General features: G+C 37.1%; 3 protein-coding genes across 3 annotated transcripts; all 3 read right to left on the reverse strand.

The window, feature by feature from the left end:
- Positions 1-16,874: 16,874 nt before the first annotated feature.
- Positions 16,875-24,227, reverse strand: LOC110688508 (probable leucine-rich repeat receptor-like protein kinase At5g49770). The gene is made up of 19 exons (XM_021865273.1): positions 24,046-24,227; positions 23,830-23,953; positions 23,675-23,746; positions 23,321-23,395; positions 23,156-23,227; positions 22,785-22,946; positions 22,612-22,686; positions 22,358-22,429; positions 22,153-22,224; positions 21,991-22,059; positions 21,833-21,907; positions 21,513-21,584; positions 21,164-21,301; positions 20,414-20,892; positions 20,176-20,337; positions 19,280-19,431; positions 18,704-18,923; positions 18,061-18,296; positions 16,875-17,905 (listed from the first exon to the last, which is right to left on the reverse strand). The coding sequence occupies exons 1-19, from the start codon at positions 24,185-24,187 to the stop codon at positions 17,456-17,458; spliced, it is 2,919 nt and encodes a 972-aa protein (XP_021720965.1). The 5' UTR covers positions 24,188-24,227; the 3' UTR covers positions 16,875-17,455.
- A 542-nt stretch (positions 24,228-24,769) lies between these two features.
- LOC110688517 (probable leucine-rich repeat receptor-like protein kinase At5g49770) lies at positions 24,770-34,701 on the reverse strand. The gene is made up of 19 exons (XM_021865285.1): positions 34,393-34,701; positions 33,453-33,573; positions 33,278-33,349; positions 32,576-32,650; positions 32,125-32,196; positions 31,840-32,001; positions 31,663-31,737; positions 30,502-30,573; positions 30,354-30,425; positions 30,193-30,261; positions 29,352-29,426; positions 28,756-28,824; positions 28,517-28,651; positions 27,522-27,997; positions 27,270-27,419; positions 27,056-27,192; positions 26,599-26,818; positions 25,749-25,984; positions 24,770-25,405 (listed from the first exon to the last, which is right to left on the reverse strand). Exons 1-19 carry the CDS (start codon positions 34,487-34,489, stop codon positions 24,965-24,967), a joined length of 2,826 nt encoding a protein of 941 aa, XP_021720977.1. The 5' UTR covers positions 34,490-34,701; the 3' UTR covers positions 24,770-24,964.
- An 8,314-nt stretch (positions 34,702-43,015) lies between these two features.
- Positions 43,016-51,836, reverse strand: LOC110688525 (probable leucine-rich repeat receptor-like protein kinase At5g49770). Its single transcript, XM_021865295.1, has 19 exons — positions 51,479-51,836; positions 50,338-50,458; positions 50,177-50,248; positions 49,805-49,879; positions 49,627-49,698; positions 49,353-49,514; positions 49,186-49,260; positions 48,368-48,439; positions 48,215-48,286; positions 48,032-48,100; positions 47,212-47,286; positions 46,648-46,719; positions 46,389-46,523; positions 45,712-46,184; positions 45,456-45,605; positions 45,240-45,376; positions 44,778-44,997; positions 44,320-44,558; positions 43,016-43,851 (listed from the first exon to the last, which is right to left on the reverse strand). Exons 1-19 carry the CDS (start codon positions 51,582-51,584, stop codon positions 43,378-43,380), a joined length of 2,871 nt encoding a protein of 956 aa, XP_021720987.1. The 5' UTR covers positions 51,585-51,836; the 3' UTR covers positions 43,016-43,377.
- Positions 51,837-72,089: the final 20,253 nt, after the last annotated feature.

Genomic DNA, 72,089 nt, shown 5'->3' on the forward strand with positions numbered 1-72,089 from the left:
GGTGGTATTGAGTTCTCATATGCTTTCAAGTAAGTTTATTTCTTGTAGCAATCATCCACATAATCCTATGCATTCTTGTGCAAGAAGTATATGACAGCCACAGCATGACAACAAGGTATCCCACACATATTCCACTTCCTACATGTACATGTCTTCTTTTGTAAATCAACAGAGCAAGTGTCCAAGTGGTAGCTCACTTGGAACAATGTCTTTGTGGATGGCAGCACATCACAGTAGGCAGCTTCTTCCTTTTCCTTGTCCAATTTTTTTTTTTGAATCCTAGGCACATAACAGTTTTCCAGTACAACATCTCTTCCTTCTTCACAACCAGTCTCCTCATCTGAGCACCTCTAATGTCCTCCAACATGTAAATTAGATGCTTAGCCCTAGCTTGTATGATGTATCCATTAAATGTTTCAGCCATGTTGCTTGTAATTAGATCTGCCTTCACTTCAGTCTTCAAAAAGCCTCTACAGAAAACCTTAGGGTTGTAAGACTTGAAGGCTTCTGCTGCAAGTGGGTTTGCAATAGCTAACATAGCCATAACATCCTTGAAATCAGCTTCACTATAAGACTTGACACAGTTCCAAAACAAAAGTTTCATGTCATCACCCTTGAAGTTCTTGTGCCAATGAGCAAAAATGTGCCTTGCACAATGTCTATGCTCTGCATTTGGAAGAACAACTGATACTCCTGCTAAGATGGAATGACACAAAGCATTCACAGCAGACAGATACACAGTCATACAACTAAACAATCACTAACTTGAAAGAAAAGTCAAAAATTGAAGGAAAAAGGGAAGTGAAGTTACCTAATGCTCATATGAAACAATGACAGTCCCATCACCATCACCAAGTTCAAGGCTCTTCTTCGGGTTGTTCAAAACCACTCCCATGAGTTGTTGTTCTCACCCTCTACAACAACCCATGCAATGGGATATATCTGATCATTGCCATCTCTCCCAACTGCTGACATCAACTTCCCTCCCAAAAAAGGTCTTCAAGAAAAATGCATCAACACATATCGCTTTCCTATAACCTTCCTTCCAACCCTTCTGCACTCCCTCAAAATAAACATACAGCCTTTTAAAGATTTCAGGGGGTTTCTTCTTCTCCATGTAAGTAACTAAGTCCAAGTGTGTGTGTGGACTTGTCTTTTTCAATGCTTCTAAAACCATGCAGCTTTTTATGGGCATGGTACTTCACTTTATAAGAAAAATCTCTCTTCGCAATCACCCTGTAAGCCCTCCTAACTGTATCAATAATCTCCTTAGCAGGCCAGTGTGGTCTAGCCTTGAACACATCAAGCAACTACTCAGCCAACCATGTGCATTTCAATTGCTTGTTTTTCTCTATATTTCTAAAACAAGTATGTTCCTCCATGGTTGTCTTAACTACAAATGAACCCCTCCTAGAATCCTTAGAAGCATACAACCTAAATGGACACCCTGCTGAACACCTCACAACAATTCTTTGCTGCTTAGGCCTATTTCTTGACACAATGGATAAGTTTTTGCCCTGAAAGACTGCATACTTAGCCACAACCTCCTTGAATGCTACTCTGTTACCAAATCTTTGTCCTACCTTCCACTGAAATACTTTGAAGTTTGTGTCAACCCCTACCAACAATCCCCGGTCTCCCGATTCTTCTTTCCTTAATTGTTTCCTCATCCTCACTACCCCTAGTTGTATGAATTTCATCATCTGACTCCTCATATTCAGACACAAAACCCCCCCTTCCCACTACTTTCTACTAAGTTACCCCCTTCCTTTTGTGCAGAAAGTTTTCCCTTACCAGCTTCTTCTTGAAGTTTCTGTGCTAATTTAACTACACTACAATTGAAACCCCTAACTCTCTCCCTGGCTTCCTCATGCTCATCATCACTGGTGTCCAAATCATTCACCTCAGGGTCTTTTAATAGCTCAAGGTCATTATTCTCACCATCTGCCTGACCAGATCCAAAGTTTGCCTCATAAATTTCATAGTCACCAAGTCAGTCATCTTCTTCACAGTCAACTAATTTATCCTTATTGAAATAGTCTTCCTTACACTCTTCCTCATAATCAGAATCCCACTGGTACTCATTCTCCACTACAAAATCATCATCCTTCTCATCATCACCATCATCATCTACACCATACAACAGGGTGTCTATGGGGATAGGATTGTTTGGTCTGTCTTCCTCCTAATCATAATCATCAGGAATAGCAGACTTGATAAATTATGATGGAGTTGCAGGTGTGTTTTTAGGGTTAAATTGGGGATCTGGTTTTTGAATAGGGTTTTCTGGTGTGTGAGAAGTGAATGAGGTAAATACACAGGGAACAAGAACAACTTTAGGAGCTGGGTGTACTTGTTTGTTGGCTATTGGAATGCGGACCAGCTTAGTTGCTGTTGTTTCTTTATTCAGACAAGGGGAAGGAATCTTATCTCCCACTACAATTGATTCCTGAGTCAATGTACTTGGCCTCCTGGGAGTCAATTTTTTTGGTCCAATGAACTTGGTTGACTTCAATCCAGGGGTCAAATTAGGCTGGCTTATTGCAGAGGATCCAGTTTGGGATTTGATTTGGGTATTTTTACCCCGCCACGTGGACCAACTAGAGTTTGACACTTGTCACCCTAAGGAGAGCCCAAAGTGGACCTACAAGGGCTTGATACGTGGCAGGCAGATATTCCAAATAGGTTGGCGGCCTGCAAGGCCCAGATTCCTTGGCAGTCCATCAGTCCTAGGTTTCGGTAACCTAGGACGGGCACGAATCTCAAGACCCTATAAAAGGGAGATGTTCCCATATAGGGAACACACATTAGTTACGGACAATGAATTCACAGAGAGACCTTACTCAGAAACTGAGGCAGTCAATGATTGCCGGATGTACCATTCTCACCACTGAGAAACTTGATCTCGGAATCCGAGAGGATCTTTACTTTCCACACTTTCTACAGACTCCATACACGTTCTAACTTGATCGTCAGAGGCAGAACTCCACCCAACCGGAGTCTCCGTTGTTTTGTAGGTACAGGCGCCCGGAATCCAGTCTTGGTGTTGTAACTCTCCCGAGGGACACAGAAAACCCCAAAATATTTGGCGCCGTCTGTGAGGAGAATACCTCTAAGATGGCTTCACATCAGTCTGTACGGCTTCCTAATAAGAAACGGCATACTACCGAAGTTTAGGTCAATTCAAACCATGATAGTGGTGACGACTTTGACGTCGACAACTATGTGGCCGCAGACGGGTCACTCAGAACCAGGCGCACCCATCCCATGGAAACAAGGGAATGGGGTAAAGATCAAGTTGGTCCAAGTGAGCCAACCGAACAGCCATCTGGACAACCCTAGGTGGCAGAAGGCGCAGCCCAGTTACTCGAGAAGAACTCATGGAATTCATGACAAGTTTCAAAGGGGAAATAAACCACCTGATCAACAAAAGGGCAGCTGGTTCCACCAAGGGGCAGTCAGCCAAGAAACCTTCTCCCTTAGAGAAGAAAAAACTAGTCAAGGACCGTGTGCCTACTCCGTATCCTACAACAAAGGAGGGGAATCGACCCTTTATTGATTTTCCAAAATCCAATTCCCTGAAACAGGGAAGAGGAGGCTATCCGGCATGTTCACCTAGATGGCTAAAAAAATACATACTCGGATGCTCGGTTACTAATCGAGCAGAAGAAAAATCAACAATTGTCTGAGTTGGCTTCAACGTCAAGTTACCCAGACAGCTTCCAGAATACCTCAATGAGTTATTCTCAATCTAGCCGAGAGAGACAGTCAGGCGGCCTGTCTGTCCACACCGGCCCTCAAATAATCCATTCAGCTCCGTATGCGCCTCAGCAGCCATACATGCCATATGGATAACCATACATGCAGCAGACCCTCTTATGGAGAACACCAAAGGTTATTCCCCAAGAAACCTTTGGACTAGCAACTCCGTTTGCTTAGACTTGGGGAATAACCTTTGGCGTTCTCCAAGGAAATAACCAAAGGGGCATAGCCGGCGAAGGTTTAAAGTGTTTTGGTGGGTACTTATGATGGTACCACTAACCCAGAAGATCACCTGATGGCCTACACCAACCTTATGTGCTTACAGGGGTTGGATGATGCCACCTGGTGCCGATGCTTCCCGACCACATTGAGGGGCGTTGCCCAACAGTGGTTCGGCAACCTGCCAGCCGGATGCATCAATAGCTTCAAGACGCTTGCGTACTTGTTTGCTTCTAACTTCTCTATGAATATCCCTGCTAAGAAAACAAGTCTAGACTTGGGTGCAGTGCATCAGGGAGAAAAAGAAGGGCTACGGTCATATGTCAGGAGGTTCAATCTTGTGAGAATCCAGATCCAAGGGTTGTTTGACGAAGTGGCCTATACAGACTTCTTCAAAGGTCTGAAGGACGAGTCGAATTTTAAGTTCGACCTCGTCAAAAAGAGGGTTGCTACCCTACAAGATGCTCTGATGGAGGCGGAAGCCTATATACAAGAAACCGAGCTCTGCTCCATCAGCAAGCAGTCGGACTCCAAGCGGTCAGACAACAAAAAAAAGTCGGCAAACTCAGCCGGCTAAAAAAGAAGAGAATAAGAAGCGAAAAGCAATATGGGCGGTTGATGGCTCCGAATAGCCGTCCCAAAAAAAAAAGAGATTAAACCGTACATACCAAAGTACGAGTTTAACAAAGACTGTTTACTCCATCCTCATCGAGATCAAAGACCGGGTACCCATTAAGAAGCCAGCTGCTATGAAAGGTTCCATTAAAAACCGGAACAAAAACGAGTACTGCCATTTCCATGAGGATGACACCAACGACTGCTACAGTCTCAAGTGGCTGTTGGACCGTCTGGCTGATAAAGGAGTGCTGAAGTCTTACATATTGAGGTCTAAGGTGACCCTGCAGACGAACCATGGGCAGCCGTCCAAAAAGAAAGCCCAACCTGCTAGTATTTCGAACACTAACGAAGAGCCGATCTACACAATAGCAAGCGGCCAATGACAATTATGGAGTCATCTGGCCGAATGATCAAACTCATACACCGTTCGGCTACTGACCTGCCGGCCATTCACATCCCAGTACCATTTTCCAAATGGGGCATGGACATTCTAGGTCCATATACGCCTGCTACAGGCGGGCTGCGGTATATTCTAGTTGTTGTTGAATACTTCACCAAATGGGTAGAGGCAGAGGCAGTCAAAGGCATAAAGACAAAGGATGTCATCTCCTTCATCTGGAGGAATATCATCACCCCGTTTGGGGTACCTATTTCTAAGGTCTTTAATAATAAGAGGTGGCACCTACCGCCTGGAAACTCTAGACGGCAAGCAACTCTCATCTAGGTGGTACATTGCTCTAAAAACTATAAAAACAAACGGCCCTACTGGCTGTCTAGATTAAGATATGCTCACAGCCGTTTGATTTGATGAGGCCAATGGCCGAACGATGAGGCCAATGGCCGGATGATATTTAAAATCATCTGCTCTAACATGAGTAGATATAAGCTAAGTTCAAAAACTTAGCAGCTAAGTGTTTCGGGGTTATTTATGTGTCATGCGGAAGAGTTACAACACCAAGATTGGCCTCTGGACGCCTGTACCTGCAAAACAACGAAGACTCCTATGGGTGGGAGTTCCGCCTCCGACGATCAAGTTAGAACGTGTCCGGATGTAAAAAGTGCGGAATGTAAAGGGGGATCAGGCTCCACTTAGGAGAGGATTGATCATCCGGCCGTCTCAGTCAGCCTCGAAATCCGAGCCTTAGCTCTCAAGAAGTGCAATTAAAGTAGGAGTTATTGCTCAGCAATTAATGTACACGTGTGCTTAATAATTACTAAATGATGTTCCTCAGAGGGAACATCTCCCTTTTATAGGGTCTCGTAATGCGTGCCCAGTACTAGGTTTTAGAAACCTAGGACACACTAGGCTTGACTAGGAATTTAGGTCGTTAAAGGCCACTTTCCTAATTGGCAATCAATCTGCCACGTGTCGTGACCCGATTGGTCCACCTTGGACCTCTCACGAGGTGACACGTGGCAGACTCTGGTTGGTCCACGTGGATGACACGTGGCAGAGTTCAATTGGTCCACGTGGCGGGGTTAAAAATCCCCTAATCACTAAGCGTTGTTCCTTTTAGAGCAACCTAATGAGGCCAATGGCCGGATGGTGAGGCCAATGGCCAAACGATGAGACCAATGGCCGGATGATATTTAAAATCATCTGCTCTAACATGAGTAGAAGCTAAGTCCAAAAACTTAGCAGCTAAGCGTTGTTCCTTTTAGAGCAACCTAATTAGGCCAATGGCCGAACGATGAGGCCAATGGCCGAACGATGAATGCATTAGAGTTTAAACGCCTGTTATTGCACAGGGGCAATATAGGCGGCAAATTTTAAAATAATAAATATAAGCTAAGTCCAAAAACTTAGCAGCTAACATTGTTCAGTTTAGAACAATCTAATGAGGCCGATGACCGGATAATATTGAACGCTTACCCGTTTGCTCGATGGCCGACTGTCCGCCTGGTTTGGGGCAATCACCATAGTGATTGATTGACTTGGAAACCAATCATACTTAATAAAGTATCAAAAATTTCCAAGTCAATCAATTTACCTTTGAAACCAAGCACACAGCCGTCCAGGGGCAAAAACAGCCGGTATAGTGAAAAAATTCATAGAAAAAAGGCAATTTAAACACTTAGCTAAAATCTATGCAATTAATTCACACGAAAAGGCAATATGGCAACCGGAAATATGGCTGGATAATTCATTGAATAAAACTTTGCCGACCCCACGGTCGACTAAAAGAGTTAACCGGTACAATCGGCATGAATTGTCAAATTACCCGACTCCTTAGTCGGTGAAAATACAGAAACACACAGCACGCAAGCCGGAGAAAATACATGGCCATCTGGTCGCAGAAATAGCAAAGCTTAAGCACCAGGAGGGAGCTTCTCAGTATCGGCAGCCGCATCCTTTTCCTCCCCAGTTGGCTCCCGGTCTTTTTCACCTTCCTACTCTTCCTCCTAATCAGACCCCCCGGATGACCCCTCGGCAATATCAGACGCCTCCTCCTCCTCCTCCTCTCCCTCTTGAACTTGGTTCAAAAGTTTATCATTGTATTCTTGAGAAGCTGCGGCAAATTGATTCTTCCAACCGTCATAGCTAGCATCTAGGAAGAGGGACCCCCAAGTCATCTGCATGATGGCGTCGCAGTCATCCACCATCTGTTTAACCAAGGCCTCCTTCTCCTCCTTAGCCCTTGAAGTATACTTCTTGGCAAGTTGGACTTCTTGGTTTTGCAGCCTGTTCTTGAGGTTCTCCACCCGGGTGCGAAGTCTGGCTTCTTTAGCATCCGCCTCTTGGAGGGGCTCGAGCTTTGCGTTGAGGTCCTTAACCTCCTTCTCCAGCTCGGAGATCTGGCCCATCGCTTTGTCCAGATTGGCCTTGACCTGCAGATTGGTTGCCGCTTGAGAATATAGTATGTCAGTGGTTAGTATTTCATTTTAAGTAATCTCAAACATGGCCGTGTCTAGAGAAGAGGTGGCCCGAGCATTCGCAGCTTTTACCTCTTTGGTCTTCTCGTTGAACGATTTTTTATGACTGTTCACCTGCAGCATAGACTGCATTTGGCAAATGGGAAAAACATTAGTATCAGGCGGCTCTAAGAGTTGCACAAAAAAGAGAAAAAATAACAAGTTAATGCACCTCAGAAAGGAGGGCAAGGATGACATCTAAGTTGCGGGTGCCGACTCCTCTGATAGACTCTCTGTCTTCGAAGGAGATGGCCCTTAGCATGGTCTTCGCCAGTCGCTGAATATCCGGTCGTTGGGGAACATCTACACATTCAACACTTTGTAAGTAGTTAACGTAAATTCGGCCAATAGACTGGTTGTCTTCAGAAGAGCTGGTCGACTGTTGATTGAACTTGACCCTACAGGGGTAGGGCAAGGGATTAAAACTCAAAATACCTTCAGCGGCCGCCTTCTCCCTTGAGTCCTTTGGGGGCCTACTGCTCTCAGGGCCGGCTGGGGACTTTCCCCCCAGTTACAGGATGGGTCCTTCCAGGCTTTTAGGCCACACGTTTCCTAGCCTTGCCAGAAGTCCTCACATCGCCGGTCGTCTGCTTTTGAAGCTTCGGGTCCGATTGAGAAGAAGGAGAAGGTTTGGATGAATCGCCCTGCACATAAACAATAATGAGTAAATAGCAGGCGGAAAAAATAAGTCTAAACCATCCAATTGAAGAATGGCTCACCTTGAGCATTTTAGCTACATCTGGTTCCTCGCTCTTCCACTTGCCCAAAAGGGAGCAGTAGTAGGTAGTCGAATTCTTCGAGGACGAGAGCTTTTCCATTGCTTTGTCTACATAAGAAGTTGCAAATGGTTAAGTAAGATGAAAAAAACAATCAAGTCTTATTGAAAATTTGACCGCATTCGATCGTCTAACTCTCGGCCTCTCCACACTTAGACCGCAGGCGGTCAGGTGATTCCCATCAGATAGCCAATCATGGCGGGGAATATAGCTTTGTGGAATGATCTTTTTTCTCCCTAGTCTCCTCATTAAACCGAATGGTCACTTTGAAGAGACCCTTATCCAAGATCTGCTCTTTGGCCTTTCTGGGGACAAGAGCCAATTCAGCTCCGCCTGAGAGCAAAGGGAGGGTTCCGATTCCACCGGTTGTATTTTTTATTCTTCATCTGATCAGGAGAGGAGATAATATAGAACTTGTTTCTCTAGTCCTTCCACTTAGACTCCTTCCCAACAGTCATCATATAGCCTTTTGTGGCTTGAATGAGTGTACCATCCGGACCCACTTGCTTTTGGGGTATGGCTGAGGTAGTGCATATAGGCAAAGGCCTCAAAACTTGGCACTACCTCCAACATCTCACAGGCAACAACAAACCCCAGAATATTCACCCATGAGTTGGGGGTAAGTTTCCAGATACCTAGCTAGTATCCATCAAGAATTTTCTCCACAACTGGATGGAGTAGGGAATCTAAGACCAGCTTTAATGGCCGCTTCATGACAGCAAAGCATCCATCCCCGTAGCTTGACCTTTCTGGCCAGACTATGGTGTCTTCAGCATCCGGGACGCATATTATATAGCAATGTCCCATGACATGGTCAACATGAATTTCCCCACTTTGTCAGCCATTATCTTCCGCCTGCCCGCGGGAACATGATGACAATAAGCAGCAAACTGCTCTCGGCGGTTGGCAGATGGCTCGGCCCATCCCTCGCCCATTTCTACGAAGAGGGACTCTCTCGTTGTTTCGAACCGAAAGCGCTTTTCATCAAAGTCCACAGAGACTCTGCCAGAAGTACACGGCTCAGACTCATTGTCTGAGCTGTCGGACCTATCGTCCGCCATAGAGGCCTGATGAACAGAGCCAGAGACATCACTCTCTAACACCTCCCCTGTTTCTTGCAAAATTGAATCATTGGGGGTGCTTGGAATGCCAGGCGACAGATCAGAAAGTTCACTAATAGGCGCCCTAAAGGAGCCGTCCGGATTTTGCTGCTTGGATGTTTGTTTAATTCTGGTCATGGTGTCCTACACAGAGACAGAGACAGTCAAATTCGGGAAAGTTCGCAAAGGGAACTCCAATAAGGGGCAGTCGGTACTCCTAGTTCTAGACTCAGCCGTCCCCGGTGACCGGCTGATCACTAACCTAGGCCGTGCCGTGTGCTTTCGGGAAACCATTCTCAAAAAACAAAAGAAGAAAAACTAAAATAAGAGAGACAAGCAGGCGGTTACCTTTAGTTTGAAGGTACTGTGGACGCTTGAAAAATTCTTGGATGGCTGTAAGTACAGACGGTTAAGTTGCAGGCGGCAGGTGCTTTTCTCAGAAAAAGACAAGTTCTTTCCAAAAGTCAAAAGATTCTTTTTTCGAAAATCTCGAGAATATGCGAAAATGAAGGAGATTAGGACACTTATATAGAGGGGTAGAATTTCCAGGGGCACCCCTGATAGTTACTCCAGAAGGTAAACAGTAAAAATACCGTTCACCCGTCCACATGTGACACTTGTCACAGGCGCCACATGGCACACCACGTCACCCCCGTGAGGAGCAAATGATTTAGGTATTTTTACCTCGCCACGTGGACCAACCAGAGTCTGACACGTGTCACCCTAAGGAGAGCCCAAAGTGGACCTACCAGGGCTCGGCACGTGGCAGACAGATATTCCAAATGGGTTGGAGGCCTTCAAGGCCCAGATTCTTAGGCACCCCATCAGTCCTAGGTTTCCGTAACCTAGGACAGGTACGAATTCCAAGACCCTAAAAAAGGGAGATGTTCCCACCTAGGGAACACACATTAATTTACAGACAATTAATTCACACGAGAGACCTTACTCAGAAACTGAGGCAGTCAATGATTGCTGGATGAACCATTCTCACCACAGAAAAACTTGATCTCGGAATCCTAGAGGATCTTTACTTTCCTCACTTTTTACAGACTCCGTACATGTTCTAACTTGATCGTCGGAGGTGGAACTCCACCCAACCAGAGTATCTGTTGTTTTGCAGGTACAGGCGCTCGAGAATCCAGTCTTGGTGTTGTAATTCTCCCGAGGGACACTGAAAACCCCGAAACAGGATTAGACTAAGAAATTAGGATCAACACCATCATGCAACACATACAAATCTAGTGATCTGTTGTTCACTATGAGTTCATCCATTGTTCTGAACTCAGCATCATCATACACATTCCTCAATCCATCCCCAAATTCAAATCCAGGAACCAAATAATAAAGCATGTAATTTTCAGCATAATCACCACATTTAGCAATTAATTCTTTCATATAAAACTAGCACAACTCATCTGGATCAACATCAAAAGTTCTAAACTGCCCTCCCAAATAAACCTAAACACCATTTTTCCTCAAATTAAACACACCCCAATGAAAGATTTTCAAGCATACATCACCCATAATCACAATTAAATTCAAAAAAATTTAGATTAAACTACAGTAAGTAACTAATCAACCACTTTAATCATTCCAATTACTCAAATTCGTTAAATCGCATAATTAGGGTTTTGCGAATTACCTTAATCGATGCAATTTGCAATTCCTTAAGCCAATTTCTCTTCCGCGTACAAAGATACAACCTTTGAGGACCTTCGAATTTAAGGAAGAAACAGGGAAAGATGGAGTTTTTGAAGCTTAACAATGGAGTTTTTTTATTTCAGGGAAAATTCGTTAAAGAAGAAGAGGATTTCGAGAAAGGCAATACACTTTTAGGAGGGAAAACAAAGAGGTTAACCTGTTGATTAAGTCACAAGTAAAATGGATCTGTTTGAGAAGGTGGGGTATAAAGATTGGATTTTTGAGGAATAAAATGAAGGTTGGATTTTTTAGGAGAAGAAAGTGCAAAGGTTGGATTTTTCTTTCCATTTTTCCAATATAAATACCTATTTCAAAGTTATACTTTTATATTAAATTATTATTTTTAGAAAAGTTTTGTAATCCATGCACATTAGATTTAAGTTTATGTCTAAAAATGTTGTGATAAACTTATGGTTATGTTTATTGCAAGGTGTATTCGTGATTGAACTTTGAAAGTACGAAGTGTTGATTCGAGATTCGGAATCAAGGTACGTTTAGGTGGCTAGAAACCTTTGAAAGTGATTGCCTTGAATAGCATGTTTCATATGATTTTAATGATGATTGAATTAAATTGAATTGAATGATTATTTATGAAATAAGTTTGAAAATTCATGTATTAAAAATAAAGGTGTTTGCGAATGGATTTTAATATTATGTTGTTAATGGTTTAATTTTTAAAAGGTTTTATTTTAAAGTATGTTGAATTAGATAAAAAGGAGTTTGAGTTATTTTATTATAAAGGTAGGTTTTTTTTTTTTTTTTTTTTTTTTTTTTTGTCTAAAGAGGAATTTCATAAGAATTATTGAATTATCATTAACGCTTTACAAGCATTTTTATGTAATCCCACTATGCGGATTTGGTTGATAAGATTATGGACTTTGTATGACCTAGTCTTTCCTCAAGGATAACCTTTCAATATAAAGATACTAACTTGGGGGGTGTGCACACTTAGGAGAGGAAATTGGAATAAATTAAAGGAATGGATTTTCAAAGCTTTGAAAACTATATTGATATTTATTGAATTTTGAGGATTGGATTTATTGGAAGTATTTTGAGAATCTTGAGAATTGATTTTGAATTATGAGGTTTGGAATTATTGAAATAAATATTGGAATTTCATGATTGGTTTTAAAAGCATGTTTGCTACTAAATTGAGTTTACACTATATTGAATTTATCGTACTTAGCATATTTTGTTAATCCGTATTTTCCTATTTGTTTTGTTTCGCCCTATTTACCTTAATGGTAAGTAGTGTTAGCTATTTTCAGGTGGAGTCATGAATGAGCATTTGGGAGTTCTGGTATTTGCTTCACCTAGATTAGGGAATGTTGGTTTTTGTCTTTATTTTTAGTACTCAAACAATTGTTACTATTTTTATAAGTATTAACAAAGAAAGAGTTTAAGTTTCCGCTGCAAAGTTTTGGTTTTGTTTAGTAGTTTTGAGTAGCCTCGCGTAATCACGCGGCGGTAATACGCCTAAGTTATCTCTACGATATAATTATACGTATAATACTAATATTTCGGTAGAGGGAGATTTGGGGGTGTTACAATAACTTCATTTTACATTGACATTAACTTGGCATCAGAGATACTTTATTTAACATAGACCACATATGTTGTGTTTGTGCACGGACTCCCAATGACCAGACTAGTAAAACAAAATGTTTATCCACAATTTGGTAAAAAAAATATGAGGAATTCTTATCCTATAATAATATGACTACTAGTTTATTTCCCGTGCAATGCACGATTTTAATCAAACATATTGTGAGATTTATTTATAATACGGAGAAAGAAAGTTTTATACTCCTTAAATTTTTTTTTGTATACATGGTAAATAATTTATACTGTAGCATATTACTTGTAAAGTATAAAATATAAAATAAATCACAATGAACACTTTTGAACATTGAAATATTAACATACTTGTAAAAAAAAAAAAAAAAAAAAAAAAAAAGATTTGGTAGGGACAAAGGGTAAAGTATATGAAAGGTTTATTAGATTAAAAAAAATGATGACATCGTCATAGCAAATTGGCGGGAAAAAAATTTATGTAAGAGTGACATGTTGATCGCCGGATAATAGGTCGTGGTCTACATCAAATCAACAATTTATATTCCTAATCTTACTCTACCAAGTTTACACAAGATAGTGGCAAGCTAAGGTCGAACCACAAGAACTAAGTGTATTAATTTGAGCTAATTAAACTAGTAGGAAGGATGTGAGGTAGAGAGAGGAACAACTAAAACACTACTTTAAACGGTCAACAAAAAATTAGGGAAAGTGGAGTCCAATTACATTAATGAATTCAACAATAAATTGCAATTAGATGATCATGAACTCAATTAGGAACGATTAACACACTCAACTCACTCCCGCACAATTAAGCATGTTAATTATCCTACTAAGCTAATTCACTCCGGCGCAACTAGCGTAGCATAGGTATGGAAAGATCTAGACTATCAATCAACTCAATTCCGCACAATTGATTAAAAGCACAATTAAAAACCTAGAATTAATTAGCTAAAAGACTCAAAGCAGTGTAAGCATCATCGATACACAATAATCAAGAATCAATTGCATACTAATCACAATCAATCATTCAATTCATTAACCATAACCTTCATCCATTTCCCTAGGACAAAATCTAAGCAATCATAATGAAGAAAAACATGGAAATCAAGGTAAAACAAGAATTAAAGCAAGAGTCAAAGAAGTAATCTAATTATCTACTCTAATCAACAAAGAAACAAGCCAAAAATAATAATTAAAGAAAGCAATAAAGGTGAGAGAAAGTTAGAAAAGCTCATTGAATAATTGAGAAGAGAATCCACATACAAGCTTCTTCAAGCTCTCAAATCTTCATTGAAATCTCAAGCTTTCTCTCTCTAAAACTACTCCTAAACTTGAGAGAGAAACTCCTAATCTAAGCCTAATCCTAATTAGAGGAGAGAGAAAGTGCAAAAATCTTCTAAAGAAAGTCTTCCCCGTTACAAAATAGGGCCGTACCCTATTTATATTACAAGAAGAAAAAGGAGAAAAATCAGAGATTAAGCGCGAAGAGAACCCAGAACACCGCGCCCGCGCTCAACAAGGCCGCGCCTGCGGTGGGGCATCTCCGGAGCATCTACAGGAAGCTAGTCAATACTGGAAACACGCAACAGCCGCGCCCGCAGTGGCCTGTGCTGCTTGCTACCACTTATGCTGCTGCTTGCTGCCACTTGGAGGGATGCTCAGGGGGTTCTAGCCTTAAGCGCTGCAATTGCTCAACTTCTTAGCTTCTTCTTAGCTTCAATGCTATTTTTATTGAACTTTTCGGCCTTCACTCGGGTCGTAAACATCGAGGAAAGTGCCAAGTACCTAGAAAAATAAACAAGAGAGAAAAGAGTGAAAGATCACATAGAAAAACACGCAAATCAAGCTAGAAACTGAGCAAAAAGCACATTATTCACAACTAAGGCCTAAAAACATAAACTAAGACAATATTAACTAAAACAAGACTAAAGGACTAGAAATAACCAAGAATGACCAAAATAAACCTAAAACTAAGGGAGAAAAACACCCTAAAATGTGTCATAAATGACACTTATCACATGTGTATAATTTGGGGAAGGAATGATGTTAGCATGCTTTGTTTTAGTATTAGTTAATAGATATGAGTCATGAATGACTCTAATAACACACATATATTAAATTATACTTTAGATGGAATTATTAGCACTGTAAAATTTCAATCGAAACCGTTTAGCTACACAAAACCAACCGACCCAAATGAGAACCGAACCGTTAAAAACCGATTTTTTGAAACCGAAAAACGACCCAAACCATATTTTAGTAAACCCGATACTGAACCGATCCGAATAATGTTAAACTGTAAAAGAATCGAACCCGTTAATGAACCGAACCAGTTCTAAACCGAACTGAAATGAAATTGAACCGAAAAAGAATCGAACCATTTCTAACCTGAAATAGTTTGAATCGGGATAAAAACCGTTTACACCGAACCGTTAACTAACTACAACCCGTTTGCACCAAACGGTTTACAAACCAAACCGTTTATAAACCGAACCACTTACAAACCGAACCATTTATATACCAAACTGTTTATAAACCGAACCGCTTATAAATCGAACTGTTTACAAACCACATACTATAAAGGGAAGATAAAAATCACGTTAAAGGAATTTTTAATGAAATCTAATTATGCGCACATGTTTACTAAGATTACATTATTGATTTCCTTGACTTTTTTTTATGTAATTATGGATTAGCAAAAATATTTGTCTTCTCTTTAAATGACATCATCAAAGTGCTTCATATTTTGCTCAAAATTATATTGGACCAAAATTTGCCTACTCAAATTTTTATGATGTATTATTGCAATTCTTAAAATTTTTAGAATGAGTTGATTGCATCCTTTGATCTTTCAAAAACAAATTAAAATCAATACAAAATTAAAAAAGAATATTATTAATCAATTTATCAATTATAATAAAGTCAAATTTCAAATCAAAACCGTTTAACTGCCCGAAACCAATTGACCCAAATGAGAAACCAACCGATTTTTTAAAACAAAAAAACGACTCGAACCGTATTTTAGTAAACCCAAAACCGAACCGATCCGAACAATATTAAATCGTATAAGAACCGAACCAGTTCTAAACCGAAATGAAATAAAACCGAATCGTTTCTAACCCAGAACCATTTCCAACCCAAAACCGTTTACACCGAACTGTTAACAAACCGCAACCCGTCTGCACTAAACCATTTACATTCCGAACTGAATTAAAACCGCTCAAGAATAAACTGAAACCGAACCAAACTGATAATAATTTAAACCGAACTGAAACCGGCCCGTAAGACACTTGACCCGGTTTGAAAACTACCCGTTTTCAAACCGAACCGATTTCAAACCGAACCGAAACCGAACTGTCAATCCGTTTTGATTGTACTAGGTATTATCATGATACCAAAATACTTTTTCAGTGGTATCAACGAATGCAAAAATGTGTAGTTGGTATCGATATATTTCCTTGTTGGTATTTAGATGATACCATCTAAACATAATGTAATACTAATGTCGTATTATTAGAGTCATTTACGAGTCAAATTATTAGAGGCAGTACTTTCTAATGTGGTTTTAAACTTGCCCTAACTTCATTTTACATTGACATTAACTTGACATTAGAGATACTTGATTGACCACATATGTTGTGTTTGTGCACGGATTCCCAATGACCAGATTGGTAAAATAAAATGACCTCTATCCACAATTTGGTAAAAAAAATATGAGGAATTCTTAATCTATAACAATATGAGTCATGAATGTCTCTAATAACACGTGTTGGTATTAAATTATACTTTAAATGGTATTATCATGATATCAAAATACTTTTTTGGTGGTACCAACGAATGTAAAATGTTTAGTTGGCATCGATATATATCCTTGTTGGTATTTAGATGATACCATCTAAACATAATATAATACCATCTAAAAATACTCTCTCCGTCCCATAATATGACACAGTTCCCATTTTAATCCCACGCGATACTCAATAAAAAAAAAAAATACTTCCTCTACTTTTTTAATCACACCATTTGAACTTCTATTCACATGTCACTCTTTAACCATCTATGATTTATACGTAAAAAAAAATAGTTATGTCGGGGTTTTATTAGATTTGTCTTCCATTATACTTTTAAAATATCAAAAAAAATAATAATAATTTAGTAATACTGAGTATTTTACTAAAACCAAATTAAAGATATAAATGTTCAAAGGTTTGCATTGGCAACTTTATTGACAAGAGTAAAACATGTGCAATTAAAAAGAACGGAGTAAGAAATTTCAAGCAACAGTTAGCCCAAATAATCTAAAATTGTCCAACAAACTACTCGCAGATGACTAAATTAAATCGTATTTCCAGCCTTTTAGGGAAATCCACAAAAATCTTTGATTTCAGTATCCGTTCCGGTTTGGTTATGGTGTGATTACAATATGCCAAGCTATCAACTTCCTAGTTCTAGTTAGAGGTGTCAAAGCCACACCCAACCCGACCCAATTCAAAACCGACTCGAAAAATATTTGATTCAGATTTCGACTCACATGGACATAAAAATAATTTAGCATAACTCTATCTTAAAAATTGACCCAGCCTCACCAAACTCAATCGAGACATCCGAATTGACACCCCTAGTTCTAGTAATATCCAATGTATTGTAGTGTCTATTATATTTTGATTTATTACAATATGATGTTCAATGATTATTAACAAATAATTAAATATTACTGTTTTAAACATATTATCTTAACACAAACAACAATATAAACTCTAATGAAAAGCTCCCAATACAGAGAACTTCAACTCAACGTGGGAGTGCTCCATTATGACTGTACAAGGATTCATCCCTATAAAAATGTCGAACATTCCGCTGATCAAATGTCCCTGAACTTCCTCCTGAATCAATGTAAGGATTCAAACCAGCCATCTCTAATATGTCCTCAAGCTGTTTCACCACCTCTCCCATGTCAGGGCGATTAGTACCCGATTCTTCCACACACCTCAGTGCCAAATCGACGTACTTTTCAATGCCTTTCAGTGAAGTGCTGAATATAATACCTGAGTCGAGAACTTCATGAAGACCGTATAGATCCTGTGTTCTGTCAATGACATTCTTTACTTCACTTACTACGTATTTTCCTCTAACTAGTGGTGATTTTCCTGTTATCACCTCGAGCATTAGTACTCCAAAACTGTATACATCACTCTTCTCGTTCAGCTTTTGGGTATAGTAATATTCAGGATCCAAGTATCCCTGCACATTATATAAACCTTCAAACTTGCTAGACATTGTATTTCTTAGTGGCTTTATATTTTTATTTAATAAGTAGATTGGCTTTATTGGCTTATCATGTCAACCCCTATAATAAACTCAACTAGCGACGACAAATTCATAGGGTGTATACGTACCATTGTCCCTTTCACTTCAGTGGTGATGTGACTCTTTCCAACATCAATCAGAGGTTTTGACAGACCAAAATCAGAAACTTTTGCATTCAAGTTTTCATCAAGAAGGATGTTGTTTGACTTGATGTCTCTGTGTACAATTGGCGGGTTGGCTAGTTGATGCAAGTAAGATAAACCCCTTGCTGTACCAAGAGCTACCTTGATTCTCCTCTTCCAGTCTAGTCGTACTCCCGACTTTCCTGCATCATAAAGTGTACACACAAAACTATCAAGAGCCAAATTAAAGGAAAGCAAAATCGTCAGATGTGTCTGCAGGCAGGCAATTCCTCCAATTTCTCTCTTACAACCCTCACAACAAAAATAAATTTTTGATGAAATTTATTTAGATAGGCCTTTGTTAAAAGGTGTTAATTGAGATTGAAATTCGATATTTGAAAATTGAAACCCCTGAGGGTATGAAATTGTGTTTCAGAAGATGCAAATAGAGACTATATGTACTGAAAATAAAAGTAATATTTGCATACTGTCATGTTTGTATTTCCGTCTTACACGAAAATATTAAAGCAAGAACAATTCAACAAAAAATGGCAAACAATTTGCAGAAATTGTAGAGCACAGAGAAAAATGGTGCACTAGATTTAAGTACCTGATAAACTCTCTTTCAAGTTGCCATTTGGAACATACTCATAGACTAGTATTAGCTCTCCTTTTTCTATACAGAAACCCAACAGCCTGACAAGGTTTGTATGATGAACTCGCGTCAGAAGCTCTATTTCAGCTCTGAATTGATTACCACCATGCCTTGATTCATGATTTGCTCTTTTTACTGCAACTAGCTGTCCATCTACAAGCATCCCTCTATATACCTATATATATACATTGTGTACCATAAATTAAATAAAATAAAATGAAAACCAAGTCAATTAAATATTGTGCCTACATATATCATAATATCTATATTTTTTTTAAGGTGTTAAAGTCCAACAGAAATCCCATAATTTGTGCATATTTTTCTATAGAATAAGATCATATGATGGCCTGAAATCACTCATTCATATCATGGTATTAAATCAAGGCTGCATCACCGCATTGTGATTACTTTGTAAAGGTTTAGATGTCAGGTACAAATGGTATGTTAAATATATAAATTCTTAATGGGACAGAGGGAGAGTAACATTCAGAATTGGTGTAAATTAATTACTATTACATAGTTGTAATTTACCTTCCCAAAGGCTCCTGACCCAATGTCATTTGCTGCTGCAAAATTATCAGTGATCTTTTTTACCTCATCCAGTGTAAACAACCTCGATCCTGACAGTTGTAATGGGCTAGTGTTGATTCCAGGTGATGTCCAAGGTGAGACTGGTGTAATACCTAGAAGTTATAAATCAGTTTCAGAACATTACAATAGTTTGAACAAATGATATTCACTTTTCTCTTGTAACTGATTCCCAAAGAAGGCAGTCCTAAAAAGTGTCGAAGTCTTTCATTTGGGCAGCTAAAGTGGTGTCTTGATCCGCGTAAGGAAAAGTGGAAAATTATCAGATGCCAAAAGGCCCAAAATCAATAAATTTTTGAGGGATACTTATAGATAATAATAATAAAAAAAAAAAAGGCTCTAATATACGATATAAACTTGAGTCATATTTATAATGGAACCCTTTAATACAAGAATTAACCCAAGAATCAACACCGCAAGGCAGAGCCGCAGAGCATCCTAGAGCCAAAAGATATAATCTGCAAAGGAAAAATGTGCTGGACTGGTATATAATCTCTATATATATGTTTTGTAAGTAATTACTTAGCATATTTTAGGATATTTACAGGTTTTATACCTTACCAATGCATGAAAATATCACGGATCACAAAGCATTTTTCAATTAAGGATCAGGAATTTCAAAATGAGCAAAATTTTCAACTTTAAGCAACAAGCTCATATAATCAGAAATAAGCTAGGCATGCTACTATCTATTATAGAAACTATAATAGATGCATGACGTTGAGCACTAAGCAACTGCTAATATTAGGCTCTAGAATACAAAATGAAGAATGATATAGATTACAAAGGTTAGCTAAAAACGAAAACTAGTAAGTTGAATGGACGAGATGAGAAATCACCTAAGGGATAAGTTGGCTCCTCAGATTTTGCAGGTCTCTTCCGACAGTAACAAATGGTAATTCCAGCACACAGTAATATTAGCAGACTAGAGGATCCTACAGCAGCAATTCCAATGATAGCAGCCATACTGAGCGCCTTCTTTTGTTTGGATGCAGGTTCATCTAGAGTTGGAAAAATGGTGAATATTATGAAGGAAATAGATAGCTAGTGAAATAAAGAAAAGAAATGTGTATTTACCTGCAAAGATTGTATACTCATTAGCTGTAAAATAGCATGTTCCATAAATTGGAGGTGGCTTGAATGTCTGGTTGCTAAGCAAAAAGCCTAAAATGGAAATGGCTGTCCTATTAAACCGGCCTTGATCTAGGGGAAATATTTGCAATGTGATACCAAGGTAATTTGATGTATCTCTACTTAAATTACTGAGGGAAACTGAATCAACAGGAAGTTTATAAGAGTTAAAAGTATCCATTAGTTTTTGCTCCAAAGCTGTATAGTAACTGAAGTTTTGCAAGTTTGAAAAGTGTGGGGCTCTGAATACAAAATTTCCTGTGTATGGATTAGCACATTTACAGTTAGGGCTGGAAAATTCGTTTGCATTACAAGCAACACGGGCACAGTTCTGAGGTGTAGTATACGAGGGTTTCGACTCCTGAGTGATTCCACAGTAACTCTGCAGGTCAGTAGTTTCATCACAAACTGGGTTTTCAATAAGACTGCAAAAGTTAAGAAAATCTGTGAGGGTATCTTCATTGAAAGGGACTAATATACTTATTCATTAAGAGTATCTTATTTGAAAATTTAATTGCATTCAACACAATTTTCTGCATATTGGTTACTTGTTTGCATGCAAATCTTTGTATGATGTTTGTACCCACCCCCCCCCCCCAAACTCCTCCCGCTTCTTCTAGGGAACAGGAAAATTTTAGCCCCAACAAAGAAATCATAGTAGTTACTTGGAGACTCTCATTGGATTCCAAAGCTTACATTAGTTGGAAACTATTATCTCCAGGTCTATGAGTGTAAGCAGAAATGTTGTTGTTTTGCATGTCAATGATCCGAAGTTCTGTGCTGTGAGCTTCACCAATGTCCAACCTGCCATCTAGGCCGTTCTTTTTCAAAAAGCTATATTAACATGGAAAAATAGTAAGTAACCTGTCCCTTGATGTCCAAAAAAATCTGGTTCCAGGTACATAAATTTTCTGTCATGACATTTAGATCTTCTCTTTTGTATCATCACATTGAGTGCAAGATAAAACAATAATCGAATACCAGTTGCAAATATTGCTCTATCGTAAAACATGTCAGGGACTGAAAGTCTGACAATGGTACTTACACTTGTTGCAAGTGAGGAAGGCTGAATAAAGTATCAAGAACCATGCCTTGAATTTGAGTTCCTTCCATTATTCTGAGAAAAGGAACCATAAAGAACTTAACAATAAGAATTAAATGAGATAAATTTGAGCTACGGCATAGGAGAGCATTAGTGCAGCTAATTTTCTGTTGCAGAAGGTTTTTAATTTTCTTTTTAACTGAATTATTGGTGTGTCAGAGTTAACCTAAGTAGAAGCTTGATTTTCAGTAAACACAAAAGGGTAAATACCATCCAATTCAAACAAAAACGCGAAGCAGTTATAAATGAGATAAAATTAATACAAATCTGTTAACGAAGACAACGCAGTGATCCATGAAGGGAAGTCCGAGGCTTCAAAACTATTATTGCTTATATCCCTGCACACAAAATATTCACAGAACATTATTTTTTAGAATGTAATGTAACATTGAAGTATAAAGCAGCACAGTTTCATACTTACAAGTAATTCAGAGAGCTCATGCCAGTAAGGTTTGGCATAAGGCCTGTCAACTGGTTGTTAGAAAATAGCCTGAAAGTAATTAAAATCCCCAAAAAATATTACTCTTTTTGGAGAAAAACTAATATTGCACAGAAAGGGAGTCCATGCTTTTGTTTTACTTACAAATCAGTAACACTAGTAAGATTGCTAATGTTTGAAGGGACAGACCCACTGATAGAATTCCAATCAAGCCGTCTGTTGAACAACGAAGTCAATAAATAAACATATTACTTCATGGTTACTAAGCAAAGACACACCATTATCTTTCCAATCACCTGTTTTTCTAAATGAAATTCTTTGGAATTAAAGAGGAGGATAGGATGCTTACACCACCTCCAATGTTTTAACTAGACCTAGTGTTGACGGTATGTTGCCAGTAAGCTGATTGTTATCCAAAAGTCTGCCAGCCAAAAATATTTGTTAATCACTTGACACGAATCGTAGGATACCCTGCTTCAACATGGCTCATAGTAAAACTTACAGATAAACCATTCATTCTATCAAGAAGTATTTGGGATGATCAGTGAGGGTAGATGAAGAAAGTCATCAGACACATATCTTAGAATCTCGAGTAGTACTTACAAATGAAGGATAGTCATATTTTCGTGAAGCAATTGAGGTGGAATGGAACCTGAGAGTTGGTTTCTTCCAAAGTGGCTGATCAACAAATAGTTCCCCAAACGATCAATAAAAGAAAATTTACTAACAATTTCAAGGGTGAAAAGGCAATGGAACCTCAAAGCTATCAAACATACAAATGTTTAGTATTGACCAGCATGTCCAAACCAGGTGTAGTCCCATTGGAAACGGGTAAAGTTCCAGTAAGCTTGTTTTCACCTAAATCCAGCCAATAGAGTTTAGAAAGATTGCCGATTGAATTTGGTATTCTCCCACTGAAGCTATTAGAATTCATATATCTGCATGAAACAACAGCATGTAGATGAAGAAAAATACCAACTCTGAAGGATACAGCCATAGACAAAAAGAGGGTATCATCATCATAATCATAATAGAAACTCAGAATCAAAGCTTAGTCCATCAAATACTATATTAAGATATCAAGACAGCATAAAAGCAAAATATTCTATGTAATTAAACAAAACTTTTAGAAATAAAAAAATCTTACAAGAATCTCAGCTGTGACAGAGAGCCTATAGTATCTGGAAGTTGTCCATTGAAATTGCAGCCAACCAAGATCCTAATGTACAAGAGTAAAGTGAATGTTTCACAGCAGATTATATATCTTCTAAATTACCTAGAGCTATTTTTGTCGCGAATTAAAAATTCTTACAGGTTTGTGAGCTTTGTTAATTTCCCAATTGCTGAAGGGAGAGGTCCTGACAATCCTTTATTATAGGACAAATCACTACATCAAAGAAACAAACAATCAGATAACCCTCAGTTTGATGAGTTATTTAATCAGACAAGTTAGCCAAGAATAAGGTTCAGAATCAATTGACAATTGTAGTAGTTTAGTACACAATATTCTGAAAAAAAAAGGTAGGGTATGCAACAGAGAACCGAAAATACATCAGTTATAAGACCGAAAACTGAAGGACAGTACAAAGACAAACAAAGAGTCATAAACTGTAAGTGGTTGCTATTTAGCTCAAAATCTCATTCGTAGTTCATTTAAGAATCATACAGTATTTGTAGTTCGGTTAATTCCTGGATATCACCTGAAAGTCTGCCTTCCAGCTTCATGCTTGCTAATGTTCTGAACAAAAAAAGACTTACAAAATTTGATCAGGAGACGGGATAAAGATATTGTAGAAAACTTTTTTATGTAAAGTTTCTCACATAGCAATAACTCGGGAGCCATTGCATATAATTCCTTGCCAGCGACGGCCACATGGGTCAGGAAAACCACTCCAAGATGGTGGCACATTTTGCCAGAGTGCCTTCAAAGACATTATAGCAGTAACTGCATGCAACACGGTTTCAGACATGAATTTCTCAGTAAATCATTATTAACATGTTTTACTGTAAACCAAAGAAAAAAGGGAAAAAACTAACCATCATTACTATTTGTGTCCGACTTTGTGATTGAAATTCGAGTGCTCAAAAAAAGCAGACAAAATACTATAACAGGATTCATTGCTCCAAGTTTAGTTGATACAATTGACAGAATGAAACTATACAGCATCAAATTGCACATTGCAGAATAAATATAAGCACTATAACTTTGTATTTAGGAACATAAAATATTCTACTACACATCATATGCAACTATGCAACTTATGCAAGTGTTAAATTAAAAACAAGAACAGTTTTACTAATTCAGAACATAGATTCTAAGTCAACCTACATACATCATTAAACATTATTATAAGAAAAATAAACCAATAGTTAGCAATTAATTAGCTATAATTGTCATAGTCAATGCCCCATCAAATTTGTCAATGGGTAAATTTTTGCTCGTAAATTGCTTAGTTGATGATATTAATATCAATTATTCGCCAACTTTGTTATATCTAAAGGAAAAAAATAACAATAGGTTCATCAACAACGTCAAGCTTAGAAGACCCAATCGAAATAATGTTGTTTAGTATAATATAGATGAACAAAACAAATACAAAGTATGAAAATATGGCTTACTAGAATCCCTCAATAAGCTGCTCAAACATCCAATGAATAATTATAAAAAGTACAAAGCTCTTAACAATCCTGCCAAAACGTTAATAATAACTAGGGCGGCTAACGAGTTATCTCATACTTTTTAAAAGCTAGGAAGCAACACTTTCAACAACAATTACATTTAAAGAAATTAAAAAACCTCATTCCGTGATTTATAATTTGTGGTTAACTCACATCAACAAAGTTTTCACCTTTACACAAAGGATACATTATAAACGTAGTTGTTCATATGATATACAAATTTGCAAGATTAAGATCTTTAAAAAAAGTCTTGGTAAATTTGAACACGTTAACTATATCAAACAAGTGAATCATCAGAATAGGGATGGCTGAAACTCTTTGCAGTTGATGAACCTTCATAACTCTGTGAGGTTGTCGTAGATTCTGAATCTGGATTCATACCTGCTAACTGCATAATGATCTCGAGTTCTTTCACCACTTCACCTGTCGAAGGCCTATCAACTCCAAATTCTTCAACACACTTCAATGTCAAATCCACAAACTTTTCAAGTCCAACTAGCGTTGTTGAAGATGAAAGAAGCACAGGGTCCATTACTTCACCAAGGTTATATAAATCTTTTGTCTTGTCTACTGTTTCTTTTATCACTTTCACAATGAATCTGCCTTGTTGTATTGGTTTGCTGGCAGTGAGCATTTCCAGTAAAACCACACCAAAACCAAATATATCACTTTTATCAGTTAACTGATTGGTCATGAAATATTCAGGATCGAGGTATCCCTACAAGAGAATTTATATAATGTATCATGAGTTGTGCGTTACAACATAGCAGTCAAAATGGTAGAAGTAAGAAAAATGGTAGAAAGTATAAACATCATAATCATAGAAGTTGGTAATACTCAAACAGTAGTATAGAATGTGAGTAAATATAATGTTAGTTTGAGGATGTCAACCAAACATGGAAAAAATGAGTGCTTTTAACTTTGGCAGGCAAGAAATTAGCATAAATGGACATTACAATTAGCAATTGAGAGGGCGTAGATAGCCAGTGCATATCATTGCCTGAGTGGGTCTTTCTAAGTATACACAGTAAGAATCAAATAGCAACAAAGATAAAACTAACCATTGTTCCTTTGACTTGAGTAGTAACATAACCCTTTTCAGAGTCACCAAACAGCCTGGAAAGGCCAAAGTCAGCAACTTTGGCGTTTAGACGCTCATCAAGCAAGATGTTAGTTGACTTTATATCCCTGTGTATGATTGGTGGATCAGCAAGCTCATGCAGATACTGCAAACCTCGGGCCGAGCCAAGGGCTATTTTCAGTCGTCTTATCCAGTCCAACTGTATCCCAGATTTCCCTGAATGAATAGTTCAGATCAGTTGAAATATTTATGTGGAGATTAAGATCATTCCAAGTCTACTATTTTATCATTCACAAACTAACCCAGCAATTAGGACACTTCTTGGTTCACAGAGATACGTAAACAATACACGCAGTAGATAAGTTGTGTTCATGGCAAAACAAATGTGAATATAAGAATGGTTCCCGTCGTCTAAAATGTACTTTAAAAAAACTTAATTGGTCTTTAATTAAAATCAAAATACTGAATAGCATAGCAATGCATTTATAGAAAATGTCTACCACGAGCAAACACAATAGAGCCAACATAAAGCTCAGGTCCTAGAGGTATAATATCTACAACTCCTATATGTTAAGAAAATTTTCCTAATCCACTAGGATTATGGTTCAATTTGAATGGAGTCGCATCTTCTATTAACAAAACAAAGAGCAAAAACAACAAAAGACTGTACAACCATTCCCTAAGGTTTGGCAACCTTGCCTAATCTCAAGCGATATGATGAGTAAAATTCTTAATACCATGTTTTATGCACTAATGGCTTGGAAAATGTAATTAATGCCAAACGATTTATCTTGCAACTCTGCAGGAAGCCAATAGACTAAGATATATACCTGAAAGACTATCAGATAGTGTACCATTAGGAATGAATTCATAGACCAGCATCTGTTCTCCATGATCAAAGCAAAATCCTATGAGTTTCACAAGATTTTTATGATGGACCCTTGATAAAAGCTCAATCTCATTTTTAAACTCTCGACTACCCTGCATCGATCCTTGCTGAGATCTTTTAATAGCAACAATCTGCCCATCAGTAAGAACTCCCCTGTAAACCTACAAACATCAAAATAATCAGTCTGTCACAAGCTAGGTGTAATGAACCAATTTAAGGGGAGGGGTTTTATTTTAATCTATACTAGTTCTTATGGAAATCTGAGCCTATTAAGAAGGATGGCAAAAATAAAAACATTTTTCAGCTAGAATATAAAATAAGAAATTGGAGGTGATTATATAAATACATGGAGCATTATTTTATAATTTTTATAATTTATTGCCAACGCTAAAACCAACCTTCCCATAGCCTCCAGAACCAACGTTGTTGACTTCAGAAAAATTGTTGGTACATTTCTGAAGTTCTTCAAAAGTGAAAAACCTGGCTCCTTTTAAATTGGGAACATCACCGCTAGTTCCATGTGAGTCCCACGACACTGCAATGGGTAACATAAATCATAAAGCTTTGTACGATTGAACTTACAGTCAAAAAAAAGAAAAAGTTGCAACCTACCAAATGGATTGGCCTGCTGCTTAGCCTTCTCTAATTTCTTCTTTTGATAAAACGCATAGCCTGCAGCACTAATTAGTAGCAACAGTAGAATTGAAACTCCTATAATAGCACCAGCAATTGCTCCTATATGAGATGGATTTTTTTTTATTCCTGTCGATACAAATATTTGAATAAGAAAATTTTTCGAAGAATAATAGAGATAAAAATATTGAAAAAACCAATTATTTGTACAAAAATAGATGATAGAATCACCTTCAAATGGGAAGTAATTGTCTGCAAGAAAAACATAGGGTTTAAAATCCTTAGGTGGTGCGAAAGTCTGATAGCTGAGTGCAAACGCAAGTGAAGACACTGCTGTTCTATTGAAACGATCTTGCTTAGCTGGGAAGAATGCCAGCTGCATGGTAAGGTAACCCAATGAATCCATAGTTGGATTAATTAGTGACACAGATTCCACGGGAAGTGAGTTATTAACAAAAAACTGCAAAAGGGAACGCTGGAGAGTTGTGAAGTAACTATCATTTCCGAAGGCTGAGAAAGAAGGGGCTCTAAGGACAAATTGTCCAGTGTAGGGATATGCACATTTGCAAGTGGGGCTAAACATTTGGACAGATGGACATTTGGGAGGAACACAAAATATTGGTGTTCTGTACGAAGAACCAATTTCCTGTTTGTTGCAGTAAGTTGATTCTACCAAACTTTTCTGACAAATTGGATTACCAGAAAGCCTGCAAAAAAAAATTCATTTCTGCATTGAGAATTGTAGAACCAAGTGTGAAGTATATACTCTGTTTTTTTAATAATGCCACTCTTCCCTAAAACAACCGTTTTTTAAAGAATGCAACACTTAAATGCAAATCTCTCTCTCCTCACATGGTCTCCTACTTTTGTTATTATTTCTCTTCTCACATCCTTTAATTTTGAATAAACATTAACTCAATAACCTACTATATTTCATACTGTAGTTTTAAATTCCCCTACAATTCAAACATAATATGTTAGCAAATTCAACTCAACTATATGAAACTCCATACTAATTAAAGTGTTGCATTAAAAAAAAAAAAAAAAAAAAAAAAAAAAAAAAAGTGTTGCAGGAATGCAAATTTGCCAACAACTTAAAGCTCAATGTCTCATCTTATCTATGAAATTCTACATACCTAATCCCTGTTATTTCTATGCACATTGTGTATTTCAGTAAAGCCTTGAATTATACCCGTGCAGAAAAGAAATCATTAAAAAAAGCTTACATAATTGTATATTTAGATCCAGGCTTCAATGTGACGTTACTGATGGAATTGTTTTGTAGATCAATGAGATCCAGTAACTGGTTAGAGCTACTACCAAAATCTATAGTCCCACTAAGCCGATTGTTCTTCAAGATGCTGTGAAAAAAAATAGTCGCGTCATCATCATCCCGCATACGTGGATGAAAAGTTAAGCATAATTTTCCTAGCTATTTATCACAGAAAATTGAACCAATACTCACACAGTTTGCAGAGGGTCACTTAAGAATTCGGGTGGAAGCAGCCCTTCCAGTCCTGTTCGTTCCATTTTTCTGAAGTAAAATGTTATACAGAATAAAGATCATCTCTATTAAGAAAAGCAAGCGAAGGAAATTGGGCAAATACCATTAAGAATCACTGATTTATTTAAAATATTTGTGTGATGATTAAATAGTGAAAGTTCAACTCTTTTTAGGGTATGTAAAATACGTATCGTATTACCAGTCACGATGAGGTCCATCAATATGGCTTTCGCCATTAAAAGGGGATCTGGAAAAGATCTAAAATTAACTCCCTCCATTTTTTCTTTTAATTTGAATTTCCACAAGAATCGCAATTAAAAATAAGAGGGCAAAAATTAAAAAGTGAAAGATTGAAGGTGACATATAAAATTATTTGTGAAGTTATGTATAAAAAAAATAAAATAAAATAAAATAAATTGGATAGTAGGAGATTAAATTAAAAAGAAACATTCAAAATAGGAAACTAATAGAAAAGACTAGCATCTATACACATTTAGATGAAACAATTTAATTGAAACAGATTAATATACTAGAAAATCCTTCAGAAAAGGGCATACACTGTTCTCAGGGACTTTAGGGATAAAAACCAATTTGGAACTGTTGCAGCTGCAAAACTATTGTTGCTCAGATCCCTGCATATATAGACATTGCACTGTAAACCAAGGAGAAAACGGCAGAATTTTATTTCCAAATAGGTAAACGTTGCATGTGACATAGGCCACCCCAATATTTTGTCCGGGGTGACGTCGTATACCAAGTCTCAAAATCACTAGCTGAGAATTTAAATGATAAATTGGTGACTTCATTGTCAATGAATAGAAACTAGAAAGGACTCTATTATCACTTAAATGCTTTAACATGTGAGTAATTTTTATATGGTGCTTTCAAGATTATCATGTGCACTATTTGAAATGTATAAAACCTTTTCAAGATTGAATACAAAACGCGTTCACATTGAAAATTTAGCAGGTTTTATTTGAACCAAAACTTAACCAAATGATTTAGTAAAAGAATATTTGAAGCACCTCTCAAACATAGTATGTACATGACTACATGTTAGATAGCTGCACCAGTTTATGCATAAATGCTTAAACTTCCCAGGTGTCCGTAGACAGTTTTTGAGTATGCAGACTTTAAGTATGCGCCTTATGGTCCTTAAGTAGACTGGCTAGATGCCTATAATAGTCATCCACATGTGGCAAAGTACTGTGAAACAGGCATAAATGGAAAGTTGTTTTAATAATCATCCAAATGTGGCAAAATATGAACAAAACAAGTACTTGTGAAACATCAGCTAGTAATTTTGAAACATAATAAACCACAAGTATGAGTATGTTGACTTGTTTCTTCTTTTCCCATGAAACGGGTAAAACTACTAATACATATTTTAGTACTTACACGGAGATAAGGGTGTCCATGCCTGTAAGATTGGGCACAGGACCAGTTAGCGCATTTTGAGACAAATCCCTGAAATTACACAATTTAAAGATCACTTACAACAAATTGCCTTTGTATAGAAAATGTAAAAAACTGAAGATTTTGAAATTTCATTCACTTACAGCTCGGTGACTCGAGTAAGGTTGTTGAGATTGGGTGGAAGATCGCCACTCAATAAATTCCTGTCAAAGCGACTAATACAGAAAAGATATTATTAAACAATGATACATTAGAATTCGATAATTATCAGCCTCAACCCATTCTACTCACACTGCCTCCAACGACTGGACAAGACCTAATGATTCAGGAATGCTTCCTGTGAGGTTATTGTTGTCAAAAAGCCTGTTATTAAACATCAAAAATTACAGGCTATTAATAAATAAAGTATTAAAAAAGAAATCAACAAAAACAAAAAGAGATTAACTAAAATAAATGGGAATTCAGTTGCACTTTTGTTACTTTTGCAAAGATAACATGCAATTTATATTAAGAATTACAATGCATGCACAATAAGTGAAGAAAGTCGGTACCAAGAGAAGACAAGCAAGGATGAATAAACACTCCTATTTCTGATTAATTGAAACAATTCCACTTTGGTCACCAACATATCATTCTACTTACTTTGTGCATACGCTACTTTTGCAATTGATAGAAAAGGGGGAGTAGAAGAGAGCAAATTTGTAGCAGGAGTCTAAATAAATAAAATAATATAAGCATGTTTGTAGTAGAATCTTTATCTAGGACGATTAACCCTTAATTTACTCATTTAGTAATTCATTGGAGAGAACAGTTCCCTTTCAGATTGTTTGGACACTTAAGGATTCAGATATTATGCTTTCTCATATTTACCAACCAAGAATCATTAAAGATGAAAATTTTAGAATGTGTGCACAATTAAGGCAATTATAGTCTTAAGATGCCATTTGAGGCAATAAAATAGCTTTCACAAATATTGCTTGCAGCTGTTATTTGAATTAACTGGGAGACAATTGCATTGAAATGATATCTTGGATCCAATTCCCATTTAGTAAGGTCTTGATACAATTTCTCTGAAATCGTAGAGGTTATAGTGGATTCCCCCTTAGGCCTTTTTGGAATATGTGGTCACAAGATGCAGTAAGCTGTAGCATTTTCGTGTATGATCTATTTAACATTCTATCTTACAGCTCCATTAGCAATGCATGGTGGATACGTGGATTGGTTTATATAAACTCGTATTTCTCAAGGAAATTCAAATGTCAAAGTCCATATTTACCATATGTATGTGTTTTGCCATATAAATTTCAAATACTTGAAGGTGATGCATTATCATGTCACTTACTAGATAATGTTCTACATAAAAACACAACATAACCATTATCTTCATTTATCACTGCCTATCAAACAGGCCATTAATGCACGGATAAAACACCAAATTATAACAGCACTTACACATGTATCAGTTTCATGTCAGAATTAAAAAGATTACGCGGGATTTCTCCAGAGAATCGATTCTTTCCAAAGTGGCTGAAAAGATTTAACACCAGTAACAAATTAATCAACATGCGGATATCATAAGAAAAACTAATATAAGTACTACATTAAGGTTACAAAAAAATAAGTACATACAAGTGCTTTGTATGAACTAGCATATCGAGCCCAGGTTTGCTTCCATCAGAAACAGGAATGCTTCCAGTGAGCTGATTATCAGACATATCTAACCAATATAAGTGTTTCAAATTACCAATAGAAGCTGGTAATTCTCCAGTAAATTGGTTAGAATTTAGAGATCTGCAAGATTCAAAATTGGGCTTAAAAAAGCTTCAAAGGCTAAGCTTATGTAAAGGGAAGAGATTAGAGAAAAGTTAAGTATTGGATTACACAGAATTTAGAGAATATGTGTAAGATTCTTACAAATAGACAAGTTTCTTGAGCGATCCCACTGAATCAGGAATTCTTCCGGAAAAGCCACAACCAAAAAGGATTCTTGCAAATAAGGAAAAAAGAGAAAGGGGGATTTTTCATGAGGTGCCAATGTCACTTGACTTAATTTACATGCATCATTTGGTTCCAATTTTGGGCACCATCACACCCAAAACATTACAGTAATTCAACATGTAAACATTTCTTCCTTGTGTTATAGATTTATCCAACATGTGCAAATGTGGTTGTTGACTATCATTGTAAGATTCATGGTTACATGGTGCATAAAGTAGAGACTAATAGGTGCACTGTGAATCAATTCAAACCAGAGCCCTCACAAAATATCCAAAAAGTAAATAGGTTCTAGTTAGTATAAAGCACAAGTGTTAGTTGCGCACAATAACTTAATAAGTCTCTCAAAGAATTACTAAAAGTTTCTTACAAGGTATTAAGATTTGACAGATCTCCGATATTGTATGGAAGAGAACCAATAAGCCCTTCATTGTAGGATAGATCGCTGCAAAAGTTAGATAGAATAAATTAGAATTTCACCATGACAAATAAAATCCTATCTATTGACAAAAGATTACATACAAAAAATTACAATGTTTCATACCTCTAACAAAGGCTATGTTCAGTTCACCTCACCTAATCTGATATGACTTTTAATGATTTGATCTGACTTTTATATTTGACTAAAATTTGACCTTATTTATACACTAATCCTTAAAATAATTATCAAAAAAGATGTCACTAGATTCGTATTAATGCATACTTTCCAAATATGAAATTTTCACAATTTTTTTTTACTACAGATTAATAGATACATAGCAATAAATTATCACAAATAGCAAATATTGAATCTAGTCTGGTCTAATCTTATTTGATCATTCTGAAATAATCAAATATCTGCTTAAATAAGCTGAACTAAACGTAACCTAAAAAAAAGGATCTGATGGGTGCATATTTCTGAAGCATTATTTGTATATGTGATTAATGGGATGATTTTACAGCGGTCGTTTGAAAAATAACTACCATATTATTTTAATGATATATATGGTAGTCATATTTAAAACAACTACTGTAAAATTTTCAGATTAAATGATTATAAAAAATAAAAATAAAATAGAAAGAAAAAACCTACAGAATCTGCAGTTGAGACAAAGATGTCAAATCTCCAGTGAGCTGACCCGTCAAACCCATACTTGCTAATTTTCTGAAGCACAACCAAACATCATGGAAAAGTTAATTTTTAGTGAGGTTATTACTCCAGAAAATATATATCAAACTGTGACTTAGAACTACAGATCACAACTTACATTGAAATTATACGGGAATTGCTGCAGATAACTCCTTCCCATCTTCTGCCACAAGGGTCTTCACCATTCCAGCTCTGCGGTAAATTCTCCCAGCCAGTTGTGAGGGCCTTCAAAACAGCAGCTGAACCAATAATTTGTGCTTTAGTGTTCAAAGGCCAGGTTGGTACAAAACCACCAATCCACTTAAGGTAAATAAATATGAGTATTGCCAGAGAAAAGCAAATAATCCAGAGTCCAGACCACATCTGACTGAAGCCTTAATTCCAAAGTGGAATGGCATATGATTTATGAATTTGCTACAGAATTCCTGATGACTGATTACACAATGAATTTTAAGATCTTCCAATCTTACTTGTTTGGTAATGAAAACTATTAGCCATTAATAGCTCATTTAGTAGGCAAAAATGATTTTGGATGTGTGAGTAAATTTTGTGTCAGTGCTCATGGTATTGCATATTTTCCTCGTTACTTCGTTATTCTGCTTAATTTTCAGTTTCTGTTCCACTAAAGGCACTAATCACCCTTTTAGATACAGTACTAAGGATATAAATTTGTGGAGAATAATGCATACCAGGAGATTGAAAAGGGTTCCAATGGACTAATTAAAAATTAAACACTAGCTTATTACCAATATGGTCATTTAGTAAGATATATCAAACAGGTCATAAGTGTTCTTCTTTAGCATACTTATACCCATGAAAAAGACACACACAATGAATTGGGTATGTCAATCAAAAATAACAAACCACTTAAATGTAACCCCATTTTATAGGTATTTAATATTAACTCGAATCCTCAATTTGAAATCATTCAACATCATAAACCAAGAATTTCAATAAGAAATATACAGACTACTTAAACTAATAAATAAAAACTGCACAACAGTAAAACTGTAAAACTATAAATTAATAAAGATTGAACATAAACTATGAACACTTACCATCTTGGAAATTGGTCTGTGCTAATGTACCAAAAACATGACTGCAAATGAATGCTACAAATAGGACTATTCTCATTCCACTACCAAGAATTCTCATTTCTAAAAGATTAGAACAACAAATTGCAATGAAAACCTATCTTTAGAAACTTTACAAAAATAAAAAAAAGCTCTAGTCAATTTCTAACAACTGATTGCTGCAATAAAAACCCAATAATATTCATTCACCATAAATGAGCAAGAGAGCAACTGAACTCAACTTGCCAAGCTGAAGTTAAGTGACACAAGTTTTGTAGATAAAGTTGGGCTGAGATATCATGATTATTTAATAATAAACAGAAATAAAAGAAGAGAAGAGTCAGAGTACAGTTGAATATTCAATAATCTGGGTCCCAGAAGTTGCCATCAATTAAGTTTCTCGTATGTGACAGGAATTGTTTGGGCACACTTGACTGCTATTCGTCTTCGTCTTCGTCTTCGTCTTCGCCTTCGCCTTCAAGGTCATCGGCTAGTTGCATAGATTGGGAACTAGCCGAACCCGAACCGGAAGCGGAGGTTTCTTCTTCGTTGTCGTTGTGATCGTAAGAACGGTCTTGTGAGCGATTTTCCGCATCCAACCAATCTTTGAAACACACGCACATTTCTAGTGTTTCGGGTTTTAGACTTGTTCTTCTATCGTCTAAAACCCTTCCGGATGCGCTGAAAGCTCGTTCGGAGGCGACGGAGGAAACTTGGATAGCAAGAATGTCTCGTGCCATTGCCACCAAAGTTGGATGCTTCGAGCTTTGTTGTTTCCACCATGCAAGGAGGTCGAGGCTGTTTATCTCATCGTCGTCCATGCCTTTGGTGAAGTCGTAACTGAGGTACATCTGCAACTCCGAGACGTCGCTTTGCGTTCTCCTGATTGATGAATCACCTGAAAACCTTGAAATCAAGTTAGTAGCTTGTGAAAATAAATGTTTGGCCTTCTTACTTACGTTTTTGGATGGTTGGGAAGGCCCTGAGCGAGGAACGGTGTCATATTTGGCTTCATAGACTCTATATAAAGCAAAAAACTGATCCTTCACATTAGTCTTATAGTTTTCTACATCATTGTCAAGAAACATGCATTGAAAGTAAATGTCAACTAACATAAATGTGTTTTCATACTTTTGCCTAGGATCTAATATGGAAGCAAAAATATAAATCAAAGGAATCTCACTATAATATTTACGCCACTTTTTTTCCATTGCTGGAAGGTACTGATCATAATCACTTTGATGGCGATGATCAGCGAAAAGTTGGGCGAGTAAGCATGCATTAGAAAGAATGTTTTGAGCACAAGGATTGTAAACAGTAGAAAAACAATACGTCATGTTATATAATAACTGTAAAAATTGCATATATCTTTCACAGTTTTTCCAATCATCATCATACAAAGCATTTTGTGGAAATTTTTGGTTGTAAAATAATGTTAACGGGCCCTTGTACTCAAGTGCCTTTGTTAACATGTCATAGGTGGAATTCCACCTAGTTGGGCAATCGGTTCTAATTTTTATTACCCTTATCTTTTGTTGTTTTAGAAAACTCTTCCATTCTTGGTATCTCATGTTAGAGCTATTAATAGACATAATAGCATCTCTGATTTTGCTGTAGTATGGGCCAATTGCCCGAACTCCATCCTGTACACATAAGTTAAGTACATGGCAAACACATCTAGTATGAAGAGCTTCACCGTCTAATAGTACATCGGTTAAGTTTTGTTTGATAAGATTAGTTGTGTATGTCATAGAGGTTGCATTATCAAAAGTCATAGACATCATTTTATCTCGAAGGTTGTATTCGTCTATTGCTTGCATTAAATGGTGAGCAATGTTAATGCCGGTGTGTGGGTATTCCAGCATTTTGAAATGTATTATTCTTTTTTGTAACATCCATTGATCATCTACCCAATGGCAAGTCACACATAAATAGTGATATTTATAACCACTATCCCAAGAATCGGCTGTTAAAGATACTCTACAGTTAAGGTTACTCAATTCGGCTTGTAACCGGACTTTGTACTCTAGGAAATTTTTCATTGCGGCGGAACGAACAGTTTTCCTAGAGATTCTTTTATGTTGGGGTTGTAGTGCTTTGTTAATGTAGGTGTTGAATGCGTCACTTTCCGAGAAAAGAAAAGGTTGTTCGGCGTGTACTATCATTTTTCCTAGTTCATCCCTATCCCTCTCATAGTTGTATGTAAAGCCGTATGGATGGAATTGGGAAATTTTGGGCTGGGTTGGATCACTAGCTGGTTTTGCACAAGCTTTCATGTGTCTAGATAAGTGTCCCGTCCCGTTTTTGGTAACTGCCGTGAATACACTATTACATGTTTTACATTTTGCCCATTGTTCACCATCTTTACTTAGGACAAAATAACGCCATACCTCACTCCTTCGGTTTTTCAAAAGTAGCATCTCAGTTTCGGTTAACCATTCATGATGTGTGTGATGGTTAGTAGTGGGACCAGTGGGAGTGGCAGTAGAAGGGGTAGAACCGAAGGGAATTCGAGTACTTTCTTGGCTACCTTGGCTAGAACAATAGTTTTGTTGATCACCGATATAATTAGGTGGAAATTGGTATGGTGGTAGTGGAAATTGGTTTAGTGGTGGTGCTGGAAATCCCGACGTATTATATGGCTCATAGCCCGGGGGGAAGTAAATGGGGTCATTGGTTTGACTCGTAATTTGGGGGCTCGTTGTATTTGGTGGTTCCCTAGAACTACTACTACGGATAAGTCGGCCTTTCCCCCTAGACCTAGATGATGGGTTGTTCGATGCCATAATTAACAATTAATTTTTTAATAAAAAGTGGTTAACTATAATAATAATAATAATTAATAACAACAATTTTAACAATAAAAATATCAATAATATTAATTAATAACAACAACTATAACAATAACAATAACAACAAAAATAAATAATAACAACAATTGTAACAATAATAATAATTAATAACAACAATTATAACAACAACAATAACAATTAACAACAATAATAATTAAACAAGATTATTCTAATAATAACAATAAAACAATAATAAATTTAAGATTAGTTTAGATCTTACAACCGTGCTTCAACGCTCCACTAATTACGATTACGAACTTTTTAATTTTTTCCGATATTAGGAAAATAATTAGAGAATTTAAGAGAATAATTAGAGAATTTAAGAAAATAAGGATTATTAGAGATTTAGAGAATATAAGAGATAAGAAGAAGAGATTGTGATTTGGGAATGAAATGGAGGTGAGTATTTATAGAATTTTTGGGGAGCAAATTGGCAAAAAACTAGCCGTTTTTTTTGCTTATTATGGAGCTAGAATAAACGGTAACATTACCGTTGGCCCGCGGGCCGTGCCTACGGGCCGTGCCTGCGTGCCAGCACGGCGGGCCATGCCCGTGCTCGTGCTGAGCCGTGCCTGGGAATTCTCAACCCTGTCCGTGGCACGGCCCGTGGCACGGGAGTTGAACTTCGTGCCGTGCCGTGCTTGAATTCGGGTCGTGCCGGGCTGCGCCGAACGGCGGGCCGTGCCGGGCGGCACGCGGGCCAACCCGGCCCGTGCCCAGGTTTACTCCATATGGAAATACTTCCTTCGTTTTTTTTGTTGCGTTATAATTTGACTCAGTATGCAGGTTAAAGACACCGACTTTGACCATTAATTTTTCTAAAAAGTATGAAAATTTGGTATTATGAAAGTTCATGAGTTGATTAATCCAACAGCATATTATACAATATCGTTTGTTTTTTTATTTATTAGTAAATGAATCAAGTCAATGCTATTATGTGAGTAATTAAAGGAAATGTAACACTAAAAAAACGAAAGGAGTATTACACTTCCTCCATTTTCAAATAATTGCTTCATTTCTAGTGCTACACTATTCACCAAATCTCCTTAAAACTAATCTTTGTAAATTGTAAAGTATACATTAGAAAAATTATATGTGGGAGGATTCATCAACCTAAATAGAAAATTTGGTATTATTCCCTAGAAAGGCACATAGTTTGGTCTAGTGTTACTCCTCCGTTCCTAAAATAATGACCTATTTGGTCAAATTTTAGAAATGTTCATCCCATTTGTATTAAAATACCCTCTAATTTACCATAATAATTGTGCAAAATTAGCTTCTAAATATAAATTTTGCTTTTTCCATGTATTTTTATTCCCATGTAAATTTACCTATGGATTTTTAATAGCTTCCCCATACACTTTTACTTCTCATTTAAGTTTCTTATGCCCGTGAAAATGTTCAATTGGGTCGTTCTTTTAGAGACAAAGACCGGCAGTGGCAACAGCCGACAAATAGTTTGATCTAGTGTTAGAATTTAACCGGTACATAATTAGGCCTAGTGGCTAGAGGTCTCTTTCCACCGTGTGAGAGGAGTTTGACCCAGTATTAGGTGGGAATGTAGGATCCCCCCAATTATCCCGTACTTGCAAGTGACTACTTCTTAGCAAAAATTAGATAAAATAACGTAGTTTGACAGGCAAATAGTAATATATAAAGAAACAAAAAAGAGAAGACTTACATGGACCAGCAATAGCTAAATCAGACATAACAAAAGCGTCAGACAAATTAGTAGACAACCACCAATGAAGTCTGATTAATTGAGCCACATAAACCAACAAACATTCATCCATTAACCTTAGAATCAGCCAACAAAACCCTTGAAATTTCCCAAACTATGCCAACCCCAAATAATAATTTGGGGAGGAGCCCCGAGAACCCGCCAAAGGGCGCCATTTTCTCAAGGACAATACCTTATAATTGGGTATTGGTAAAGCCTTAAAGGTGGTGTTTCGATATGAAAACAATAGTGCTTTTGGCATGCCCTTTTTAAGGGAGAAGACTGTTCGGCAGGCCCTTTTCAAGGGAGAAGACTGATCTCGGACCAATTGATGAATGGGCCGAAGATTTCCTACACAACAAAGTACACGTAAACTAGTCTCGAGGGTGGTTGCCAAGGAAGACCCCTCCGATGCTAAAGTCAGTTAAGTGTATTGAGAGTAAATGTTATACAAGAGAATTAATTGTTTGAGGCTGATTGTGAATGTATGTAAGAGAGATAATTGATGGCTTTTATACCTTTACTCAATACAGGAGAACTGGGCCCTTGAGGTCAAATGGATTTGCCTTGTTGACTAGGCTTGGCTACCTTAGCATGCTTTTAGAAACCTTGCTTTTAGGCTTTTGTAATTAAATCATTTGGGTCGGCTCAATTAGTATTGACTGAATTGGACCCAAACAGGTGGGATTTGAGGGTTTTGAGGGATGAATTTGGGGAAAATGGGTTGTTTGATTTCCAGGTTTTTGCTTTGGTGAAAGACATGACATGGGGAGAAATGGAGGAGAGACTTTAGAGCAAGTGATGAAAGGCTAAGTGCGATGCCTTGTTTAATTGTTTGGTTAAACTTAAATTAGAGAAATAGATTAGTCTCGTGCGATGCACGATTTGATCAAATAAATTTTTTTAACTTTTTTATTTTTTCATATCAAAATTAAAAACAAAAATATTCCCAAAATAAATAAAACATTAAATATTAAAAATAAAAAATAAAGCTCGTTGAAAAATTGAATGATGAAAGAGCATTCAAGAAAGACAAAGTAAATTATTATTGTTAAAGAGAATAGACCATTTTTCGGAATTTGATACTAATAATAATGTTATTGACCAGAATTTTAATAAAATAAAATAAAAATCATAAAACGATGACACCATTTATATTTTTGAAGGGAAAAATTTTAATGACAACATGACATGTGTCTAGTTTTAAACTAGAATGATGTCAGCGGTTGCTACTTTAGAATTAGTTACAGACAGTACATATTGCATACAGCTACAGGTTTACATTAGTTGAGAAATTTTCTTATAAAATAGGTATTTTTAATGTTATAGGGATAATTTTTACAATTTTTTTACTAAGTTGTAAATTTAACAAAGTACTCCCTCCGTCTCATAATACAATGCCCAAGCCAATTTCTAAGATTTCGGTGGCCTAGGACGAAGACATAAATTGGGCCCTAATTCACATAGAGTATCATAAAATAAAATTAAAAAATGAGTATGCAAAACAAAAAAATTACGCATAATAATCTTTAAAAACATCAAATTTCATATATATAAAACATTGAAATCAAAAGCATTCATATGAAAATATTTCTACGAGCATTTATAAAGTTAAAGTCAATAATAATGGTTTCAACATTAATATCATATTTTTCTTGAATGACAGTAAGTAGGCAGTAACATTTTGATGAAATCATGAAAGTAACAAACAAGCAATTCCTGTGACTCTCGTTGAAGCAATTAGAATAATATAATAGATCAAACGAACCATTCTAGCCAAGTAACCAATCAATCAATTAGATTTTTTCCCCCCCAAATTTATAATTCTTGATTATCTTGAATGAAAGTAATTGCACATATTAAGAAAAAAAATAATAGAAAGAAGAGATTTTGATGAATAAAGTAGGTTATACAAAGAAGATTATATATAATTAGATGAATTTCCGTTGAAAATTGAAGGGTAAAATTACCATTTACCATAATCACCAGAGAAGAATCAATTTGACTGTAAATTGAAAAGAGATACATTTTGGAAAATAAAATTACTAAAAGAAGGGGATAGAATTAAAGTAATTACAGTTTTTTTTTAAGGGTTAATCAAATTCACTCAGGAAAGTGAATATCTTGGGAGAAAAATTAAGGAGGAAGGAGGTTGAATAGCCAAAATAATGGCGTTTGATATTCTGAAATGCAATTGTACTGTTGACATGTTTTGCTGTACACGTTTTTTAATTTTTCTTTATTTTTTTATTTTTTATATAAATATTTATTTTAGGGCCTTGAAATATACTGAAGTTTCTAGTCCGAGGGCCCAAGGCAGTCGCCCCGCCCTGGCCTTGTTACGGCCCTGCAATGCCTCTTTGGGTTTTTACGCGGGAATTAAGAAAGTTGTAAATTTTTTAAAACTAATGATTAGAATACATATGTAGTTGAGAATAATTGAAGAGATAGAGAGAGAAATTGTTGGAAATTGATGTTAAAAGTACAAAAAAGAAAAGGAAAAAAGATGGGAACTCATCAAAAAGAGGGTAATAATGTCAAAAGGTACAACTTTTAAATAGAAAGAGGCATTGTATTTTGGTTTATCCGAAAAAGAAAAGAGACATTGTGTAATGAGATGGAGGGAGTACGAAATACTTCTATATAATTAAGAAGGATTGAAGGAATTTAAATTTTGTCATGATGATTAAGGTCTTGTTCACTTCATCTTAAATAAATAATATTCAGTAAAAATAATTTCAGTTCAGCAAAAATAATTTCAGTTTAGTAAATATCAGTAACTTTAATGAAGAAATATAACAGAAAATCAGTAAAAATAATTCCAGTTCAGCAAATATAATTTCAATTCAGTAAAATTAATTTCATTTCAGTAAAAATAATTTAAGTTCAATACAAATAATTTCAGTTCATTAAAAATAATTTCAGTTTAGCAAAAATAAGGTGAAGTGAACAGGGTCTAAGAGTAACTTAAACTTAATAGACATAACTTTACAGAAATTGGTATAACATTAATAGAAATAGGTAGAAATTTTATAAAAAATATTTGAGATGATGAAATTTTCAACCATAACTTGAGTAGAATTTGCTAGAATATTGAGTTAGCTGAAGAGAATATTTCATGGGGGAAGAATTCATTTAGCTGTACATGATAAATTCTCAAGCTCCTTAATATTTCAAGCAAATTTTGTTGCTTAATTTATGTTGTTCTTGTCAAAAACAAAATTATTATGTTGTTAGCAAATTCTATTATAACTTTGCAATGAACTTAAACTTCCCCTTAGGTCTGTTCACTTCACCTTATTTTTGCTGAACTGAAATTATTTTTACTGAATTGAAATTATTTTTGCTGAACTTAAATTATTTTGACTGAACTGAAATTAATTTTACTGAACTGAAATTATTTTTGCTGAACTGAAATTATTTTTACAGATTTTCTATTATATTTCTTCTTTAAGTTTACTGATTCTTACTGAGCTGAAATTATTTTTACTGAACTGAAATTATTTTTGCTGAACTAAACTTATTTTTACTGAACTGAAATTTATTTTACTGAACTGAACTTATTTTTACTGATTATTATTTTTTAAGGTGAAGTGAACAGGGCTTTATTCTCAATCTCTCTCTTAATCTCTAATTAGATATAATTACTTTATAATTTAAGTAATTATTGTTATGAGAATTTCCTTCTTTCATGGGTTGTATTGAGCGAATCGTTGATCTTGATCCTCATCTCTTGAGTTTAGGTCGAGTCAGTTTGAATAATTCAATCATTTAAAGAGAGAAAATTGTAAGGAGTGTATCAAATTAGTTAAAAAGAGTTCATTAGAGAAGAGAGAGAAGAAAGGAGAATGAAGGAGAGAGAGAAGCAACATAATTGCAACTTGAAATAATGTAATAAACAAAAAGATTTATAAACGTTTGATTTGACATTCAAAACTTGTTAAGATTTTCATTTAAAATTTAGTGGGATACAAGGCTCAATTCAATCGACCAATATAAATACTACCAGCTCAAAATATAAGATGTATACGTAGTCTTTTCACAACATGTGATATCATGGAACGTGGACTATATAAAATAGCCAACAAATCAACAATCATGTCTCATTCTAAACTTTAAGGGGTTCTTTACAATTTACAATGTTGTATCTAATAGGCAAACAATATTTTCATCTAATTTTCAATCAATATTCATCACCAAAACAATCCAAAAAAACCAATCGCTTACACAACAAATTGAGCCTACAATAACTAAGTTTACAACATGAATAGGAAAAAAAAAAGTAACAAAAATTGGGTGTTGATAAATTAAGGCATTTACATTGTATACAACACATCGCATCACTGTAATTCAGAGTTACCCATCAAAATAGTATCCACACTTCTTTGTCATATAGGCTCACTCAGCCCTTGTCAATGGAATGCTTCCACTATAGTGAAAGAGTGAGTTATCAGAGTAAGGATGACCAAAGTTCCCTCCACTGACTCCGTCGTAAGTCTGTGAAGATGGTGCAGATTCAGCATTCGGGTTCATACCTGCAAGCTTCACAATATTCTCGATTTCTTTTACAACCTCACCCATAGTAGGCCTATTAGTTCCTTCGTCTTGTACACACTTCAATGCCAAATCCACAAATTTCTCTAAACCAACTAGTGTAGTTGTATGTGTAAGAAGCAATGGGTCCATTACTCTATGAAGGTTATATAAATCTTTACTCCTGTCCATTGCTTCTTTGACCTCTCTCACTATGTATTTTCCGTCTTGTATTGGCTGTCTTGCTGTTACCATTTCCAACATAACCACCCCAAAGCTAAATATATCGCTTTTCTCAGTCAACTGATTAGTCATGAAATATTCAGGATCCAAATATCCCTGCACCAGGAAAGAAAGACCCATGTCAATTGCTATAAAATTTTGATTTGCAAAATGTAACTGCATGTTCAAGCAGGAACAGCAGTACAAGCAACTAATCTAGCAGAAACACATTGAATGATCTACTCTCAGTATAGTTTAAGTATACCGAGTTTTCAAGACAATTATGTAAGACATGTAATACAGCTGAAGTCAAATATAATAGCTCTTCATATGCATCCAGTGTGGTTCAAGGCAAAACAATTTCACAAAAGCAGCCAAAATGCAAAAGTTCATTAGGACTTGCTCAAACCAGGTGGTAAGACCAAAGTCGGATGATCTGGGATCCTAATTTTTAATGCCATCCAATGTCATAAGTTTATAAACACCGATTCATGCTTTTAGAAATGGCAGTAAAGCAAAATTTTATAGGAAGCCTGCTATAAGATATTTTCATAAGAATGAAAACTAAGAGCATTCGAAACTGACCATTGTTCCTTTGACTTGGGTAGTAACATAGCCCTTCTGATCAGTGTCACCAAACAGCTTGGAGAGACCAAAGTCAGCAACTTTTGCAGTCAGGCGTTCATCAAGTAGGATGTTGTTTGACTTGATATCCCTGTGTATGATTGGTGGATCAGCAAGCTCGTGTAGATATTGCAAACCCCGAGCAGAGCCAAGGGTTACCATTAACCTTCTTATCCAATCCATTTGAATACCAGACTTTCCTGCGCAAACAATTCTTGTATCATGAGAGATGACCACATACATGTAATAAGCACCATATGATTATCTGATAAAATTCACGAAGGATAACCATTGGTTGATGACAAATTTAGAATCATATATCAAATAAAATTCCGTACACATCTAAAATCGTGACATGGAACAGTGGCATCATAGTAATCATGGTGCCTTGCATGAAGTTCAAAGGTTAAGAAAGGTACCTGAAAGACTTTCCATTAGTGTACCATTTGGAATGAATTCATAAACCAATGTCTGTTCTCCTTTGTCGAAGCAGAATCCAATAAGTTTCACAAGATTCTTATGATGAACCCTTGATAAAAGCTCTACCTCATTTTTGAACTCTCGACTACCTTGCATAGATCCTTGCTGAGATCTTTTGATAGCAATCATTTGGCCATCGGGAAGAATTCCTTTGTAAACCTGCAGAATTCAAACTAATTGGTCAATTACAAGGTATCAGTTGTTTCAAGACTAATAGGATTCATTTTGCATAATATTCTATTTCAACCTTCAACTAATTGGTCAATTACAAGGTATCAGTTGTTTCAAGACTAAAAAGGGTTACAAAAAATTCACGACATTAGCAGCAAGACAACAACATAAGAAATGAAGGTAGAGAAAACTAAATTATGATTCATGTCAACAATAGCGTGAAAGACAACCTTTCCATAACCTCCGGAACCAATGTTGTTGGCTTCAGAGAAATTGTGAGTACATTTCTGCAGCTCTTCAAATGTGAAAAACCTGGCTCCTTTTAGCTGAGGAACGTCACCACCAGCTCCATGTGCGTCCCAAGATACTGTAACGAAGAACATCTGATCAGAAAGCTATATACAATTCAATTTACAATCACATATTTAGATAAAGCTGATAACTACCAAATGGATCGGATTCCTGCTTTGCCTTCTTTGCTCTTTTCTTTTGATTTAATGCATAGCCTCCTGCGCAAATCAATAGCAACAATAGAACGGAAGCTCCTACAGCAGCGCCAACAATGATCCCTGTATGACTGTTGTTTCCTGATTTTCCTGCAGATGCAGCAAGTCTCAAGTCAGAGGAAATCTATTGATGTGTAAAGGATGATAGCAATGACAAATCACAATAGAAAACATAGATTTATGTTAGGCTCTTCACCGTCAAAATGTGTGTAGATATCAGCTGCAAAGACATAGGGACCATACGTGTCAAGTGGCTTGTAAGTCTGGTTGCTGAACACAAATGCAAGTGAGATAATTCCTGTTCTATTGAAATAATCTTGTCCAAGTGGAAATACTTGCATCTTCACATTTAGGTAGCCAAATACATCAACACCTTCATCCTGAAGTGCGACAGACTCTACAGGCAGCCTATATTTACCAAGTGTGTCCAATAAATTTTTGTGAAGAGCATTGAAATAATCTGTGTTTCCGAAGGAAGATGGAGCCCTGAATCTTAAAGTTCCAGTGAATGGATATGCACATTTGCAGGCAGGGCTGAAAGTTTTCTCAGAAGGACAGCTACGAACAATACAAGATGCTGGACTTGTATATCTCGATCCAGTATCCTGATCACTTTTGCAGTAAACGAATTGCTCTCCATCGCCACTACAAAAAGGATTATCAACTAGCCTGCAAAAATTTAATACAGTAATCAGAATGCTAAACAATGCTAGCCATGCTAAAATGGTTTATTGCGATTTGTGGTTCGGTTTGGTTTCATACTCTTCAATTTCCTCTGATTTGTGAAGAGGTGAGCATAAGTTATCTAGATGTATTTCCCAATTTTGAAAACTCGAAAATTTCCTTGGAATTATATAGTTTGAGAAAGCTTACGTCAATGTGAAATTATGTTGAGGTGCCACTGTGGCTGCCTCTATGGAATTGTTTTGTAGATCAATGAGCTGCAACTCTCTGCTGTAGTTGCCACCAATTTTAAAAGTGCCATTAATTTGGTTGTTCCTCATACTCCTGTAAAAAAAGTTAAAATAGAAGTGTATGTCATTAACAATAAGAAAACAGCTATGCATAAATCATCATTATCCTTCAATAACACCGAATTATTATAAACGATTCAGGTTAACTTAACACTCACACAGTCTGTAACTGAGGGATGTTGAATATTTCTTCTGGAAGCGGTCCTTCAAGTTTTGCTCCATCAATCATTCTGCCAGTAAAATGTTAGCAAAACGTCTTCACAAGGAGAGTCGACATATGCTTATAGGCTATAGCTTATGATTACCATACATATTATATCAGGTTCTAAATAAATTATGATTAGAGATGGCCAATGGGGTAGGTCTAGGCCGAGCAAGCCATACTTCAATTTGGCTGAACAAGTGTATATAGTGTCATCTTCATTTACATCTGTCTGTACTTAGACTCAAGATTCAAATTTTAAATCCACTATCAATTGACTGTCATCGAACAAAGGAGTATATGTTTTGTTGTATCAAATTTTGACTATACTCTCAACAATAACACTATCACACGACATATGATGGCTGAGATGGTCAGCTAATCAGCTGTATGTGAGTCAAATCCTTAAAAACAAATAACAGTATTAAAAACTATACATTATACCCGTCATTAACCCTAACTTTCTATAGTAAGCCTGACATGTCAAGTTGAGAAGCAGAGAGGAAGGCAAAGAACATACAGTGTTGTCAGAGACTGTAAGGATGAAATCCATTGTGGAACTTCTGCAGCATCAAAAGAATTATTACTTAAGTCCCTGTAAATCAGAAAAAATCAACAAAAAATCATTAACTGGAGCCAAAATATTGTTGCATTTTGTAGGTATAAACAGAAAAAAGATACCATATCATTATGAAAGCTAGTAGTTTTACTGCCTATTTTCATTTTCCTTTGCAAAAACTTTAACTAGGTTCGGGGATCACCAGCTAATAAAGCAGAAAATTCTTTGAAATAAAAATCTACTATGCTACAAAATATCATGAATAATTAAATGAAGAATTACAAGAAAAAAGGTAAATCTGCACTACGAAGACTAAGAAATACGTACAATGTGATAACTAGAAGCCAATTTGATCATTCACCATACATAGGAATACCAAACAATCACATATGGTCAATGGTCACTGATAAAAGAACAAAACATTGACACTGAACCAGCACATATGAGAGCCTATGTCAATTATGACCATAACATCGCAACTCTACTACAAAGAATTGAAGTATATACACATAAGCCTTATGACATTTGACACTCAATGTAAAAGACTACGACAGCATTGAAATTGAGATAATGAAAGCTACGAATGCAAAAGCAGGCTCTGTATATTGCTCATAGTAACAATTTTAAGAGCTAAGCTAATGCCAAACCAACCCTAAAACAAGGCAAGATATGTTAAAAGACCATGTAAAGATCTAGAAGAAATGAGAACTTAATATTTTAGTAACACTATTTGTTCTCAACCCATACAACTGTCAAAATATGTTATTCAGTTCACACTTACAGTAAACTTAGAGTTTGCATGCGAGACAGATCAGGGATAGGACCAGTCAGTGCATTGTGGGATAGGACCCTGAAATAGCAGAACCAAAGATCTGTTAAAGGAAAATGCTATAGGAGGATGAAGATTGGGTAAAGAAGTTATTGAAGGCCTAAAGGATCAGGCATGCTTTCATAATTTGCTTACAGCTCATTAACATTAGTTAGGTTGCCGATAGTGGCTGGAAGATCGCCGCTCAATGAATTTCTATCAAAACGCCTGGTACAAAAAGTGTATTAGACTATTAAAAAACATGAAGCATCAGATAATTAAAACAACTCTAACTGGTCTGGCACTTACACAGCCTCCAATGTGCTCACAAGACCTAGAGATGAAGGAAGGTTTCCAGTGAGATCATTGTTGTCAAAAAGCCTGAAAATGTTTAATGTCTAGTATTAGTGAAAAGCTCTGCTTTGAAACAAAACATGAAAAATGAAAGAGGCAGTAAAATTGACTAGAACAGTTAAGTAACTTTTTAGCAGAATCATTATATACAAATTGCATATAAACAGGCCTTTGTTTTTTGGTCAGAATATAAACTGGTCTTCACATCATGGAAGTGTTAAATTGATGTGTTTGTCTATAAAAGCTACTAGAACATGTAGTTGTGTCTTCTAGAACTCAAGTCATCACTATATCTATATCCGGCATAATTGAAAAACACCATTACATGTAATACCAGCATGATTAAGAATCGAGAAATTGATAGTCCTTGAACATCGATAATCATTGTTTCAGGAGGAGCAATTAAAATTAAAACTGGGAATCTGGGACAATACTGTATGCATAACTTGACACCATCCCCTAATTTAAGACCGGCTGATATCATCATGTAAAGACATCCACACAGAAATGTTAAGTCTGTGTATATGGTTCTGGTCAACCATATCTGCAGCATATAGTGGAAATCGAAAAGGTTTCAATTGTTTATCTCAAGTTCAATTTTCAAGTTGCACAGGATATTCTCCATTACTAATTATCTCAAACTTTCAATATGAATGCAAAGCAGAAAATGTGAAACTCCAGCAATTTAACAAAGTATTCACCCAAGTTAGAGTTATAAAAGCACTAAGCACTACAAAAATAAAAGTGATGTAGGAGCTTATAATAACACTTACACGTGTATCAGAGTCATGCTAGAGTTAAAAAGTTTAGCCGGGATTGTGCCTGAGAGTCGATTCATTCCAAAATGACTGAAAAAAGTTAAAAGTTCAAACTAGTTAGAAATTGTTCAACAACAAATGAACACTGAAACTCTGAGAGGGAAAGGAGTTATATTACATACAAGTGCTTTGTTTTAACTAAAAGATCGAGTCCAGGTGTGCTCCCATTGGAAACGGGAACGCCTCCAGTGAGCTGGTTATCAGCAAGATCCAGCCAATAAAGATGTTTCAAATTACCAATAGAAGCTGGGATTTCACCAGTAAATTTGTTTTCGTTCAGAGATCTGCAAGGCACAAAGATTCCATGTTCAATTGTTCAGAATTTTACAAAAAATAAGAATGAAGAAGACAAGCTTAATCTAAAAGGCTAAACATCTGAAACAGTTAGATTCTTACAGGTATACAAGCTGCTCTAGAGATCCCACTGAGTCGGGAATTCTTCCATTAAAACCACAACCGAGAAGGATTCTGGCACATTCAATGGAAAGGTTCACAAGTTAGTAATTAAGAAACAACAGTACAGTATACAATTTGTAAAAGTTAAGATTCTCAAAGAATTATCAATATTTCTCACAAGTTTGTAAGCGCCTTCAGTTGCCCAATACTTGGAGGAAGAGGACCTGTAAGCCTTTTGTTATACGATAGATCCCTGAATAAGTTGAACAGATGAATGAAAATCTAGCAAAAATGAAATTTTACTGATATACATATTTGCATAATCAGGAAGACAGATATTTTACTCTATATCCATAGTTATAATAATCCAATCGTCTAATATGCATATAAGCTACAATGAAGTATCTCTGCCCCTAAGGCATATTTTACTCTATATCCATAGTTATAATAATCCAATCGACTAATATGCATATAAGCTACAATGAAGTTTATCTGCCCCAAAGGCATATAATATCTATGTTTACGAGGTAAGTGGATTGTGAAAACCTACAGAATTCGGAGTGCTGATAAAAATGCAATATCTCCAGTCAGTTGACCCTTCAAGTCCATATTCGCCAATGTTCTATAACAAACAAAGACCATGTTCAAGGTCATCCACAGTAGAAAAAGTGGTATGCAGACTCTGTCTGTGAAGTTAGGACTGCAACTTACATTTCAGTAATACGAGAATTAGTACAGCTAATTCCATCCCATTGACTGCCGCAAGGATCTCCACCAGACCAATTTGGGGGTAAATTTTCCCAGTCTTTTGTGAGAGCCTGCAAAGCAGCAGCTGTATGAACATTCAAAGATTTTAGATATTGAAAAACGAGATGTTTAGATAAGTACCTATATATTATTGCTGTATACAATGTTAACATGCACATATACCGAATTAAAAAACTTGATAAGTAATAAAAAATTTCATTATCTAGCACATGATCTAAAATCACATTCCAGTTTACTGAATAATGTTTGGATAAGAATACCAAAAAGTCTACAAATAAGGAATACTAGCTCCGCGATCTTCCAAAATGATAATAACATTCTAATTAAAGATTCATACTAGTATTTATTTTTGAAATTGGCAGGATGCATACCATTTGTTCTGTATAAGTGATCAATCACATAAAACTAGAATACTAAATGCATCAGACAAGCGGTTAATCATTGGACTTGACACAACCTGCATTCCTGCTTAACTAAGGCTAAGCCTCAAGCACTGACACAAGTCCTTCCGCCACATAAGACTCTTGATGCTATGAATAATTTAATCAAATCTTTTTTTTAATGGTGTCTTACAATAGAATGTATTCATAGACACTAAAGTATTAATGTATCATAAATCACATACAAAACAATAGTATGATGGATATATGAATCTTCCCAAACATCACATTAGTCAAGATCCGTAATAGATTATTGTTTACACTATTGATGCATACACTACAAGAAATGAATACAAGTTTCTATCAACACTTCCAATCTTGGCATCTCGTATCTGAGAAAAAAGCGGTCAATTAACCCCATTGAACACAAGCTTGCATATTTAGAAGCTCGAAATAAGTCAAGAGACATAATTGCTTTTTCCTATATTCGAGATACTTAGACAACAAGGTAATGATAAACCACGTTATAGAAATACTTCTGGAAACAACTTACTAAAGATTCTGAACTATCTACATAAATTCACATCAAAAAGCAATAATTATACACTGATATTAAAACCAGAAGATTGTAAATAATCAAATATATTATAAGTAACAAACAAATTACAGCATTTTGTAAGATAAATACAATTATAAAAACTTACTATCTTGAGTATTTGTTTGTGCTTCAATATCCAAAATTCTGATGCAAACGAAGGCAAGAATTAACACAACTCTTAAACCCATCATTTGATAACCCAAAACTCCCATTTTTATGAATTTACCAAATATTCTTGCAATGAACCACTTCAACACTTGAAAAAATCAAAGAATTTTTAATGAAACAAAGTAACTAATAAAACGTTGAGCTTAAGGAAAAAAAAAAAACTAAGAAATTTCATTCATCATTTTAGAACAATAGTATCTAAGAACTCTTCTCCCTCAAAACAGTGCAATTCAACAAAGCTGTTTATGACTTCTTCTAAGGTTACATACCCCATTGTACAACCAACTAGGAATTAAAAAATTATATGAAATGTTGGTCAAGTTGCTGAGGTCAAACACCTCCATTTTATCTCTAAAGACTTCAATTATTTGTACAAATTATTAAAAAATAATTAAATACATCCTCTAATTTTTTTTACTAGAAGTACGGAATATATTCCTTGCAACGAATAAATAATACTAGTATTTATTTTGATTGCTTAAAAAAATCACAAATTCATATAAGTGGCTTGACACACTGCATGATTAGCTATCATAGGGGTTACTTTTTTCATGTTATAGTCAGTGATATAGAGTTACTTCATCATTGTTATAGAAGTTACTCGGTTAGTATTAAATGGGTTACTCGATCAGTGTTAAAGGATTACTTTATTTTTTTACAAGTGGTCACACGGTGTGACCAGCTGCACACAAGACGAGCTGAATAATGAACAGATTACATAAAGACCCCATCAAATTTTTATGTTTTTTTTTCTGATGGAATACAGCTTCATGTAAACTAGATACCCCGAATTTAAAATTCCCACTTCTATTAAAAATAGATACCTTCGTTAACGAAAAATATTGGTATTATTTTGGTCATCATTTTTTTAGGAAAAAGGGTTAGGATTATGTTACGTAGTAATAAAGATCAATTTCCGCTAAAATCAATATATTTTGTGGAAATTGCCCAAAGACAAACAAATTCATCACATCCTCAAGAGCCCATCTCGCACCAAAGTTAGCTAGAGTGGTCATCATTTATTCATTCATTTGTAAGTTAAATGAAAAAAATACAGCCAAATGAAAACTTATAAAATTTTTAATTTTTAAAATATAATTTTTTAAAAGTTTTACGAGTGCTCTTTACAATCTTATATCACCTTACACATTTTGACTTTCGACTTTATTCATATGCTTAATTTGACTGTATTTTACAATAAGTAAGAAGGAAAGTGTTCCTGTTGTAATTGAGAAAAAGTAATTGATCACTTCTTTCTATAAAACTGTTCCAAGTATTTTGAAATGTAGAAAAAATGATGGTGCAACTAATCCGACATACAATGGTATCATTCAGAAAAATATAGATGGAGTACGTAGAAATGCTTATATATATCCCCCAAAAGGTTATGTTTTATTTTCGGTACCTTAAAAAAAAATCAAGAAATCCTATTATTTATAAGAATTTATTATTATTCAATACATGACAAGAAAGCAACTCTTAACGTGGAAAATTGATTTGACAGATACATTTTGATTATATTATTAAGAATTTGACTAATGCTAGTTATCTCTTATTCTCACATGGGAGAAAAACATCCAATCTAGTTGAAGTAGTATTTATATTAGAAATAATTAAACGTAATAAAAAATACAGAAAAAAGCTTTGCTGTTTGACAGAGCAATAATATTTAGGTACGCAAATTAAAGAATAAAGTATAAAATAAGTTTTTTTTTTTTTTTTTTTTTTTTTTGAAGATATAAAATAAGTATTTAATTACAAGATAAACCAACAATACAAAGTTGTCATGGAGGTAGATATCTCAACTACTTGAGAAGTTGAGGGAAAATGGTTTGAATGCTTCAACAAAGGTGTGCTTAGCTCCAAACGACTGCGTTGGTGTCATAGGGCGTGTGTGTTTTGTCTTAGTTGAATACTCCCCAAATGGACATTTTTTTTACTTTGCATATTGCTACGTCTTGTACCAACCCTCCACGTTGAGTTTTGACAAGTATTTACTCATGTCATGGCGTTTCTCATCATTAGTCATCACAAATGTTAAAGGGGTAAATACTCATAAATGGACGTCACTTAATTACAAGTTTGTCACTTGATATAAAATTGATGTTATTAGGGATGTCAAAAGCTTATATCACCCGAAAAATTTATCTGAAACTAAATTACTGTTTTTTGAACTTATTTGACCTAAGTGTTAGATTTTGGGAAAACTTCTCAATATGTGTGAACCATATATATAGTGTTTACAAGACTAGCCTTAATCACGTTAGGAAACCTAGTAAGATAAGGATGCAAAATATATCCTAAATCTATGACAGATATTATCATAATATAATATCTATCACACCCCCACAGTCATAACGGGAGGAGGTCGTACGCTAAGAGTGGATTTGAAATCTAGAAATAAGTCTCGTGGAAGGCCTTTTGTGAAAATGTCTGCAAACTGATATCTAGTAGGAACATGTAGAACTCGAACATGACCCAAAGCAATCTTTTCTTGAACAAAATGAATATCCATCTCCATATGTTTGGTGCGGTTGTGTTGAACCGAATTGTTAGAAAGATAGATAGCGCCTGACATTATCACAAATAAACAGTAGCAGCCTGACGAAGAGGACAATGTAGCTCAAGTAAGAAATTAGGAAGACAACAAGGCTTAGAGACCACATTTGCGACGCCTCTATATTCTGCTTTTGCACTCGAACGATGGAGTTAACTTGGGTTGACGACGCTTATATGACCAGAAGACGAGGTTGTCCCCAAGAAGCAACAATAACCCGAAATAGAGTGACGGGTGTCGGGACAACCACCGATCCCTATTCAGCGTGAGTATAAGTAATCAGTCTAGTTGTAGATGGATATGAACGTACCCATGATCTATGGTACCCTGAACATAATGCAGATTGTGTTTCAATGCATCATATTGAGATCCCCATGATCATGAATAAAGAGACACACCTGTTATACTGCATAGGCGATATCAGCCCTAGTGAAAGTGAAAACTAAAGAGCACCTGCTAAGTTGCGTTACAAAGTAGGATTCCAAACAAGTGGTCCTCAATTTGCACCAAGTTTTAGACTTAGTTTGTGTCAACTGAGTAGCTACAGGTTTACAAGAGCCCATGATAGGCTAAAGTTGTATCATCAGATCAAAGTAATCCTATAGTCCACTAAAAAATATGGATAAGGAAGTAGGGTAGAATCCACAACAATATTATTCTATTCCTAATTAATTAATTTAATCTAAATTATCAAGAAACGAGTATTGTTTGAATTAAACTAAGCAAAATAATCAATAATAAAAGGCCCAGGGTATAAGTTCACCAATAATTTATACTCCGAGATAAAAATATAATTATCAACAATCAATATTCCAATAATTAATCAAATTAACAGGCTCTCCAATTTATTAACCGTAGAATTAGAACTAACAGAGCTCTCGCGATTTATTATATCTGCTAAAACTCCTATTCAAAATAGCCTTTAATATCGAATTACATTTGCTTGATTTTTAAAATCTATTTTGCATAATTGTCGCAATCAAATTACATTTGCTTGATTCATAACCCAACTGCATAGAATTAAAACAATTCAATAGAAAATCAATAAGCAACATCAACAATCAATCAATCAATCAAAGCCTTAATCACATAAGTGAGGCCAAGTCGGCTACATGAACCAAAAGTGAATATTTCGTATAGTCATCCACAAAATTCTTCCTCCTCCATCCCTTACGATCAAATACCTCATTCTCATGCAAATCCATATGCTTCATATCCATCCTAACTCCTTCCAACCAAGTCATTTTTGGTCTCCCTCTCCCTCGTTTAACCTCTCCATGATCCCACTCTTCCACTCTTCATACCGATGCACCCTCGGGTCTTTGTCTTACATGCTCGAACATACAGTCGTAGGCGATTTTCCCCTTAGTTTTTCTACAATGCATGCGACATCCACTTTCTTGCGAATAACCTCATTTCTGATTCTATCTCTTAGAGTGTTCCCGCACATCCATCTTTACATGCATGCGCATTTTCATAACCTCCATCTTTTTAATGTGCACCATCTTAAAAGCCGAACATTATGTATCATAGAGCAACATTGGTCTTTTGGCAGTCCTATACAACTTCCCCTTCAACTGTAAAGGGATGCTTCCATCACATAACACTCTCATGGCCGCACTCTCCATTTAAGCCACCCCGACTTAATCCTATAGGCCATGTCTTGATTAACGTCCCCATTTTTCTAGATGATCAACCCAAGATTTTTAAAACATTCACTTATGGTCAAATCCTTTCCATCCAAGCTCAATACATCAGCGCTTGACCCCTCTGTGTATCAAAGTGGCATACCAAATATTCAGTTTTAATCTGACATAGCTTAAACCCTCTAGATTCCAACCTTTGCCTCTATTGCTCCAATTTGGCGTTAACCCCATCTTTAGTTTCATCCACAATACCCAACAATAATAATTTATCCCTTCATATTAATTATGGATACCCAAGAACCCTAGATTTAAACTACTAACACATAATTAAACTAAACTAATCAATGCACATAAATTAAATATAATGAGAACAATAATAACAAAACTAATATAACAGAAACAGAAACAATAATAATAAAACAATTCTTATTAGTTAACTATGTGTAAGCGTTGATTGAAGTGCACCTACTTAAGCATATGTGAATATGCTTGACAAACATAGGAAGCGGGATTTGACATTATATGATAAGGGACAAATAAAGCAGGGAGTCGCCAACAAGTTTTTAAGGAACTTGTAAACTGTTCACGGATCATTTAAGGCATACACAATTGCTATAGGCAACAACGATTGACCCGTGAAGGTTACACCCCATTTATAATCTATGAAATTACTAACTCTATACGGTTCAGAACCACAAAAGGAGGATCGGGCCGGGGATGATGGTACTAAGTGAGTCATGGAGTCACATTCCCCCGTATTGGCCTCTACTCGATTCTTACAGCAAAAAGTATTTCATGCGATTTAAAAGGCATACAAACAAAGATTCAATTTGCTCCAAACTAAATTAGGCTAATTGGTGGAATATTAATGCACATATCCCTATCCCTACCTTATAAAAAGTACAAGATTACTCTTATGAATAGTGTTATGCCAATTATACCCTTCAAAATATTTATTCACATATATACCCTCATGGCCTCATTCATATGAACAAGTTTTTTAAATGAATAGTGTTTGAACAATTATACCATCTAAAGAATGTTTATTTACTTATTTTCCCTCATTAATGATAATTATTTCTTAATTTTAACTCTTAAGAATAATGTGTGAACATTTATACCCCTAAATATATTTGTTTATATATTTTCTCTCATCATATTATGTTGCCAGCCTGCCAATAAGGCAATAACTAAATTGTGATGTAAGGTCAAACCGAAAGAAATACCGAATATGGCTAGCTATGGTTGTTGCCCTAGTAATTCTAAAATATTAGTGATCACTTGATTAAACAGCAAGATTAGAAAGGAAACTAAACGGGTTGTCCAAAATATCTTACTAGTCATGATTTTCAAATACATATTCCTAGTCAAACATGCAAAAGGGTGATCAAAATAAATAAAATAGTAGGACAAAAATATTGGAAGCAACTTCATAATATTAATTAGCACAAATATATACCATCATGATAATAGAAAAATAAAAAATAATATAATAAGTAATTAAATAAATTAATTACTCACATTGCACTCGCTCCTTTAATTTGCTAGCTACATCATGAATAAATTGTTAGTAACTTCAAAGAATAATAAAATAAATTGAAAGAAATAATAGAAAAATAAAAATAATATAATAAGTAATTAAATAAATTAATTACTCACATTGCACTCGCTCCTTTAATTTGCTAGCTACATCATGAATAAATTGTTAGTAACTTCAAATAATAATAAAACAAATTGAAAGAAATAAATTAAAGAGATACAGAAAGTGATTTCACCCTCAAGATTATACCTTCACGCCTTAGTCAAAAAGGTAAAACCGTTGGATCTTGTTTTGGACTTTGAATTACTTGAATAGGATTAAAATTAAAGCTAAGAACAATAAAAATTATACGTCGAAGTTTTACTTCTAAGCCTTTTGAAAAGTGTGGGGATAAAATATAGTCGCCGGAATCTCAAAATAGCCTCCCCAAAATCAGAAAAGATGATGGTATTTGTAGGCTAAAAATCGTGTGAAGATAGAATTTCAAAATAATATAATAAAATTTAGAAAACGGGTCGCGCGGGTCAGTTGTTTTGCGATTTTTGTTTTTATCATAAATTTTGATATAGAACTCGAAATAAGATAAATAATATATTGTTGGAAACCTCTAGAAGCCTACCTTAGCTTCTAACCCAATTGGATCAAATTGACATCTTTTGTAGAATAAAAGATATGGCCGAAATAGTGGGACAGTGTCCATTTTTTTTATAGAGTTTAACATTTTGATCATATCTTTTTCGTTATAACTCGAAATTAGGCTTATGATATATCATAGGAAGCCTTATCTCAATAGATATCCAGACATCTAAGATTTGGTTAAAAATTATAAGGCACGAAAATCAGACTTGCGGTTTTGGAACGACAGTTATGAAAAGAGAAAATTGGGCTAAGGTTTATGGATTTTGGGCTATGAAAAGGGTTTGGTTTAATAAAATGGCTAAAATGGATTAGAAAATGATGGTGGGGTAGAACAAAAGGTCTATTCATGTAATTCTTTGAACAATTATGCGAGCCGGACCAAGTTAGAAAATGAAGGTTGTTTCGTCATCGAGCTTTAGTTGGGGAGACATTTTTAGGTGTCTACACTATCTAATCTAATAAACGAAACCAAAATAACCAAGAAAAGCATTCAACGGAAGCATAAATAGATCATAATAATCTTGAAATAAAACTAGAAAAATATAATAATTAAAGAAATCCTCAAGACTCGTGATATTTTAAACTATTAAAAGTGTAATCCTATAACTATAATCTATGTAAAACTACTACTTAAAAAATGAAAAAAGAGAGAGTGAGGGAAAGCTCAAGTGGTTAGAGTTTCCTTCCCGATTCCAAGAGATCTTGGGATCGATTCTCATCACCTGCCCTTGTGGCTCTCTAAACACAAAAAAAAAAAAAAAAAAAAAAAAAAAAAAAAAGGAAAAAGGAGTCTTATAAAAAGTCAACTTGTAAAACTAATTATCAAAAACTAATAATGAAAAGCTGCATTCAATTGGTCTTAGCTGCATCCTTATGCAACTATAATAGATGCAACTACTCGCGCCCCAAACCAATCTACTTCAACCAATTAAATGTGGCCCAACAAAAACATACCTCTCTCACTACTTCTAAAACTTATTTCTACACTCAAAATTGATTCTCTCTCCTTTCTCTATGATTTTCTCTCGCTAAAAGTTTGAAAAACTACCATGGATGTTCAAGGAGAAATAAAAATCAAACGAATTCTCCCAATAAAAGGTAAAATTTATGTGAATATTACTTGTTTCGGGGTTTTTTTATGTCCTACGGGAGAGTTACAATTCCGGGACTGGTATCCTTGCGCCTGTACCTGCAAAACAACGGAGACTCCTTGTGGTGGGAGCTCCGCCTCCAACGGTCAAGTTAGTACTTGTTTGAGGAGTAATAAGTGTGGAAAGTAAAGGTGGAAGATCTGGTTCCTCTAGGGGAGGAGTGATCAATGTTTTTAGACTTCTCTAGGTGAGATGATTCTCCTGTTTATAGAGGCTAATGACATGTTTATATAGCCTCAAAGTACGTGCCCAATACTAGGTTTTCTGGGAAAACCTAGGACTGATTGGGCTTGCCTCGGGAATTGGGCCTGCGATGGCCGTTTTCCAGGTTGGCAGATAATGGGCCACATGATGTGACCTGATTAGTCCATGTTGGACCTCTTAGGGTGACAAGTGGCGGACGTTGATTGGCCCACGTGGTGGACACGTGGCAGGTCCGGATTGGTCCATTTGTCATTAATAATTTTACCCTAAACATTTGCCCCTCGGAAGGAGTTATTTCTCTTTCCAGGAGGGATTGCTCCTTTCGAAAGTTAGACCCTCGAAGCTTTGCTAGGTCGGCATCTTGTCTATTTCTAATGGGAGATGGACTTGATTAACTTAGAAAATTTTGATACCTTGGGCGGTATGACATTTTCAAAGTTAATCAATCATAATAATGATTGCCGCCGAACTAGACATATGCCGATTCTTTGCCCTACTATGCAGATAGCCCTTGATCAGGTGGACTGTCAACTATTGCACAAGGGGTAAGCGTTTAGCATTATTCGGCCGTTGGCCTCTTTTGATTCAATATACTAAGTTTGGTACTTAGTTTATTTCGTTGGGGGATGGTTGGTCATCTGCTTTGGTGGCTGCATAGAAGCAGGCGTCAGACAGGACGTCCAACCAAAGTAGCTACGCCTGTTGGGTTACAGACGGCAGCTTTAAGTATAGCCAACCTAGTAAGAATAGTGGTCGAGTACCTCTGTTTACCAAAAAACAGGCGGACTCCTCATACCTTTTAGGTTCCGTACTAAGGAGGGCGACTGGTTAACCTTGCGGTTAGTCAATCACTACCTATTTTGTTTGAGTAGTAGGGAAACCAGGCGGCGGGGGCCTGATAGTCCCCTTGATTCGCCAAGTTTTTCTTGGCTATTAACTCAAAGGTTGTTAACCTAGCAGGAGTAGTGGTTGAGAGCCCCTGTTTGCTAAAAACAGGCGGGCGACTCATACCTTTTAGGCTCCATACTAAGTTTGAGAGAGTGACTATGAGTTAACATGGGAGTTACTCAGTCTCCGTCACACTCTAGCTTGAGTAGTAGAGGTACCAGGCCGCGGAGGCCGGCTGATCCCCTTGATTCGCCAATGTTTGTTGGCTATTAACCCAAGGAGTAGTTACCTAGTAGGAATAGGGGTTTGAGTGCCCCTGTTTGCCAAAAAACAGGCGGTCTACTCAAACCTTTTAGGTTCCATACCAAGTTTGAGGGAGTGCCTATGAGTTGACTTTGGTGTTACTCAGTCGCCGTCACTCCTACTTGAGTAGTAAAGGTACCAGGCGGCGGAGGCCGGCTGAACCTTTTGATTCGTCAATGTTTGTTGGCTATTAACTCAAGAGGTACCCCCTACATTTATCCCAAGTAATACAGGGGGTCATCCGACTCAGATGTCAACTGCTACCACTAGTTTGGTTAGTGATAGAGTTATCCTTGTCTCAAAAACGGCTACGTGGTTGCCCTTGGGGACAGTCGTATAGGTGCCGTGTAATTAGTTTATAGAGCAATGTTCCACCCAAAAGGGAGCTGCTCTCTGCGACGAATTTCATCCGGAGGGATGCCGTCGGACGCCTGCTATGATGTTGGGACAGGTCGTATTAGTTTAAAGATTGGATCAGTTGGCTTGGCGCCTGGACTGATCATTCGGCTTGTGGCCTTGGATAGTTCTTTGTGAACGTAGGTGCTAAGTAAGAGGAGGGTAGCCGCCTGTTTAGGCACAGGGTCGGCCAGGCCCTGATCATTTTTTAGCTAAGTATAGGAGGGTGGATGTCTGTTTTGGAACCAGTCGGCCATCTTCTATGGAGAGTAGCCGATTGTATGTCCAGACGGCATGCCCCTCTGGTGATAGAGTAAAATAATCAAAGCAGAGAGTAGCCGACTATAGAGGTACTGCGGCATGCCCCTCTGATCATAGAGTGAAATACTCAATGGAGAGTAGCCGACTGTAAAGGTACAGGCGGCATGCCCCTCTGAATTAGTATCAAGTATTGAAATAATTTCAAGTGTTAGAGTAGATAGATCACTTAGCTCCCTTCCATGGAGGATTGATGACTCTACTTTCTTCAAATGGGGACAGGTGGTCGTGCTAAACTTGTTTTAATGTGGTTTGTGACCTCGCTGCTCGGCCCACACATTTGCCGCCGGTCTTTAACCCCTTAGTGAAATTAATGAGGGTTGACTGCTTTCATAGCTACGAGACTTCGTCGTATAGGGGGCGACTACTATTCATGCCGCCTCTCTTGCTTGATAGACTTAGGCAATATTTTTTGAGGGGATCTTATGCTTTTGTTTTATTCTCATGCATGAGAATGAGAATAATGATGCTGTTAGGCGGCTCCCTCCCTTTTTATATATATATATATATATATATATATATATATATATATATATATATATATATATATATATATATATTTATTTTTTCCTCTCTTTTTTTTTTTTTTTAATAATCATAATAATGATTATCATAATGATAAAGCAAGCCCCTATTCGGTATGCCGCTTGCTTTCATTTGGCAAGGCATCCAAGACATTTAGCTTAAAAACCAAGATGATGATGATGATGATGACGCTTGCTATGATTACAATCACAAACCTATGCCGGCTGCTATCACCAAAGGTCGGCTTGTGTTGAGCTGCCGCCTGCTAGCTTATTGGCGAGGGCCGAGGAAGGTGTTTTCATCAATGCCCAATGTCGAATTGCTGGCTACTCAAGCTCGAGCTATTAGATATTGATTGATTTTGCTGGGCATCCGGCTACTCATTGCCGGCTGATAATGCCAATTGGACTTAGCATGATAATTGAACTTAGCATGATAATTGGACGAATGGATAGCTTAGCATGAACTTAGCATGTACTCGTATCCATGATGGATGAATGTTTTGTATTTGACTGACCAAGGATAGGTATTACTCTCACAAGAAAGTTTTGGGCGTCCATGGGTGGCAAGCATCTCCCACTCACCCAACCGACTTGGCATTGTAGCTAGGCCTCAATACGCAAGCATGTCTACGCAAGCATGCACTATATGGCTCTGTTGAAACGACTGTAGACGATGGCCTTTGGACTATGTTCTCACAGCCGGCTGTTATGTTGCGTTTCATGTGCCGCCTCTTTTAACATGGCTTACTGCTTTGGTTGCAAGTGCCGCCTGAGTGTGGCGAAAGTTTCTCGGAGGTCCGACAGATGATCTATCTGAAGCTTAGACTTGACAATCATATCATCAATGTATGCCTCGACGTTTCTCCCAATCTGATCAAAGAACACAGTGTTTATCATTCGCTGGAAGGTGGTCGGGGCATTCTTAAGACCAAACGGCATGACCGTGTAACAGTATAACCCTTGATCAGTGACGAAGGCCGTCTTCTCCTGATCTTTCTTCCATAAAGGAATTTGATGGAAACCAGAGTAGGCGTCCATAAAGCTCATCAAAGCATGGCCGACTGTTGAGTTGACCAGGTTATCAATTTTAGGAAGAGGGTAATTGTCTTTGGGGAACGCCTTGTTTAAGTCTGTGTAGTCTACACACATTCGCCAGGTGCCATTAGGCTTTTTAACAAGCACCACATTTGCAACAGTCTAGGAAGTAACATTGCTGAATGAACCCTGCATCAAGTAATTTTTTAACTTCGGCGGCTGCCGCCTGACTTCTTTCTTCTCCATGGTTCCGCTTCTTCTGCCTTACCGGCTTCTTTTTCGGATCCACATCCAGTTTATGTACCGCCAGGTCAGGACTAATGCCTGGCATTTCGTGGACTTCGAATGCAAAGATGTCCTTGTATTCTTTCAATAGTTTGTGAAAGTCGTCACCAAGGACTCTCAGAGCAGTCGTCCCAACTTTGACTGTTCGGCCAGGACGCGAGTCGTCTAAGATCAGGTCCGTATGCTCACCAGTCGGCTGAGGGCGGAATTCATCCGACCGCTCCTCTGCCAATGATTTCTATTTTCTGTCTTTTCTTGCGGCCCCCGTCTGGGCTGCCTTTCTCTTCTTGCCGCCTGCTTCTTGAACAGGCGCACTCTCCTTGACATTGGCAAGGTCTGTTTTTCCACCACTTGACCCAGCGGCCATAACAGTGGGCTTGATATCCTAGAGATAGCACTCTCGGGCCATCGTCTGATCTCCCCTTAGGGACCCGACTGTTCCATCATCCCTCTCAAACTTGAACAACATAAGAGATGGGATTATAACAGCCTTGGAATTATTCAGGGTTGGTCGTCCCAGAATCATGTTGTAGGCCGAGAGTTCTTCTACTACCAGGAACCGGACTACCATGTGTCGTCCTTCCCCTTTTTCACCTAGGCGGATGGGTAAATCCACTCAAACCACTGGGTGGACAACTCCTCCTCCAAACCCTACTAAAGGGTGGGATGTCGGATGTATGCAAGCAGTCTGATATTTGAGTTTTGACAGACATTTGCTACTGATAAGATCTGAGGAGCTTCCGGCATCTATAAGGATTCGGCCAACTCTCTGGTTGGCCACTTTACATTCAATAACGATAGGGTCGTCATGCGGCCCCCTTACCCCTCCTAGATCTTCTTCAGTGATGACAATCTCAGGAAATGAATATTTGGAGGGCCGTTCTTGGTGAACGGAATTTACGTCTAGCCGCCTGATATTGTCTTTGTTGCCCCTAATAGTGAGGCCGCCTCCTGAGAAGCCGCCTGCAATGGTGTAGACGACTGCATCATCTGTATCAGAACTGTCGGCCTGTTGACTCTTTTTCGCTGACTGCTTTTTCGAGGAAGTGTTCCCCGTAGATTTCTTGACATAAGAGTCAAGATCGCCTTGCTCAGCCAGGCGGTCCAGATACCGCATGAGACTGATGCATTCGTTGGTGTAATGACCAACATCTTCATGATAATCACATAATTTTTCTTGGTTCCGGTTGCTCGTAGAACCCTTCATGGGGGTCGGCTTCTCAATTGAGATCCGTCCCTTGATTTCCTTTAGGATAGCTTGGCTATCCTTGTTAAACGCATACTTTGGGGAGTATGGTTTGAATTCTTTCCTCTTCTTCTGGGCCGGCTGTTTAGAGGAATCAGCCGCCCAGACCTCTTTTCTCTTCTTCTCATCTTTGTTCGACGACTGTTTCTATCGTCTTTCTCTTTTGTCGAACCTTTTCCCGTCCGACTGTTTTCCCGTACTACAAAGATCAGTCGCCTGTATATAGGCTTCTGCTTCAATCAAGGCCTCTTGAAGAGTCGCCACCCTCTTTCGAACCAAATCAAATTTGAATGTCGACCCGTCTTTGAGGCCTCTGAAAAAGTTAGTATAGGCTACCTCATCCGGTAACCCTTGAATCTGTATTCTCATCAGGTTAAACCGCCTGATGTAAGAACGAAGCCCCTCCTTCTCGCCCTGCTGAATCATTCCTAAATCAAGAGTTGTCTTCTTCGCAGGTATGTTCATGGCAAAGTTGAGGTGAATAAGTAAGCAAGTGTCCTGAAGTTATTCACACAACCAGTCGGCAGGTTGCCGAACCATTGTTGTGCGATTCCTTTGAGAGTCGCTGGAAAACACTTGCACCAAGTGGGATCATCCAACCCTTGAAGGTACATAAGGTTGGTGAATGACATCAAATGGTCTTCTGGGTTAGTAGTGCCGTCATAGGCGCCTACTAATACATTTTTCACTTTGGCCGGCTGAGCGGCTTCAGTAATTTCCTTGGAGAAGGCCGACGGCTGTTCCCCAAATCTAAGCAACCGTAGCTGCCAGTCCATAGGTTGGACATTCTTTTCTGCATGCACTCCAAACAGAGGTGGCTGCAAAAAATATTGTTGTTGCGGTACAAATGGAAAGTTTGGTACCGCCTGGTCACTATGAAAGCCGGACTGACGGGAGGTACCGCCTGACTGACTCTCATGATGCGACTGAGTATACCTCATCGAGGTATTGCGTAGACTGTCTTGGAAGTCTGAAGTAGAGGCCGACTCTGACAATCGGTCATTCTTCTTCTGCTCTAGCAATAGCCGAGCATCTGTGTATGTTTTCTTCGACCCGTCCGCCTGAATATGACGAACAGGTTTCCTCTTTCCTGGAGTAGGAAAGCGGTACTTTGTGAAATCAAGGACAGGCGGCTCCCACTTCCTAGAGTTAGGATGAGGGGTCGCCTCTCGCCCTTGAATAGGCTTCCTCTTTCCTGAAGAGGAAGGTTTCTTAGCCGACTGCTCCTTGGCCAGAGAAGGCGGCTTCTTTTTGAGCAACTCTTGAATCTCTCCCTTGAAGCCCCTCATGAAGGTCATGAGTTCGTTTCTTGTAATGGGAGCAGACCCATCAGCCGGCTGCTGCTGAGCAGGCGGTGCGCCGGCTGGATCACTGAGTCCAGTTTGAAGATCTTCCCGTTCTCTCCTTTCGGTATGACGGGTGCGTCGGGCCCTTAGGGTCCCGTCTGAAGCTGTGTGAGCTTCAACTTCAAATTCTTCCTCAGTATCATGGTCCGACTGAACTTGAGGGTCGTCCAGGGGACGCCTCTCTTCAAGAGTCGGTACAGACGTGGATGCCATCTCAGAAGTACTCTCCCCACAGACGGCGCCAAAATGTTTCGGGGTTTTTTGATGTCCTGCGGGAGAGTTACAATTTCGGGACTGGTATCCTTGCGCCTGTACCTGCAAAACAGCGGAGACTCCTTGTGGTGGGAGCTCCGCCTCCAACGGTCAAGTTAGTACTTGTTTGAGGAGTAATAAGTGCGGAAAGTAAAGGTGAGAGATCTGGTTCCTCTAGTGGAGGAGTGATCAATGTGTTTAGACTTCTCTAGGTGAGATGATTCTCTTGTTTATAGAGGCTAATGACATGTTTATATAGCCTCAAAGTACGTGCCCAATACTAGGTTTTCTGGGAAAACCTAGGACTGATTGGGCTTGCCTCGGGAATTGGGCCTGCGATGGCCGTTTTCCAGGTTGGCAGATAATGGGCCACATGATGTGACCTGATTAGTCCATGTTGGACCTCTTAGGGTGACAAGTGGCGGACGTTGATTGGCCCACGTGGTGGACACATGGCAGGTCCGGATTGGTCCATTTGTCATGGGTAATTTTACCCTAAACATTACTTAATTTTGTTTGAATTGTTAGATATATACTTGGTTTTATTGAAATTTTGAAAATTCATGAATAAAATCTATCCCAAAGAAAATAAATTTACATGAAAACTGTTTAGATTAGTTTCAATTTACATGTGTAGTCGAATTAATTTGTTTAATTTTTGCGGTTGTATTTATAATTTTACGTACACATTTCACTTTTTTTTTTTTTTTTTTTTTTTTGTAGATTATCAAAGAAATACTTCAATAACTACTGAAAATCAAGGTGAAATGTAAGTATAAATGATTATTGTTACATTGTTGATGTTATAAAATTAAAATTTTAAATTTATTGTTACATTGTTGATCTACATTGTTATTATGTTCATAATATTTGTAATTCCTTTAGTTCATTCTTTTTATCTTAAAGTTTCATTATATTAAGTATAATAACAAGTATCAAGCCTATTCATTTTTTAATGCGTATTATTCATTTTTGAAACATCCTATGTTCATTTTTGTAAATGCGTAGGTTCATTTTTAAAACATTCGTGTTATGTTCATTTTTTTAAGGAAAAATTTATTTTAATAATCCCAACTTTGACCAATTTTCTTTAAATAATCCTAACTTTTGATTATTCTGGTTTATTCCTAACTTATATGGGTATCTTCTAATAATAATCTAAAATTTTATTTTTGTTATAAATAATAGTCCCACAAGGGATCAACAAAAGCAACAAAAAAAAAGTTCGTATTATTTTAGAGAGATACCTATATAAGTTGGGATTATTGAAGAATAATCAAAAGTTGGAATTATTTAAAGAAAATCGGTCAAAGTTGAGATTATTAAAATCAACTTTTCCTTTTTTTAAATGTGTAAGTTCATTTTTAAAACATGAAGTATGTGCTATGTTCATTTTTTTTACAAGTATAGTAACAAGTATGTTCAATAATGTTTAAGGCTTATATGTTCATTTTATTAATTATATATAGACTTGTTTTCTGTATGCTTGATGTACATAATCACTTAACATTATGTTCATATTTATTAAGCTTTATGTTCATAATCTTTTAATTAATTACCTATAGCTCATAAATATTATGGTGTTTATTTGATGAAATATATGGAAACATACATTTCATATTCTTCGTAAGAGTGGGTTTGTGACTTAAAAACTAATGATGCAAGTTTTTAAAATTTTAAATATTCATTTATAAACGTGTGTTCATTTTTGAAACTTAGATGTTCAAATAATTTATTCATTTGTTCATTTTTTTTTTCAAGCTGATCAAATTTAAAAGCTAAAGGTGAATTTTGTGCTAAAATTATACTAAGTAACACAAACAAAGAAGGACGTAAAGTAAAGAGGGTTACAAGAAATTATACCAAGTAACACAATCAAAGAAGGACGTATAGTAAAGATGGCTACAAGAAGGAATGATCGTGATTGACTTTATATATGTTGTAATTGAAATATTAATTACTTTGCAAAAACAAGTGTGGTTTTTGTGGTTTTTTTTATATAAATATATATAAATTTGGGATTGAAGTTGGACAACTGTGTTTTTTTTATTTTTTTATCTTTTTATAAACAAGTGTGGTTTCCAAATCGGTTACCTTAATATATTGTTCATATATATCTAAATAGTTGTTCATCTTTCTCGCCTATTATGTTCATATACTACTTTATCATTTTCATAGTTTATGTTGAAATATTTAAATGTAAATAAAAACATAAATCTTAAAAATATAAATGAATTATAATATGGAACTTCATAATATATAAATATATAATGTATACTTTTACTATAATTTTTTGCTAAATGAACATTTATAATCAATTAAAAATGTAACTTAATTGTCTTATCACACATATTGTTAACATTACATTATAACAAAAACCATTAGTTGATCCACCAACAGCAGACCAATCATTCCCTCCATTGCGCCAACATTAAAATACAATTGAAAAAAAAATTACAAAACATTAGTATGACCAACTCTTCGTACTTTCCCCTTCCTTATATAAAAACCAAACATAAAGGCATTGCATAATCATTGTACATACTGTTTCGGGGTTTTTTGAGTGTCCAGCGGGAGAGTTACGACACCAAGACTACCTTCCGGACGCCTGCACCGGCAAAACAACTGAGACTCCCGAGGGTGGGAGTTTCGCCTCCGACGATCAAGTTAGAATGTGTTCGAATGTAAAAAGTGCGGAATGTAAAATGGATTAGGCTCCTCTTAGGAGAGAAGTGATCATCCGACTGTTTGAGATAGCCTTGAAATCCGAGCCTTAGCTCTCAAGTAGTGCAATTAAAGCTGGAGTTAATGTTCAGCAATTAATGTACACCAATGCTTGATATTTCTGAATGATGTTCCTCAGGGGGAACATCTCCCTTTTATAGGGTTTTGAAATGTGTGCCCAGTACTAGGTTTTCGGAAACCTAGGACTAACTGGGCCTGCCTAGGTATTTGGGTCATTAAAGGCCACTTTCCTAGTTGACAATCTGTCTGCCACGTGTCGTAGCCTGATTGGTCCACCTTGGACCTCTCACGAGATGACACGTGACGAATTCTGGTTGGTTCACGTGGATGAAATGTGGCAGAATTTAATTGGTCCACATGGCGAAAAAATTCCCTATTCATTTGCCCCTCATAGGGGTGACGTGGCTTGCCATGTGGCGCCTTTGACAGATGTCACATCCTGATTGGCCAACGGTTTTTACCGTTTTTTTTTTTTTTTTTTTTTTTACTGTCCCTTGAAATTCACCCCACTATAAATAGGGGATGTCCAAATCATTTGTTTGGACATTTCCAAAAAATTCCAAAAAGAACTTCTTGACTTTGAGAACCTTGTCCTTTTCTGAGAAAGAACAATTGCCGCCTACACCTACAACCGCTGCAGATTTTTCAAGCACCTTCATCTTTACAGACTAAAGGTAACCGCCTGATTTTCTTTCGTACTTTCTCTTTGTTTCTTTTTCTTTTTGAAAATGGTTTCCCAAAAGCACACGGCACGACCTAGGTTAGTGATCAGCCGGTCACCGGGGACGGCTGAATTTAGAACTAGGAGTGCCGACTGCCCCTTGCTGGATCACCCTTTGTGAACTGTCCTAAGTCCGACTGTGTATGTGTCTGTGCAGGACACAAATGGCCAGAACTAAGAGAACTGCAAGGGTGACAAATTCTGACGGCTCTTCCTTCTATGCGCCTGTCAGTGAATTATCTGACGTGCAGCCTGGTGCCCCAAGCACTCACAGTGATTCCATTTTAGAAGAATCAGGGGAAGAGGTTCAAAATGACATGTCGGGCGTTGATCTAGCCCATCAGGCGAACACTAGGTCCGAGAGCTCAGACAACGACTCTAAGCCAAGTACTTCCAGCAAATTCTCAGATGAATCGGAAGAGAGGCACTCTCAGCTAGAGACCGCAAGAGAGTCCCTCTCAGTAGAATTGGGAGTAGATTGGGCAGAGCCGTTTGCTACCCGTCGAGAGCAATTTGCCGCTTACTACCATCACGTTCCCGCAGGCAGGCGGAAAATGATGGCTGATAAAATTGGGAGCTTCAGGACTAACCATGTCATGGGACATGATTACATCCTATGCACGCCGGATGCTGAAGACACCGTAGTTTGGCCAGAAGCGTACAGCTAAGGGGATGAGTGTTTTGGCTGCTATGAGGTGGTTATTAAAGCTGGCCTAAGATTTCCTTTACATTCGGCTGAGGAGCGGATCCTGGACGGATACCAGATGGGTATCTGGCAACTGGCCCCAAATTCTTGGTTCAAAATCTTGGGCTATGTTGCCGGCTGCGAAATGCACAAAGTTGACCCCAGCTTTGAAGCTTTCGCCCACATGCATTACCTCAGCCGGACCCCAAAAACAAGCGGGACCGGCTGGTTCCAGCTGTCTAGCCACAAGGGCTATATGATGACTATGGGGAAGGAGAATAAGTGGAAAAATTGGAGAAATACTTTCTACATAGTCGCTTGCCTTGACAAAGTCAAGAACAAAAAGTTCAACAGGTGGAACAGGAACCCACCTTTTCTAACAGGCGGTTCTAAGCTGCCGCCTGTTCCTCGTAAAGTAAAAGAAGAGATCCTTGACAGAAGGCTCTTCAAAGTAGATATCCTGGCGAACCCCGAGACTAGGGCGAGGGAGTTCATTCCTCAAAATTATATTCCCAAGTATAACTGGTTATACAATGGGACATATCTGGCCGCCTGTGGCCTTAGTGGAGAGATGCCGAGAGGTAGTTAACCGTCTGTTCAAGTGTCTTGTAAAACTTGATTAACTTTGTGTCAAACTAACTCCTTGATTCATCTTTTGCAGACAAAGCTATGGAAAAGCTCTCGGCTTCGAAGAAAGCTGCTGCCTAGTACCGCTCGGCCATCTTGGGCAATCGGTCAACTAAAGAGTCGCCTTCTTTGCAGGCCCCCAAGGTGAATCTTCCTTCCATCTTTGAACAAGTCTCATTTAGCCTTTTTGTCGCCTGCTTCTTACTTATTGTGGTTATTATAGCAGGGCAACTTAATAAAGCCTTCCCCCTCCTCCCAGCCGGATCCTAAAATTAGGAAACAGACGACTGGTGACATAACGACCCTTGGGAAAGCCAGGAAACATGTGGCCTCAAGGCCAGAGAACAACCCACCTCCTAAATCTTCATCCGTCCCTATTGGCAGTCGGCCTGAGAAGGAGAAGGAGAAGCAGGCGGCTGCTGAAGGTATCAAAGACTTGTTTCCTTTCCCTTACCCTTTGAGGGTCAAATTCAATCAGCAGTCGTCTAGCACCTCTGAGAGCAGTCTGTTTATTGGCCGAATTTACACCAAGTACTTACAGGGTATTGATTGTGCAGATATCTCTCAAAGGCCGGATCTTGTCCACCAGGCTAAGTCTATGCTGAAAGTCGTCTCCCTTGAGGACAAGGAGGCGGTCATAGGAGTCGGCGCCCTCAACCTGGATGTCATCCTCGCTCTTCTTGCTTAGGTATACTTGTAAAACAAATTCGTTTGTCTATATAATTTGTTAGCCGCCTGTAATCGACGTTTGTTTTTGGCCGGGTGCAGTCTATGCTGCGAGTACACGATCTTCGCAAGCCCATAAACAAGAAGACCAAAGAGGTAAAGGCTGCAAAGGCTTAGGCTGCCTCTGTTTTTGGCACAGCTATATTCCATATTTCTCAAAATGAACTTCTGACTATTGACATACTGTATTATCAGGCGGCTGACAACTTGTAGGTCAAAACGGATTTAGAGGCGACCAAGAAGAGGATCTCGGAGCTGGAGTCGTCCGTTAAAGACCTCAAGGCTGAGCTCGAGCCTCTTAAGGAGGCGGACAAAGAAGCAGTCGGCCTTCGCACTAGGGTAGACAAGCTCAAACTCCGCCTGCAGAACCAGGAGACCCAACTTGCCAAGAAATACCTCTCAAGGGTTGATGAAGAAAAGGAGGCCCTAGTCAAGGACATGATGGACGACTGCAGCGCCATCATGAAGATGACATGGGGGGCTCTCTTCCCAGAGACCAGCTATGAGAATTGGGAGAATCAGTTTGCTGCCTCCTCCGAGGAATACAATTAGAAAATCCTGAACCAAGCCCAAGAGGGCGAGGAAGAGGAGCCGTCTGATTCTACTTCAGGGGAGTCGGACCAGGAAGAGGAGAAGGAGAGGGAGGATAATGAAAAATAAAAGCGGCCGACTAGGGACCAAAGGGATGCGACTGCTGATGTTGATCAACCCC

Source organism: Chenopodium quinoa, unplaced genomic scaffold, assembly GCF_001683475.1.
Source record: "Chenopodium quinoa cultivar QQ74 unplaced genomic scaffold, ASM168347v1, whole genome shotgun sequence".
Lineage (NCBI taxonomy): Eukaryota > Viridiplantae > Streptophyta > Magnoliopsida > Caryophyllales > Amaranthaceae > Chenopodium > Chenopodium quinoa.

What these genes read in the sequence shown, in the direction of transcription:
- LOC110688508 (XM_021865273.1), bottom strand. Translation starts at nt 24,187, where the DNA reads ATGTGCAATTTGATGCTGTATAGTTTCATTCTGTCAATTGTATCAACT. An exon ending in GGACACAAATAGTAATGATG is followed by an intron (nt 23,954 to 24,045) that starts GTTAGTTTTTTC and finishes TGTTGCATGCAG; the next exon opens with TTACTGCTATAATGTCTTTG. An exon ending in TTAACAAAGCTCACAAACCT is followed by an intron (nt 23,228 to 23,320) that starts GTAAGAATTTTT and finishes CTTGTACATTAG; the next exon opens with GATCTTGGTTGGCTGCAATT.
- LOC110688517 (XM_021865285.1), bottom strand. Translation starts at nt 34,489, where the DNA reads ATGAGAATTCTTGGTAGTGGAATGAGAATAGTCCTATTTGTAGCATTC. An exon ending in ACAGACCAATTTCCAAGATG is followed by an intron (nt 33,574 to 34,392) that starts GTAAGTGTTCAT and finishes TTATTGGTTCAG; the next exon opens with CTGCTGTTTTGAAGGCCCTC. An exon ending in CTCAAGTCAAAGGAACAATG is followed by an intron (nt 25,406 to 25,748) that starts GTTAGTTTTATC and finishes ATTCTCTTGTAG; the next exon opens with GGATACCTCGATCCTGAATA.
- LOC110688525 (XM_021865295.1), bottom strand. Translation starts at nt 51,584, where the DNA reads ATGGGAGTTTTGGGTTATCAAATGATGGGTTTAAGAGTTGTGTTAATT. An exon ending in AGCATGACTCTGATACACGT is followed by an intron (nt 48,440 to 49,185) that starts GTAAGTGTTATT and finishes AAACATTTTCAG; the next exon opens with GCTTTTTGACAACAATGATC. An exon ending in ATCCCTCAGTTACAGACTGT is followed by an intron (nt 46,524 to 46,647) that starts GTGAGTGTTAAG and finishes CTTTTTTTACAG; the next exon opens with GAGTATGAGGAACAACCAAA.